Here is a 71,445-nt window from a genome sequence, read left to right as displayed (position 1 = left end):
CTCCCGGGGTTGTTGGGAGGTGCGCATGAGGACATCCTTAAGAAATCTTTGTAAACTGTAAAATGCCATGCAGGTGGAAGCTACTTTTATTTCCTCTACTCCCAGCTGCCTCTCATTCCTCTCTTCAAACTTAGTGGTGCAATGAAGTGATACAGGAGCCAGGATGTGTGGAGGCAGGATACGCAGAGGCAGCCCCAAATCCTGCTGGTCTGCCAGCCTAAGAAGCTGTGTGGCCTGTTAACCCTTGTCCCCTGTTTTTCCTTTCTTTTACCCCCAAAGCTGACATTTCTCTTTGGACAGGCAGTAAAAAAAATATGCTCCCTCTTCTGACCCAAGCAAGAGGAGCCCAATTTCCAGGAGAAGGTTTCCAAGCTTCAAATAAGATGCGTGCTTGCAAGGGACAACACTAGAAACACCCACAGGTGCCTATCAGAATGGCACTGGGAGCCCCTTGGTGTCTCCCAGTAGGAGGCAAGAGAAAGCAGGGAGTCCTCAGCAGAAGGCCCTTGGGAAACAAGCCGCTTTCCCCCAGGTAACCCCTTTGCCCTTTTGAACATGCTCGTTTAGGGTCTGCCTATGTTCCATCCCCTTCCACTTGCAGATATTCTTGCAATAAGCTAAACACTATTTTGCAACTGCTTGCCATTGATGGGTCGCTTTTTTTTTTCAATTGCTCTATGCCACCTTCAGAAGTGTTTCATCCATTACCACTGTCCAGTTATGGAGTTCCGATTGCCAGTGGGAACCCACACATCTGGGTGCATGTGGCTTGTAAGGAAATCCTTGCTGAGTTCTGATTGGTTGATTTTCCTTGTGACCCAGTTGATCCCAACATCTCTCTGAAGGAAGGTAATAGTAATTTCTCAGTGAAGTCACAGGGCAAATGTGTTTATCTCTTGTAAAGCATAGAACAGCTGTAAGTAAAAATCATAGTGGGAGCTAACATTTCTGGTGCAGTGAATGTGCCGGGCCCTGTGATGCGCTTGTTACTTGGAAGAACTCATTTAATCTCACAATAACCCTCCGAGGTGGGTTAGCTATTATTACTCGCATTTTACAAAGGAGGAAACTGAGGCTTAAATAACTCTCCCAGGGTCCCACAGCCAGTAGGTAGAGGAAGTGGGATCTGATAATGTTCATCTAGGTCAATGGACTTGGTCTGTGAAATTCCCAGAAAGTGACTTAAAAATAAAGGTATACTTAAACTATTGATACTTTGTTTATGAAAACTGCTCTTGTGTGCATAAAATGGAAAAATGGTCACCCTTCACTGTTCTGAGCTCAGGTCAGGACCGAGTTTACTCTGGTCTGACAAGAGTCCTGCAGTCTGGGGAGGACCTTGCATGTAGCAGGCTGTAGATGGTCACCAAGTTCTGATGACAGTAGGGTCACCTCTGTATGCCAGTCTGAAGTGCCCCCAGAGGTCTGAGCTGGATCCCTCTCCGAGGTCACATGATTCTGAACAACAAGAAATTATGGGAGAGTTCCAAGGAGTGCCCTCCTGCCCAAGGCACCCTCGCCGTTATACTTGTGGGTGCCCGTCCAGTCTCCGGGCAGGAGCTGTGTGTGCTCCTGCAGGTACTGTGTCTGAGCCACAATGGCCATCGCAGCATGTGTGACAAAGCGGATACTAACCCTCCTCACTCCCTCCTCCCCCTCTCCTGTGGCCTCCACCATCTCCCTTTCCTCTTTCAGGAGGCTCACTGAGTAGGGAACAGTCAGGAGAGGGAAGTGAACGGGACTGTGGCAGTGTCCTTGTCACCACAGCACAGCTGAAACTGGGCCTTGTCCAGCCACACTCTTAGCTCCAGCTGCCACGGCAACCACACCCTCGGCTCCGTTTCCAAGAGTCAAAGTGGTTGTCCCCAGTGACCCCTCGGGGACTGATAGAGCTGAAAACTCAGAGCGAGAGTGACTCGACAGAAAATAGACTGAGTCAGAGCTTAAAAACTATGCCTTTCTCAGCCCCTCACCCCAACTCTTTTTTTTTTTTTAATAATTTTTTTATTTATTTAATTTTGGCTGCGTTGGGTCTTCGGTGTTGCACGCGGGCTTTCTCTAGTTGTGGCGAGCGGGGGCTACTCTTTGTTGTGGTGCGCGGGCTTCTCATTGCGGTGGCTTCTCTTGTTGCGGATCACGGCCTCTAGGTGCACGGGCTTCAGTAGTTGTGGCACACGGACTCAGCAGTTGTGGCTCGCGGGCTCTAGAGCGCAGGCTCAGTAGTCATGGTGCACGGGCTTAGTGGCTCCGCAGCATGTGGGATCTTCCCGGACCAGGGCTCGAACCCGTGTCCCCTGCACTGGCAGGTGGATTCTTAACCACTGTGCCACCAGGGAAGCCCCCGCACCCCAGTTCTGCTTCTATCTCTGTCCCTTATCCAGTAGGTGTGCAAGCTGTCTGTTCCATGCAGTGGAAGGATACCACACGTATGAAATGAAAATGTTGTGATGGTCCTTTAGGACTTCTCTGGAAAGGATCTCAGTAAACATGTTGCAGACACACAGGGAAGCCCAGGAGGCTATAGGCCCATGTCACACAGATCATGGGGTGATCTCATGGCCTCCGCCAAGATTTGAGGCTCTGTTAAATATTAATCCACAAAAGTGCATTTCCTCTCCTTCAACAGGGAATAGCATGAAGAAAACTCCAAATATCTAAAGATATCTGGAAAGGAGGATATTGCCAAATTACCAAACAAAAACCTTTCACTTCAAGGTGAAACTGTATCCCCCTCTCGACCCTGACCAGCCCCACCCCAGCTCTCTTACAGGTGGTCATGGAATCTGTAGGTAGAGCTGAGAGTGTCTGATGCAACCTCAGCTCTAACCTCGGACGTGATCCTCCAGGCCAAAAAGGGGCAAAAGGCAGTGAGCCCACAGTTCTGTCTTCCTGTGATCTGGAGCATTCCTCACTCTTCAGGAGATGCTGAGACCACTGAACTTCACAGACAAGTCTCCAAGATGAGAACAAGGCAGGTACCAGGGAGCCACTCAGACCACATTTTCTTCTTCTGGTGAACACCTTCTGCATTGCGGCTTGGCCCATTTCCTGGTTTGTCAGTAAAACAAGGTCAAAGTAACCAGCTCAGCCTGCATTGCCATTCTGACCTGTCCTCCAACCTAGATCTAATAAATGTACGAAATGTGAATGGAAAGGATAGATGTTAAAAACACAGGAGCAGGGACTCATGGGGCAGAGGAGAAGACTAGAGAGGGGATGAAAGGGGAAACATGGAACAGTTTAAAAGGTCCTTGAATAAACCAGTAGTGATGAGGAGCCATGCACTGGGGAGTGTGACCAACTCAGTTCACTGTACCTGAGATCCAGTAGAAAATAGATGAATGAATGAATAAATAAAGTGGTGTGTCTCAGAATTAAATCCTGAGAGGGTGCTCTGGATTGAGACAAAAAGATGGCACCACTCATTCACAAAATAGACAGCCCACTGGTTATTTAAAAACTCACCCATCTTGATGCCCTGGGTCTGATTTGATATATTTGAAAATGTAAAAAAAATTCCCCTTGCAATTATAATACACTGAAAAAAAGTCCAAGTTATTGCAGAAAATTCTACAACTTTTCTTCTGTCAAACGCACAGAGATATAGTACAAATGCCAATAAAGGAAGAAATAACCATGCGTGTGCCTGGTACACAGCAAGCACTTAATAAATATTTATTGTATAGTGTACTAATTCAGTAATGCATATCTCGTCTACTGTATGTACTATATACATACACTCTTGTGCATGCTTTATGTATATTTACTTGTATTTTTTTAAACTGATAAAATTTCCTTTATTTTCTTCATTTATATAACTCATGCAATCTTCCCTCTTTGGGGCTTTTCTTGCTTTAGTTTTTAAACTGGCATTTGCTTTCACAAAATAACCTCAAGGAACTTCCTTATTTCCCAAGCCTCTCTTCTCAGTGTATCTCAGTTCTGTTTTCTCCCTTTCCTCCTCACACATAGTCACACAACACACAGCACAATCTAGTTGCCTTTATTTAACTTCCTATAGACAGCTCAACATATACCTCTTTATTAGAATTTAACAGTTATCTGTAAAACATTAATAATGTTTTATTTATTTACTCATATATTTTATTACAAACACAATTAATCTTGTACTTAACAAGCCCAATGGGGACTTCCCTGGTGGCACAGTGGTTAAGAGTCTGCCTGCCAATGCAGGGGACACGGGCTCGGGCCCTGGTCTGGGAGGATCCCACATGCCGCAGAGCAACTAAGCCCGTGGACCACAACTACTGAGCCTGTGCTCTAGAGCCCACGAGCCACAACTACTGAGACCACGTGCCACAACTACTGAAGCCCACGTGCCTACAGCCCATGCTCCACAACAAGAGAAGCCACTGCGAATGAGAAGTCCCTGCACCCCAACGACACTTGCCGCAACTAAAGAAAAGCCTGCGCGCAGCAACAAAGACCCAACGCAGCCAAATAAATAAATAAATTTATTTTAAAAAAACAAAAAAACAAGCCCAATGATAAAAGTCTTAAGAGAGCAACATACGGTTATTAATACATTAATACATATGTTTTTGATGGCATAAATTGTTTCTATAAAACGACTATTCCTGTGACAGATTTGAAATATGTTCAATTCTTTTAAATACTTGTATGTACTGTATTACACAAAATGGGTGATTTATAGGAATTCTAAGATTATTTTCAAGAACACAAGGTAAAAAATGCTTCTCAATAGAACTTCTTGCCTGTTACCTGTCAATATCTAAAATATGGTTTTCATAATTACTGAATGTCTGCCTATTCATTGGCTTGGCTAGTCCCCTGAGAGCCACACCCCACTGAGTCCTGGGGGAAATATACTTAAATATTTTAAGTAAAGCAATGCCTTACAACAGTACTTGATTCTCCTCAATATGGCCTAGCGTGCTGGTCTCATCTTCAATTTTTCACCTTTGTCCTCCCTTCAGGTCCAGCCACCTCTGACTATGAATGTTCACAGCCTGGAATGCCCTGACTAATTTGGCTGAAACTTACTTCAAGGTCCAGCCTCAATGCCACTTCCTCTGTAAGGTGGCCTCAATAACCATGACAGAATTAATCATTCTCTTCTCTGTGTTGCTTGGTGCTCCCGTGGCACTTTTCACCCACTGATGTGAAAGTCACATATTTCCCTATGTGACTTCTCCTTTGGCTTCAGAATTCCTTGAAGACCAGGATCAGGACTTATTTGGCATTATATTCCCCCACAGGGCTTGGCATATGGTAGATAGGCAGTAAATATTTGTTGAATAGATTTATTAAGGCATTTCTGGCCTGCATTCAACATCTCTTTTTTTTTTCTTTTTTAATTTATTTTAATTTATTTATTTTTGACTGTATTGGGTCTTCGTTTCTGTGCGAGGGCTTTCTCTAGTTGCGGCAAGTGGGGGCCACTCTTCATCTCGGTGCGTGGGCCTCTCACTATCGTGGCCTCTCTTGTTGTGGAGCACAGGCTCCAGACGCGCAGGCTCAGTAGTTGTGGCTCACGGGCCCAGTTGCTCCGCGGCATGTGGGATCTTCCCAGACCAGGGCTCGAACCCATGTCCCCTGCATTAGCAGGCAGATTCTCAACCACTGTGCCACCAGGGAAGCCTCCATCTCTTTTTATACCTCTGCTAACTACGATGCCCAGCAGGTACAGTCCAAGCCGACCCCAGACTCAAGAAGCAGAAGCTGAATGTCCTAACTCCTTTGTTGGGTCGGCTCCCTCGGCAGCAGTGAGCACCCTCTAGCTCCCGCAATCTTCTTTTTCAGTTTCTCTTTTCTGCTCATCTCTCTTCTGTGTTTCCCCAGAAGTGAGAATACGAACAAAACCTCTAATACACACTGTATAAAAAGGCTTAACCTCCTAAAAAATATTTCTGTAGAAATGCAGTTAAGCTACATCTTATATACCTCTGTAGCTCACCCTGCAATGCCTAGCACAGTTCTTGGCTCAAAAAATATTTCATCAGCTGATACATGGTTTTATTAAAGATATAAAATACCAGGGAACTTCAGATATTTAAGACAGTAAAAATGATTCATTATTAGGATATCATTTTTGCTGGGTACGTTAGTGGGGTTAGGAGATTAAGTGCCTGAAAACTCTGTGCCTGCTCTATTACTGCCCCCATAAGCTACTGGGAGACTTGGCATATGCTATTGTGGTTAGCAAAACTTGTTTCATAAACTCAGTGAAGATAGACTTCATCTCAACCCATGAGAAAGTAACACCAATTTTGAATGACAGCATCAAAATGGCTGGAGGTTGACTGTACTGTGCACAGAACCACAGGCAGCCCCTCCAAGCCTCTTCTGGCTGGATCTCCAGCCTCCGGCATTCCAACTCAGCAACCACACAGGGATGTCACAGGTTTAGAACATTTGTGGAATAGAAGGGACTTTAGAGATCATCTAGTCAATTTTTTCCAGCCCAGAGAACTTAGAGTCTCAGGAATACACTAAAGGGACAATGGGAGAGCCAGAGCTATTTTCAATACTTCAAAAAGTCCAGTGGAATTCATGCACTTACCAAGAATCCTATGACAAAAGCTCTCTCTTTCTTAAAAAGTAATTAATTAATTTATTTTTGGCTGCGTTGGGTCTTCGTTGCTGCGCGCAGGCTTTCTCTAGTTGCGGCGAGCGGGGGCTACTCTTCGTTGCGGTGCGCGGGCTTCTTATTGTGGTGGCTTCTCTCGTTGAGGAGCACGGGCTCTAGGCACGCAGGCTACAGCAGCTGTGGCTCACCGGCTCTAGAGCGCAAAGTGGCGCACGGGCTTAGTTGCTCTGCGGCATGTGGGATCTTCCTGGACCAGGGCTCGAAACCCGTGTCCCCTGCATTGGAAGGCGTATTCTTAACCACTGCATCACCAGGGAAGCCCGACAAAAGCTCTCTTTAAAAGTCTGATTTATGTTTGCTTTTCATTAAGCTTTGTCAGTTCTGTGTTATCAAACTCTCTCTTGCTGTTTAAAGTCTCTGATTAATTACATACGGAGAAATAAATCTTTAAAACTCAGGGGTTAGGGGAGGGGGAGATCAAATCTTTCAAAACATGAAGTCCGTGCAGAGAGAAACGATAAAAGAGGTCCGTGGCAGTGAAAAGTTTGCAAACTACTGACCTCATCCAACACTCTCACTTTCCGACCCAGGGAAGGAAACCGAGCTGGAGAGTTTTGCCTGGATCACACAGCAGGCTGGTGACAGAGTCGGGGTGAACCAGACCTCTCTTTCCTGGACCAGTGCTTTCAGGGTTCCTACACTGTAGCATTCTCAGTTCCTTGCCCCGAATCTGTCTTTGCTTCCTGATTTCCTAATATCACTGGATGGCGCAGGGAGGAAGGAGCACGCTGCACCCAGAGGGAAGGAGACCAAGAAGAGTCCCAAGAGAAGGAAAAGCTGGAGACTAGCGACCCCCACTGCTCAGTCTGTGATGAGAAGTGCAAGTGTTCTGGGCAAAGGACCTCAGGACAGGAGCTCAGGAGGACAGCGAGGAAGGCTGACGGAGGTGGCTGAAGGAAAGTACACTGGACAGGAATAAAAGATAAAGATGGCTCTGTTTTCTGGAGGCCAGGCCTTCCTTATGAAAGGGGCATCGAGGATGTGAGACACTTACTCCACTCGCTTGTGATGGCAAATCATTGGCCCTGTTGTGTAGGATGAGTAAGAACATGGTTTAGTAGAGACCCAGGAAAGACAAAGGGGAATAAAGGCAAAAATGCAGAATCGCCACTGATTGTGTAGGGGACACACTTGCCTATTGAGATTTCCCTGGTCTCCTCTCCCATTGTACCTATTGCCTGTCTCCATAGCTCACTTAGTAATAACAAACACTTAGATACAGTCTATTCTAGGCAACTCACTCTAGCCTCACAATGACCCTAGAAGTAGGTATTATTATTCCCATTTTATTGATGAAGAAATGGAAACAGAGAGAGGTCAAGAAATTTGCCCAAGTCTCACAACTAGTAAGTGGCAGAGCTGGGATTTAGATCAAGCAGTCTGACCCGAAGTCTGCACTCTTAACCACTTGCTATATAATTAACACCCCCTGTTGAAATGTTCCTTTTCCCTCTCAGTCTCCGACTGTGAATTCCTGAAGGTCAGGAACTTGGTTTTACTCATTATTGTATCCACTCTCCTTAGTCAAGTGTCTGACATATGGTATATTCTTAACAAATGTTTGTTAAACTGAACCGAAATCCCCCTCTTTGTCTTCAAATCCTCCATATTTCTAAGATTCCAGTAGGTCCCCTAGCTGACATAGATTTTATTCGACCATCTCCACCCCAATCCCTACTCACCCAACAGGCTTCTTCTCATGAGCAGTGCCCCCACTTAGACTACTTTTATTTCTCCTTCCCTCACACCCCTAAATTCTACAGGGCCTCCCATTTGACAAGATTCTACACTCAGCAATCAGAAATATTAATTTGTTCTAATATTAACAGCTTATAACTTGTTGCCTCTCTTAGTGGGATTTCCTAACCCAAATGGAAAAACACAAATTCATTAATTCAGACAATTCAACAATTCTTTACAGTCTGATTCATGGAAGGTTAGGGCAAGGCAGGATTTTAAAGGTCATCATGTTCAGTCTCCTCATCCTACAAAGGAAGAACCTGAGTCCTGGAGGGGGAAGTTACTGGTTCTCCATCACGCTGCCAGTTAGAAGCAGAGCCAGCTCTCTTCACTGATGGATAGGAAATGGTCCTTCCCTTCAAGGACTTTGTGATGGAAAGATTGCTGCAGGTACTAGTAGGGGTGGTGTTGGGAGTAGAAAGACCTTCTCAAATCATTCCATGTAGATGGCCACCTACTTGGTTGTCCCCTGCTTTGGACACCTAGTGGTGGTTCCTAGCAATCTGGTCCAGAGTTGGGGAGCCTGCAAAAGTAAGGAAGCTGTGATAACAGCTAGAAGCCAAATATTGCAAGGACCTCACTTAATGTGTGCTTATGGTTTCAGTACAAGTAGCAGCAACTTTCTGCAAACTCATTTTAAGATCTTTGAATTGACAGAACAGATCAAGAAGCAGGCATTTATTTGTTTCAAGTCTTGGGTTTTGGGGAACATTTCAGTTGAGTAGGTTTTTATTTTAGCCAGTCCTCTCTGTTGGCTCCCTGTAAAATGCTGTTTTTCTTCATGGCTCCATTCCTGTCTTTTCACTTATACACTTTTCCTGACTGATCTCATCCATTCTCATGGCTTCAGCTTCTGACTTGGCCCTCAAATCCTTACCAACTGGCAGTTTTCTCCCCTGAGCCCCAATCGCTATATTGAATGCTTTCTGGACATCTTCACCTGGGTGACCCACAGTCTATTAGACTCCATAACTTTTAGGAAGGCTTCACCAATCCTTTTCTCCAAGGCCTACCCTATACCTACCACTCCAGGTTGATCAATATCCTGTGATGTACTCTCATAGCACTCTGTGCCTACAATTTATTATTACCGATAATAGTTGTGAGGGTCAATTTTATGTTTCAGCTTGACTGAGCTATGATGTGCCCAGATATTTGGTCAAACATTTGGATGTTTCTGTGAGGGTGTTTGGGGATGAGATTACCATTTAAATCGGTAGACTGAGTATAGCAGGTTGCGCTCTATAATATATGTGGGCCTCATCCAATCAGTTGAAGTTCTGAATAGACAAAAAGCTGCCGCTCTCCCAAGTAGGGGAGAATTCTCCTGCCTGATGGCCTTTAAACTGGGACACCACTTTTCCTGGTTCTACAGCAGCCTGCTGGCTTTGGGACTTGAATGGGGACATCGATGCTGCAGATTTTGGACTTGCCAGCCTCCATGGTCACCTGAGCCAATTCCTTACAATAAATTTCATATATTCTATTGATTCTGTTTCTCTGGAAAACCCTGGCTAATACAATAGTGAGAGTTATTTATTGCCTTGTTTTACTATGTGCTATAAGCACAAACACATCCTAACTGCACTTAACATTCTCTACAACCATACGTGGCAGGTATTATCTCTATCTTATAGATGAGGAATCAGGTTCAGCATGGAATACTAAGTGTCCAATGTACTCTCATTCCAAAGTCCAGCACTAGGCTGCACTGAAGGACTCTTCAATTTTCTGGTTACCTGTGTGCCCCTTTCACTGAACTGGAGGTTTCCTTTCCTCTCTCTGCATCACTCAAATTCATTAAATCCTAAAAAAGAATATTTTACCTTTTCATCCAAGTTGCTTATGACAGATATTCCAGTCATCTGAGGAAGAGAAGTTAGGGAAAGTGGTAGGGAGCTCTAGAGGCCCTAAATTTTGGGTCTGCTGTAACGTGTTACCACAGAACTCTAAATATAAAGTGATGGAAACGTCCCACGACCAACATTCTCAGCACAATGCTTCATGCCTACTAATGTCTTCCTTGCCAAGATTTTCAAGTCTGTCCATTAGTTTACTTTTAAATTTTAACCCTGAGAACTCTAGTTTTATGATGAAAGTCAGTGGAAAATAGAAGGAGCTTCATTCATTTATTTATTTATCCATTCATATCTATTGAGTCACTACCATTTGTAAGTATTGGGCTAGGCATTGAGGTTGACAAATATTTCTAAATTATTGATACAGGTAGATCTCTTTTAATGAGAGTATATGTTCCTATATGTTACCAGGCATACTTTATTTTCAGAAATAGAAATGAAATGAGATGTGCTATACAAATACAAGATATGTTTTTTAGGAAATTTGAAGACATCGAAGGTTTTTGAGCAGTATCTGAAGTCTGGCAGCATTCTGCAGAATGAATTAGAGAGAAGAGAGAGAGACTGATGGCAGGGACATAAATTAAGAAGTAATTGCAATAAGTTGGAGAATGTTGCAATTAGGCAACAAGTTAATCACGTTCTGGCCTCAGGTACTGAAAGCAGAAATGAAAAGGAGGTGGGGTGGGTGAAAAAGTATTGCAAAGGAAGATTTGGCAAGATGTGGTGACTAGCAGATGTTAAGGGAAGGAAGACAAAGTGACTCTAGGAGTTTGAGTATGGGTGACTAGAAGAATGGAACTTTGGAAGGAAGGAATGATTTGGCGGCAAAAGCCCTGTTTCAGATACACTGAGTGTGTGGGAATGTGGTCTCTGGGATGGGCTGCCCGGTGAGAGATTGGTGAGGTGCAATGTAGGATTACCCAAACCATGTCTTCCTCTTCCATTCAATTACCCCTTTAGTTGATTCACAAGAATACTATACAATCATTTTAAATGATGTACTTGGAAATATATTTATTTATTAACATGAAATGAAGTTTGCACATTAAGTGGAAAAGAGTAAATAGAAAAGTCTGGAAGGGCTTATCCCAAATGTTAACAGTGGTTGCCTTTGGGTGGTAGGATTATGGTGATTTTTTCCCTCTTCTTTATGAATGGCATTTTTAAACGTTTGGCATAAATATGCTATTTTGCCCTCATCTGAGACCAGTCCCAGATCAAGGACCGAATGAGCTCTGCTGTTCCCTTTAGTCTGTGTGGCTCACATCCTCCTGGGCTGGTGTCTGAGAGCTTCCCACAACTCTCCCCCTGAAGGACATTCCCACCCTGCTCACGGGGCAGCCAACAAAACTGCAGTGGCCACAGCTCAGCCAGCCTCCGCATCAGTCCCCTCCCTGATGGCAAAGCTCCCCACGTGCAATGTGTGGCTGTGACATCGTTGGGGCTGTCATCCTAGGAGGCGGCCTTCTCTTTGAAGAAGTCAGGCTAAGAAGCCACGTGAGAAGAAGTGGTGAGGGGAGCTTTGATCCTGTCAGAACACAGGAAGCTCAGAGCCTGTTTCTCCTGAATGAGCAACGAGACCTCTCAGTGGCCTCAGGTGGCCCTGCCCAATCTCTCTTCTCTCTCCCCATTACCCAAGAACTCTCTGAGTGTGGAAGACTTTCCCCAGGCTTTCCTGATGCAACAGAATGAGCGCGGGACGGGCACCAAAGCACGAGAATTTGCATTCTTGCTCCACCACCTCCTAATCGAATGTGTGCCAGGCACTGTCACTCTATGTGTATTAACTCATTGAATCCTCACGCCACCCCTAAGAATCTGGTGACGATTATGTTACTGTTTCTCCTGGCCCCAGAGAACTGCTGAGTTGTCCCCTCACCCTGACCTTCTCTCTGGCTGCTACCCTACAATGCTCCTCCATCTCAGCTAAGCTCCTGCCAAAACTGTCTCTAGCTTCTCGCTCAAGTTTGCTTCTCATCCCACTGCAATCCTCTTCCCTCCAACTGCATCGGTAGAGTCCCTCAGTAATCTTCAGGCTGCCAACTTCTATGTATATTTTTCCTCATTTTACATCATCTCTCTGTGCATTTGATTAAGTTGACCAGTATCTCTTATTTGGCTTCCAAGATATTCTCTGTTCCCCCACACTCCCTCGCCCTATATTATGAACCTTGTTGAGACTCCACGTCTCTAGGAAACCATCTCGGATTCCTGCCTACCTTCTGTCGAGCCAATGACACCCTCTTCTGTGTTACCTCTGGACCTTGCACATGTCCTCTTTGTTATACTTATCACATTACATTATAATTTGTTGACCTGTGTCCCCTATTAGGCAGAGTGCTCCTTAAGGGCAGAAATCATACTCCATTTCTCTATTCTAAGTATTTAATACATAATAGGTCCTCAATAAATTGCTTATTAAATAAATAACTGAGTAAATTGATGAGAACGGCCAGGCACACAAATAGCTCATTTAACAAATTTGCTAAGGAAAGCCAAAAGGTGGTTGGAAACGGGAACAAATGGTAGAGAAATGTGGTTTTGCGTGTATGTTCGTTTTATTTGGGGGGTGGCTAAGACCTGAGAAAAAGTGGCCCTAGGAGAGAGAAGAGGTTTTTAGGATAGGGGAGAGCTAATCATGTTTGCAGACCGAGGGGGAAAGCCCGTGGTAAAGGAAGAGGCAAGGAATGGGTTTGGGGAAAAGGCTGAACAAGGGTTTGTGAAGAAAATCAGGATGGGCCCCAAAGCATAGGTGGAAGGATTAGCCATGGACAGAGGAGAAGCCAGGGCTGTCCCCTCACCAGCTCGACCCTGCCCTTCTCAGCGGCCACCGGCTCCTTTGCCAGCCCCCTCAGCTGGGGCTCCCACCTCCTCAGGCACCAGCTTGTCTGCTACCACCTCAGCTGCCTGCACCGCCAAGACCCAGCACGGGGGTAGCAGGTGGTGCTTCTCTGCTCGGTAATTCCTGAGCTCTACTGGCACGGTAGCCATCAGATGCTAATATTTCCTCTCTTCGACCACAGAACAAGGCCTTGGTTCTCTTACAGCCACCCTAACCCCAGAATGCCTTCCTTTGACTTCCTCCTACTTATTATCGTTCCCTCCTTAGCTCTTAGGCCTGACAGTCAGAAAACATTGTGGGAAATAATATATACTGGGCATGAAACGGTCAAAGAAAACTCTTAGTGTGTGTGTGTGTGTGTGTGTGTGTGTGAGAGAGAGAGGGGGAGAGAGAGAGAGAGAGACAGTGGTGTTGGGGGGGGGGGGTGGGTTCTAATGGTGAAGAATTTGTTTGTAGCTCAGATCTCAGTCAGGAAGTTATTCACTCCAGCAAAGGCGCTAAATAGATTGGGTCAGAAAACAAAGATGGGTCACTGAATGCTCAGAGAAGTGTAAAGAGCCGTCTGGATCTGCAGCCTCTTGCAATTTAAGAGTGAGAAGTTGCTCCAGAATAATAATCAGGGTAGGCAGACAGGATTTTACAGAACTTTATATCCAGTTATTCATTTGACAAATATCTGAGTGCTAACTATATGCCTGGCACTGTGCTAGACACTTAGAGGTAGAACACTCAACAAAACAGATCAAAATCACCACCCTCGAGGAACTTACATCTAGTGTGGGGAGACCAAAAATAAACATCTGAAATAGGTAAATGGTACGGTGTGTTTGAAGATGATGAGTACTATGGAAATCCATAGACTCCAGCATGGCCCCTAGTGATCCCACCTCCTGGAAACACAACTTGTGTTTCCTCCCACACTAAATAGGTCTGGCCTGTGAGACTGATTGGATACTGCAGAAATGATGGCATGTGACTTCCAAGGCTAGGTTATAAAAGACACGGCAGCTTCGGCCTGGCTGTCTCTTAGATTGCTTGTTCTGGGGTAGCGGTTGCCATGTCATGAGGCATACACTCAAGCAGCCCGGGGAGAGGTCCACGTGGGAGGAAACTGAGGCTTCCTGCCAACAGCCATGTGAATAAACCATATTAGAAATGAAGCTTCCAGCCCCAGTCAAGTCTTCAGATGACTGCAGTCTGGGGCGACATGTAACTTACAGCCTCATAGGAGATCCCAGCCAGAACCACCTAGAACTCCCTAATTCCTGACCCACAGAAACTGTGAGAGATAAGACATTTCTATTGTTGTTTGAAGCTACTAAGTTTGGGGGTTACACAGTTACTGTGTAACTATTACTGTTACACAGTAATAGTTAATACTATTATTAACTATTAGTAATTGTTATATAATAGTAATAGTTATTACTATTATAATAGTTACTGTGTAACTATTACTGTTACACAGTAATAGTTGACTAATAAAAAAAAAGTCAGGAGTGACAGCAGGTGGGATGGCGGTGCAATTTTAAATAGGATGGTCAGGGTACACCTCGCTTCAAAGGAGACACTTGAGCAGAGATTTGAAAAGCGGTCTGGGAAATAGGCAGGCAGATATCTGGGGAAGAGCATCATGGGCAGAGGAAACAGCCAGTCCAAAGCCCTGAGGAGAAAAAATTCTTGGAGGATTTGAGGCACAGTTAAGGACTGTGTGGCTAGAGTGGAGAAAGAGGGGGAGAGAAGTTGGTGATAAGGTTGGAGAGGTAATGGGGGAGGGGCAGTGGCTGATCATGAGAAATGAAAAATGACTATTGGATTTAGCTCCATAGAAGTCACTGTTGACCTTGATAAAAGTAGTTTCAGTGAACTAATGGAGATGAACGCCTGCTTGGAGTGGGTTTCCAAGATAATGGGAGAAAGGAATTGGAGGCAGCAACTCTTTCAAGGAGTTTCAAGGGGAAAAGAGAAATGCAATGTAGCTGCAGAAGAAAGTGGGTCAAGAAAAGATTTATTTTTCAGATGGGAGAAATAATAGCATGTGGGCATGCTGATGAGAATGAGCCAGTGACAGTGGATGATGGGGAGAAGTGCCGGAGTGACGTGCTTGAGTGGGTGAAAGGGGATGGGATTGAAGGCATACGTGGAGGAGCTGGACTTACAGAGGAGACAGAGGGCTCATCTTAGGAAAGGTCGGAAGGCAGAATATGAAACAGGTACTGGAGGAGGGCAGATGTCATGGTGGGAGGCTGTGGCAGTTCTCGTCTGATTATTTCTCTTTGCTCATTGGAGGAAGTCAAAGATTATAGTAGCAATACAATGATAAAAACCGTGTATAAAATGAACCAGCATATAACGAAGATAGAATAAAGGCCCCAGCAGAAGAAAAACACATCTCAGTACAGTCTGTTGTTTAGAAACAATGGCATGGAACATAGAAGATAATCTACAGAACTGGGATAACAGAATTACGACTTCAACAAGAACACAGGGGATTCTCTCAGCCAGACCTAAGGACTTTTACCAGTTCCTTAGAGAGTCTCCTTAAAACTTTCATAGTTTACGTATGCACTTATGTGTGAGTTAGCCATACGGTAAGATGTATAAAGTTTTAATTGCAGAATGTGAGTTATATCATTCTTAATTTTCGCATCTTCATCAAGACCTAAGGTAAAAAGATTTTTTTTTAGGTCTTGCTATAGAAAGATATCTGGATTGGGTGGATCTTACCTGATTTTGGAGTCAACATGTGGGTGTCCAAAGTTCTTGTCCTGAGGTTTTACCAGGAAGGTATACTATACTCTATATCATCATATAATGTTATGCTCAAAATCATCCCTCCAACTCACCCAAACAGCATCCTTGGATTGAATTGGTACCCTTGTCTGTCCCTTTCCTCCAGCTAAAATGTTTTAGTTTGGGACATTCAAATGTATCCTTCTTACTGCCTGCAATTATTAAAATGAGGACCAATCATTAGCTCTGACTGGTCCTGGTCCCCTCTCCCTTTGGGTTCATTAAGCCCACATTCAAACAGAACCCATGGCCAGATGCCCTAAGTGCTCTGACATGCTTTGTTATGCTTGAGCTCCCTAAACAGGCAAGCAGCTCAGCTCTTCCGTCCTGGACACTCCCACACCCTTTTGTTCCATAAACTGAGGGGAGGATAATTCTTTTTTATTAAGACCCATCTAGGATAAGTTAAATAGCCTGCTGATTTCCCCCGAAATACCATGAGTTATCTTCAAGTCTCCTTAGGTAGCACTGAGGGAGGTTGGTGGAGAAAGAGGCAGGGGGAGTGTTTGACTCATGTTTGAGAATTGTTCTACAATAAAGAGATTAAAAAAAAAATTAGATTCCTTCTGTATGTGACTTTCATTCAAACACAAAGCTTGTCTTTAAGTAAAAAAAAAAAAAAATCCTATTATGCTTACAATTGTGCATTACCAAAAGCCTCAAATTAAATTGCAAGAGAATTGAGAAAATAGGACTATTAAAATATTTGAGTAATTTACTGGAGTTGAGTGAGGAGGAAAAAAGACTGTTCCAGCTTCCTCCTACCTTCTATCCCCCTCTCTCCCCCCCCCCCACTCTCTTCCTCTGTCTGTCTCTCACATTTTGACAGGGGAAATAGCTTTGGAGAATGATATGAGGGGACCTAGGGAACGTGATCCTGCCATGGCTTTAACTGGCTGCCATATTGACCCTCAGATGGAGTGCAGAGTTTGTCCTCTATCCTGCTCTACTCCTCCTTTTCATATCATTCCAACTGGAATCATCCATTGTACATGCATTGAGTTCCTACTATGTCTAAAGCACTATGGAAAGACGCAGTCTCCTTAGAAGGAAAAATTACACATGAAATAAGTAAAGCACTAGATTTTAAAAGTCTATACACTTAAAGACACCATATTATGTTATGAGCGGAAGACAGAGGAGAACTAAGATTTTTCCTTTGCCTCCTATTTTCCAGGCACAGAGCTACAGGATTTATAATCTCTCATTTACTCTTCACATTAAAACCATGACATAGATACAGCTCACTTTTACAGTTAGTGGGAAAAAGTTTTGGGAAGGATGAAGAACTCACCCAAGGCTGCACAGATGGTAAGGAAAAAGACGTCACTTTCAATGAGAACAGATGAATGTGCCAGAATTTTAAGGATCGACAGGAAGGAGAGGGGAGAGCAACCTAGGTTGAGCTGAGGAATTCCTGGAGCCAGCTGTAAGCAGTTCAAGGCTTCTGTCAGGGAACAAAGTCAAAAGTCCATTATTTATCCCATAATGGATCCTACCCACAGTGCGACATCCATTATGGGATAAAGTCCTGCCCTTGCTGGAAAACACAGGATCACTAGATCCAGGACTTGTGAGGGAGAAGAGTCTCAAACTCACCACCATCCAACATCTATTAAAATCTAGACCAGCAGATCTTACTGAACTGGTCCCCTGGAGAACTGCTTTTACTGAACTGAGCTTTGGTATGGTCACCCCAAACGAATTCCATCACAGTGTAGACCATTAGAATTGTTGAGGAACTCCCCTGTCACATTATATAAGATCTTCTTTATGAGCTTGAGAAAAATTTTCTTTCTGGTTTTAGGAATAAGTTGAATATAAATATATATTCCTGATATCTATAACCTATCAAGAATGGGTTGTTATGGCTTGTTTTTACCTCATGACCCCTGTGAGCTGGGCATTCGGTTAGCTCCTCTCTTTCTGATTGATCTCCAGAAAGCTTGGACCAACTGGCAGCCTACCAGCAGCCAAGAGCTGGGACTCTTAGGGATCTATATATATTTGTATCCCCCTTATTCCTCATCCTTATTTTTCCTTTCTTTTATTAATCTGCTTTTAATTTAATTTAATATTTTACATAAATTTAGTATCTTATCTTGATCAACTGTATCTCTATGAGCATCTTAAATCCTTTTTCAGAACAGGGGAGAGAAGGAGGAAAGAAGGAAGAAAGGTGGAGGTAAGGAAGGAGAGACTACTAAAAGTCCCAGGATACCATGAAAGTCTAAGTCAGAAAGGGCAGCCAGCTCTTAACAATCACAGGGTAATGAATAGTACGGAGCCAAACAAAAGTCAAGAATAGAAACTGAATCAGATTTCTATTTCAGCATCAGAGCTGGTCCATTGCAGAAGCCATGAAGGACAGAGCAAGGACTCTGTGACCCCACCCAGATTTCCCAGTGCAGCAAGGTGGGGTGGTGGGGGGAATAGAAGAGATGAAATGTCACTTCTTTATTGCTGGTCATTAATAATGATTTGGAAATGCCAGATCATTCATATTATCCTTAGATTAAGCTTCTTCAAGTTTCAGTGATTTTGTTAGACCTATGGCATGGAAGTCTATATTTATATTTCCATAACCTGGAAATGCTCAAATTCTGTGGCTTTTTAACACCCCGATAACAATCGCCCAAGCCCCTGTCCTCTATGGCTGCAGGAAGTCTAGCCTCTTATCAGGCTCACCTTCTCAAGTATTGAGAAGTGGTCACTGAGAAAAGCTTACTTGCCCCATAAATCTTCTCTGTCACATGTCATCTCAGCCAGAGCTCTTGCCCCAGAACATCAAGGTGCCAAGACCCTGCGTTCACCTCTTGTTATCTCAGAACTTGATCTTCCAGGAATAGCAGCTCACTCCACACACTGTGTCTTAAGTGTGGGCACAAACATGTTCTTTAACTCCCCAAACATGGCTCACACTGGACAAGGGACGTGCAACAGAGGGAGTAGCTGATACATGCCATCACCTCTCCATGATCCCAACCTCAGCCCCACCTCCACCAGACCCAGAGCTCTTCCCCTCTTCCGTCCAGAGCCCACCTCGTTTCTCTGCCTCTCTACATGGGAACATCCACTGTCTCCTGCCCTCTTACAGGGTACATTGTGGTTCTTCCTTGGTGACAAAAATGGCCTGTTTGGCATTAAATAAAAGCACGCAGCACACCGACCACCCAGGCCAGTTTGCTCCTGGTGTGTAGCAGGAAATCAGGCTTGTGTGGCCCAGCTGCTGTCCCCTGGTCCCCAGGTCTTAGAGTGTAAATGCTTGAGCAAAAACCCCACCCATGCCTTGCATGCACTCACGTTGTTCACAATAGCACAGCTCAAATGCAAGTGTAGAAGAAAATGTTCTAATACTGCAGGTAATAGATCACACTCCAGATAATCCAAACAGCGTACTTAACACGTCTGAAGCAGGCTTCCCCAGGGACAATGAATGGATACTTGCCTTACATCTACCTGACCAAATCGATCACTAAAAGGACCCTCTCAGGACAAGAGCGGGTATTCTCATACTCCAGCTTCCCCACCCAAGAGGCAGAAGCTGCTGCCAGCCCTCAGCTGGCAGTTTTCCAGCTCCATCAGGGTTAAAACCCATTCTCTACCAGGCAACATATTACTTCTTTATGACTCCTTCATTGTGTCTATTTCTGATTCTGGTTCTAACATTCTTTAAGGCAGCAAAAGATCTCACATACCAAACTCGAATATCTAAAAATGTCCAAACCTACCGGTAAACTAAATCTTTAATGTCATAAGCAATGCAGTGGTGCTTGTGATATGTTGTTACTTATGCTTTTTTTTTTTTTTTAAGATTTATTTATTTTATTGATTGATTGATTGCTATGTTGGGTCTTCGTTTCTGTGCCAGGGCTTTCTCTAGTTGCGGCAAGCGGGGGCCACTCTTCATCGCGGTGCGCGGGCCTCTCACTATCGCGGCCTCTCTTGTTCCGGAGCACAGGCTCCAGACGCACAGGCTCAGTAGTTGTGGCTCACGGGCCTAGTTGCTCCACGGCATGTGGGATCTTCCCAGACCAGGGCTCAAACCCGTGTCCCCTGCATTAGCAGGCAGATTCTCAACCACTGTGCCACCAGGGAAGCACCAACTTATGCTTTTTTAAATGTAAACTTGATCATTTCAGTTTAAGGCTGTGTCTCCATATATAGTCAGTTGAATATGACAATAAGTAATTGTTTTCTAAACTTCATAATTTTTAGTGACTGAGTAATGGATCAGTCTCTGAGTGAGTCATTCCAGTTATCCTAATGACTAGAATAACTATATGAGTTTTGCTGACTTGAGTCAGGCTTCTAAAGCTTGGACGCTCCTGGGGTACTGATAAGATAGGCTCCCTGAAACTGAAGACCACACCCCAAATTCATAATGAGCTTCCCAAGTGCAGCCACGGTTTGAGGACCTTCCTGAGCCATCACTAGCCTCTCTCTTTGACACCTCTTTAACAATAGCAGCACTCAGGTGCCAGTTAAGGACACTTTTCACTGAATAACAAGGACCTTTCTTACAGAACATCCTAAGATTTATTTTCAGCTCTTGACCACTTGCTTCTGTTTGTGTTGGCTCATTTATCGAGTTGCTACTACGTGCCAATCTCTGTGATAAGCTATTATGTATGTTATCTATAATCTTTAAGAAAATCCTGTGAGATGAACATCATTTTCCTATTTTACAGATGATAACATGCAATTCATAAAGTTTAAATGCCTTGCCTAAGGACTTATAGAAGTAAGTGGCAAAACCAGGATACAAATGCAAATCTTCCTAGATCCAAATCTTTCACTTTTTCTTATTTCTGTTCTGGGTATTTCCTGCTGGCTTATCAGAGAATAAGTATTAGTGGCCACCTGTGTAAGTCAGTGTGCAATAATAAGAGATACCACACAGTAATTTGAACAGGTGAAGTTTAATATAAAGAATTGTTAACTACATCAGGGGATTGGAATAAAGAGAAATTGTCTAGTAAAAAAATAAAGAAGAACTCATATCTCAATGATAAGACAAACTACTTATTATTTTTTTAATGGGCAAAGAATTTGAATAGATATTTCACCACAGAAGATATATGAATGGCTGGTAAGCACATGAAAAGATGTTCAACATCATTAGTCATTAGGGAAACGCATATTAAAACCACAATGAGATATCACTTCATACCACTAGAATGTTTATAATACAAAAGACAGATAATACCAAGTGCTGGAAAGGATGTGGAGAAACGAACCCTCATATATTGCTGGTGGGAATGTAAAATGGTGCGGCTACCTTGGAAAACAGGGCGGCAGCGTTTCTTAAAAAGTGAAAGAAAAACCATGTAACCCAGTGATTCCATTCCTAGGTATTTACACAAGAGAAATGAAAACACATGTCCACACAAAGACATGAACGTGAATGTTCAGAGCAACATGATTCATAGTAGCCAAAACCTTGAAACAAATCAAATGTCCATCAACTGGTGAATGACTAAATAAATGGGATCCACCCATACAGTAGACTATTATCCAGCCATAAAACAAAATGAAGTACTGAAACAAATTCAATGTAGATGAACTTTGAAAACATTTTGCAGAGTGAAGGAAGCAAGAGATAAAAGATCACATATTGCATGATTCCATTTACATGAAAAGTTCAGAATAGACAAATCTGTAGAGAAAAATAGTAGATTAGTGGTTGGCTGGGGTGGAGAATGGGAATTGACTAAAAGTGGGTATGAGGGATTTTTGTGGGGTGATGGAAATGTTGATAAAGTTGGATTGTGATGACGGTAGTACAGGTCTGTAAATATACTAAAAATTATTGAATTTTACACCTTAAATGAGTAATTTTTTTAAAGTAAAGAGAACTTTAAAGAATACAGGAAAAGTAGATATGAGGAGCAGCCACTACCACAAGGGCTCAGAGCACCCCCAGAGGAGCACGTCCCACCCCACCCACCCCACCCCCTCAGCACTCCTCCCGTCACCTGCCTTGCCTCCAACTTCAAAGAAATTTGAAGCAATCAGACATGAATTCCAACTTCCCACCTTTTTACTTGCAACCTCCTTCTCCTGTTTTCTCCAGACCCAGAGGGTGAAGGGTCCCTTTTCCCAATCTAAGCTGGTCACGTGCTCCTCATCCCATCCTGCACTGTCCTCCCGGGCTCTGCTCCACACTTAATCCACACACACCCCCACCCCCCGCCTCAAAGTCAGCCTCTCCTTCTCCACTGCCCTCTGCCCCATATCAAAATGCACACACCTCCTCCATCCGAAGAAAAAGAAAACGTCCTCTGCAATTCTGCCACTCCTTCCACTACTTCTTTGTCTTCTTTCCTTCTTAACTTCTCAGAAGAATGGTTGGCAACCACGCATCTCCATTCTTCTCCCATTTATGTGTCAATTCACAGACATAAGGCTTCTGCCGCTTACCCTTCAACTATTGCACTCTGAAAACAAGACAATGACCTCTTCCCAATTGCCCAATCAAATAGATTCTTTTTTCGGGCCTCATCTGATTTGCCCTCTCTGACCGCTCCCTTTGAGGAGCTCTCTTCTCCCAGAGTTTCCCCTGGTACTTGCCACTGTGCCGACGCCCCTTCTGCCTGGTGCTCCCTAGTATTCTGACTTTGGCCCCATTCCCTTCTCAGACCACATCCCTCTCCAGGGCCATCTCTTCACTTCCATGGCTTCATCAACCACCTCAGGGCTGGTGGCTTTGCAAACTCTGTCTGCAGACCAGGTCTCGCCACTGAGCCTGGGAGTCAGAGATCCAACTGCCTTCTACATCTCTCCATCTGGGTGGTCTCCCAAAACCTGCTTCTCCTCCAGGGCTCCCTCTACCCATAAATGTCACCACTAGCTACCTAGTTTCTCAACCAGAAACCTTGGGACCATCCTAGTCTTCTTTTGCTCCCTCACTCCCCGTAACCAAATCACTAAACTGTATTGTTTTTATAATACAATTCGAAAATCTCTCTTTAAAACTGACCCTTCCTTTCCATCCTCAGTGCCACTGCCTGGCTAAGAAGCAATATCACGTGTAGTGTTTTTTGTTTTTTGTTTTTTTAAACCCAGACATGGAATTAGCATCACTGGCGCAGAATTGATCACCTCTGAGGCTGGAGCCCCTTCAGTAATGCTGATGGGGAGCCTGGTTTGGACCCTCTGCACTGGGTCAGGGTTTGTCATAGAACAAGAATCACGAACCCAGTCTAGAAGATCCAGGCAGGTCACCCTCACTGGGGTGGGGTAAAGCTGGGGAGGCACGCAGACAGCGGAGAGGTAGGGACTGACCTGAACTGGAAAACACGTGCCCTGTCTGAAGGCAACGATGTTCCTCTGCTCCAGGCAATTACAATGTGGAAATGCAGGCTTAGAGTTGCCAAATATTCTAATTTCCCCCTCAAAGCTAGAAATTCAGATTTTTATCTAAAAATCTTCCTTTTACAATGTTGGAAATGAATTCAAAAGATTTTTTTTTTAAAGCATCATGTAGTCAAACAGAGTATATCTACAGGCCTGAGAGGACTTGTCTGTGACTTCCACCATAGAAGGTTTTCTATCTGGGGAGGGACGTGGGAGAAGCAGTGTTTTGAGAAGACGTTTCTGGTAGCAGTGTGCATGGCCTCGACTGCAAGGAAAAGGTGAAGGCAGGGAAAACTAGCTGCGAGCCCAGGTACGGAGAGCAGTGGACCCGGACTAGGGGATGGCCGTGGAGCGCGAGCGTGCCATGGATATCCCCCACGCCACAGACCAACCGAACAAGACCCAACCAGAGATGAGGACTTCGTGGCATCATTTTCCAAAGGAACCCAGTGCAGTCTGAGTGCCTGCCTCCATTTCGAAGTCCACTCACCTACTGACATTTGCCTGCATTCCTCAGCCCCACCCCCACCCTTTGGAGGCGCCCGAGGGACGACCTTGGCGCTGTCCACGTGGCACTGACGAGGAAGCGTGCCCGCTGGTCCCAGAAGTGCCATCATCTCACTCCGTTACCTTATGCAAATGGCAGGCTCGCAGAGCCTGCTTCTCCATCTGGACACCCAAAGGGAAGCCTTCTGGACAACCTAACCTTCCTCTCAGAGACAGTGAACGGAGCAGTGAGGAAACGTTCGCAAAGCCTCCACACCCACCTGTTTGCAGAGGGAAGGAGAGTTGCTATCTAAATTATTAAGGAGCCGGACCTGAGCCTAAGGGAGTCATGGAAACTTCATTATTATGCGTGGTGTGTGGCTGTCTTTTGAATATTCTGCTTGCTTGGTTTTTAATTTCCTTTTCCTACGGAAGTCTTTTCTCCCTCATAAATCTTTGCATCTCAATGTTCTTTCTTCCTTTGTGTTCTGAACTGGGAGTTCTCACAACCTCTCCAGGGTTAATCTACTCCTCCAAACATTGCTGGCTCTGAGCGGCACTAGGGGCGATTAGGAAGAGTCCTGCAGGGAAGGGAGTGGAGGGGGCGTTGAGGAGAGTGTGGTGGGCAGGGAACCCTCCCGTCGCACCCTCTGCCTCTCCCAGCTGGCCAAGGAAACACTCTCCAACCGTTCTCCAGAACAAACAAACCAAGTTCCACAAGCGTGTTGTGAATCTGACAGCAGGCTGATCACAGAAGCAGGACTTCCTATCCGCCCCGCCCCCGCCCCCACCCCCGCCGAATGGCACACCGCCCAGAATCAGCAGCAAGTGCCCTCTACTGGGAATCAGAGGCACCCTACCTGAGAGGCAAATTCTCACGTCCTCTCTGAAATGGGGACTCAGAGAGCCTTGGCATATGACGCTGATAAATGGAATATTTACAAATGGAATGGAATATTTATAAATAGAATATTTCCTGTCATGTCAATAAACAAAGGATGTCACAGTCACCAATGACTGCCGCCCTCCAACGTGAGCTGGTGAGCCCTGAGGAAACTCAGGGCTGAAAAAAATATCTGCCATCTAGCAGCCATCAGATTGCAGCCACTCCTTGCGGCAAGCCCTGAAGAAACTCAGGATGTGAAAATACAGGCCCCAGATAATCTAAGGTGCATATCAAAGGAATGATTTCAGTGAGCCCAGACTCTTGCCTCTTCCCCTACACAGAAAAGCACTAAATTCCTTAACTTGAGAGAGCTGGTTTTCTTTATATAACAATAATCTTTTGACGTTCCCAATTATCTGCTCTTTGTTGCAAAACTCCTATATATCCTGGCTCTTCCCCTTGCCTGCTCAGAGCAGTTTCTGAGCTATCTGAAACGCCGTCTCCCGATAAAACGTAACTCGCAACTCTCACGTTGTGCGTATATTTTTTTAAGTCAACAACACAAAAAACAAACAAACCCCCCAAAACTGGTGTCTTCATCACTAAAAGCCAGAGAGGAAGGCGCCCTTTGGTATCAAGAGGAATCTCACGTATGAGCAACTGTGTGCCACTCTAATTAGGTCACATTCTCTGGCAGAAGCAGTACGCACGGGAGGGACCAGTGGTGAGCCCTGGGTGGGGTGCCAGTGTGGGGTCACTCCACTGGCTCACTCTGGGAACCTGCTCCCCCTTCCCCCTTGCCTTTGAAATGTCTTGAAGCAGACACAGCTGTTTAAACTGGCATCCCTGTTCATCTTTGGGTGCCCAGTGCCTAAGAGTGCCTGAACGGACTTTAAATTGCTGTAAGCTTGTTAATTGCAAAATAACAGAAAATTTTCAGGGAGATCGTGGTTGCGGCTGCATTTCTACCACTCTGCTTTCTTATATAGACATCCCACTCCCCAGAGCTTTGGCCAGATAATCAAAAGAAGAGGGCTGGTGTTAGGCTTAACTTTTTATGTCCCGAGGGTCAACATGGTGTAATGGGAAAATCTTGGGTTTTGGAGTTAGATGCAACTAGATTTCAATAGGAGTTCCTCCACTTACTAGTTGTGGGACCTGTAGAAGTTTTGAAAACTTTCTGCACACCAGTTTCTTCATCTTTAAAATGAAAACATTAGTACATATTTCAGAATCTATATAGTTCATTTAGCACAATGCAAACTAAATCATGCATAGACCCATATTAATGACATGGAAATTGTCGTGGTCTGAATGCGGGTTGGAAAAGAATTTCCAGACACAAGGCAGAATGTAAAGACGATAGAATTTATTAGAGGGAAGGGTCACTGCCAGAACAGTGGGCCGACTTCCTAGTAGTCTGGGAGACCACTTCCAGTTTGGGCTCAGCTTCCTAGTTGAGCCCGAACATGTGGTACTGATCGGTTTTTATAGCCAGAAAACGAAGGAATGGTCTGAGGTGAAAATTTCGTTTACTGATTGGTCGAGGCACATATACCTTCTTTCTATAGGGTGGGAGTGGGACAGCCCAGATGCCTTTCCTTATTTGGGACAGGTCCTGTTGCCCAGGTGGGCGTCGCCCAGGTGGGCTCAGGAATTTCGTAACCATGCAAGCTGGTAGGGAGGGCGATTAAGAGTCCGGCAGGGGTGTAACGCTGACACTTTTTCAGGCAGGATCGTCCTTTGTCCTTGAAGCACCATTGTCCTTGGAGCACACAGAAATTTTATGACTTGTTAAGTAAAAAAAGAAAGTTATTTGGGAGATTGGGACTGACATATATACACTAATATGTATAAAATAGATACCTAATAAGAACCTGCTGTATAGCACAGGGAACTCTACCCCACTTCGTTGTACAGTAGAAACTAACACAACATTGTAAAACAACTATACCCCAATTAAAAAAAAAACGTTATGGAAAGTGTTACAGAATGTCACCATTTTGTAAAATGAAATAACATTTTATTTTGTGCAGTTGTCCCAAATATTCTGCTGTGTTTGGGTCCACTGCTACCACATATATGCAGCATCATGATAGAAACAGGGGGACCCACCTAGCCCACTGGTCCCCTTCCACTGCTGCAGTCTCTGCCCAGCCGGTTCGTTTTTTTAAGCCTAATTTATTTATTTTTTATTTTATTTTTTTTATTATTATTTTTTGGCCGTGCCGCGTGACCTGAAGGATCTTAGTTCCCCAACCAGAGACGGAACCCATGCCCCCTGCAGTGCAAGCGCAGAATCTTAACCACTAGACCTCCAGGGAAGTCGTTTCCCCCAACCCCGCCCCGCCCCGCTGGTTCTTTTTAAGGCCCCTCCCTTTGTGATTTAGCTCTAATGATTCCCCAGGGAGGAATCTCTGCAGGTTTACCATCACTACCTACTCACCTCCTTCTCCACAAAAGCATCCTCTGAAGATTGGCATTCCATGCCTGAGAGTAAAGAATACTGGTGAGCTGATGAGAAGAGCTGCTTTACACTTTTAGGTTTTATACGCATTTTGGGCTAATGAGAATTAATGTAATCTAAATTCACAAATCCATCTAAATTTGTGACAGAGGCACTACACTGTCACAAATTACTATTTAACCAGTAATTATCTTGTCTATAAAATGACAGAGAAAATGCACTGAAATGGGAATGCCATTGCCATGTTGTATTCTGTTAATGATAGTGAAAGCTGGTTCAACCCTCTGGAAAATCATCCAACAAGAGCCTTTAATATGGAGTACCCTTTAACCCAGTAATTCTGGGAATCTATCCTAAGAAAATAATTTAGAACACATAAAACCTTTATGCACGGGCTTCCCTGGTGGCGCAGCGGTTGAGAATCTGCCTGCCAATGCAGGGGACACGGGTTCGAGCCCTGGTCTGGGAAGATCCCACATGCCGCGGAGCGACTAAGCCCGTGAGCCACAACTACTGAGCCTGCGCATCTGGAGCCTGTGCTCCGCAACAAGAGAGGCCGCGACGGTGAGAGGCCTGCGCACCGCGATGAAGAGTGGCCCCCACCTGCCGCAACTGGAGAAAAGCCCTCGCACAGAAACGAAGACGCAACACAGCCAAAAATTAAAAAAAAACAAAAAAAACAAAAAAAAACCTCTACACAAAATGTTTATTATAGCATTATTTATGCTAGTGAAAAACTAGAAAAAAACTGGAAACAATAATAATCGTTTAAGAGGTAAGTAAATTATGATACACTCAAAGGTTGGAATAGTTACTTAAGATTGTAATCACCGGTCTCCAAAGGTGGTGGCCAATATGCATGATTTCTTTTTTCTTTCTACATAAATATTTACCTATTCTATAAGAAGTGAGAATAGTTTTGAATTTGGAAAAAATAATCTTTATTATCTAAAAAAGATAGAGTTCAGATTAAATAATCTCTAAGGTTGGGTTCTTTGGAAGCAGATGTTGAGATGGAGTTTGGTATAAGATGTTTTAGGGGTATCAGCACTGTAAAGAAAGGGAGAGGAAGAAGGATTAAGCAGAGGAAGACATTAAACTGTAGTAAAGACCTGAGACAATCTTAGCCACCTCAGTAGGAAGTTAAGAGCAAGCAATGCCCACAAGAGTGTCCCACATTGGGTCAAAATGGCCTGACCTTTATTCTCTCAACCCTCTCAATCACCAAATGCAGGCTGCATGCAGAAGGGCATGACCTCTCTGTTGATCACACTCCCTGCAGGTGGGCAGTAAGGCTTTCCTGGAAGAGAGATCTAGGTGCTGTATTTCCATTTATACTATATCCCTCCTAGGTCCAAGTTACTATGCTCCATTTTTATATGCTTATTTATTGAACAAACATATTAAAAACAATAATGCAATCTTACATAGCACTTTTATAATGCTTTCACATATGGCATGCTTCCCTAATTTACAGTACTGAACCAAGAAGACTCTGAGGGATGTTTTTTAAAAGCACCCCCTCACAGCTTTTTCAGGACAATTGCTTTCACCGTACTTCAATAAGACCATTTCATCTACTGTTAGTGCTTCCTCTTCTAAACACATCTCTCTCTCCCTACCAGGAACCCTTCTGCTTTTCCCTGTTGGATAGCTATTGCTCTAATACTGGCAAAAGTCCCTTCACTCATTGTGACATACTACCCCAACCTCTTCTTCAGGTACCTTCCTCTCTTTTTCCTACAACCTAACTGTCACCAGCTAAAGTTAGAAAATGACCAATACATTATGCACACATGCTCTAATGACTAATGACAGAGCACTGTTCTTCCACATACACTCACATTTCAAACATGATCACCAGATATCACACCAAAAGCACACACAACAAAAGAAAAAAATTAGACTTCAAAATTTATAACTTTTGTGTATCAAAGGACACTATCAACAAAGTGAAAAAGATAACCTACAGAATGAGAGGAAATATTTGCAAAGCATATACCTGATAAGGGACTGATATGCAGAATATATAAAGAACTCCTACAAGTCAACAACAAAAAACAAACAACTCAGTTCAAAAATGAGCTTTTTGTTTTTGTTAGTTTAGTTTTTATTGTTTGTTTTCCTTTTAAGGTTCGTTTGTTTGGTTGCTCTCTTCTTTTTTGTTTTCTTTTTTTTGTGTATGTGTGTTTCTTTGTGTGTTTTTGTCTGTTTGGCTTTGCTTTTACCACATGTCTTGGGGGTTTGTTTGTTCATTTTCTTTCTTTCTTCTTTTTTTTCTTTTCTTCCATGCTGTGTGGCTTACAGGGTCTTGGTGCTCTGGCCATGGGTCAGGCCTCAGCCTCTGAGGTGGGAGAGCTGAGTCCAGGACATTGGACTGCCAGAGAACTCCTAGCGCCAGGGAATACTAATCAGCAAGAGCTCTCCCAGAGTTCTCCATCTCAACACCAAGACCCGGCTCCACCCAATGGCCAGCAGGCTCCAGTGCTGGATGCCTCATGCCAAACAACTAGCAAGACAGGAACACAACCCCATCCATCAGCAGATAGCCTGCCTAAAGTCATACTAACCTCACAGACACCCCAAAAAACACCACCTGATGTAGCCCTACCCATCAGAGGGACAAGATCCAGCTCCACCCACCAGAACTCAGGCACCAGTGCCCCCTACTAGGAAGCCTACACAAGCCACTGGAACAACCTCACCCAGTGGGGTCAGTCACCAGAAGTAAGAGGAACTGAGACCCTGCAGCCTGCAGAAAGGAAACCTCAAACACAATAAGTTAAACAAAATGAGAAGACAGAGAAATATGCTACAGATGAAGGAGCAAGGTAAAAACCCACAAGAGAAAACAAATGAAGAGGAAATAGGCAATCTACCTGAAGAAGAATTCAGAGTAATGATAGTAAAGATGATCCAAAATCTCAGAAACAAGCAGCCTCATAGCACAGGGAGATCAGCGTGGTGCTTTGTGACCACCTAGAGGGGTGGGATAGGGAGGGTGGGAGGGAGACGCAGAGGGAGGAGATATGGGGATATATGTATATGTATAGCTGATTCACTTTGTTATAAAGCAGAAACTAACACACCATCGTAAAGCAATTATACTCCAATAAAGATGTTAAAACAAACAAACACACAAACAAAATCTCGGAAACAGAATGGAGAAAATACAAGAAACATTTAACAAAGACCTAGAAGAACTAAAGAAGAAACAAGCAGTGATGAACGACACAATAACTGAAATTAAAAATACTCTAGAAGGAATCAATAGCAGAATAACTGAGGCAGAAGAAGGGATAAGTGAACTGGAAGATAGAATGGGGGAAATAACTGCCACAGAGCAGAATAAAGAAAAAAGAATGAAAAGAATTGAGGACAGTCTCAGAGACCTCTGGGACAACATTAAATGTACCAACATTCAAATTACAGGGGTCCCAGAAAAAGAAGGGGAAGAGAAAGGGTCTGAAAAAATATTTGAAGAGATTATAGTTGAAAACTTCCCTCACATGGGAAAGAAAATAGTCAATCAAGTCCAAGAAATGCAGAGAGTCCCATACAGGGTAAACCCAAGATGAAACACGCCGAGACACATATTATTCAAACTATCAAAAATTAAATACAAAGAAAAAGCAGCAAGGGAAAATCAACAAATAACTTACAAGGGAATCCCCATAAGGTTATCAGCTGATTTTTCAGCAGGAACTCTGCAGGCCAGAAGGGAGTGGCAGGATATATTTAAAATAATGAAAGGGAAAGAGCTACAACCAAGATTACTCTTCCCAGCAAGCATCTCATTCAGATTCAATGGAGAAATCAAAAACTTTACAGACAAGCAAAAGCTAAGAGAATTCAGCACCACCAAACCAGCTCTACAACAAATGCTAAAGGAACTTCTCTTAGTGGGAAACACAAGAGAAGGAAAAGACCTACAAAAACAAACCCAACACAATTAAGAAAATGGTAATAGGAACAGACATATCGATAATTACCTTAAATGTGAATGGATTAAATGCTCCAACCAAAAGACACAGACCGGCTGAATGGATACAAAAACAAGACCCATATATATGCTGTTTACAAGAGACCCACTTCAGACCTAAGGACATGTACAAAGTGAGGGGATGGAAAAAGATATTCCATGCAAATGGAAATCAAAAGAAAGCTGGAGTAGCAATATTCATATAAGATAAAATAGACTTTAAAATAAAGACTGTTACAAGTGACAAGGAAGGACACTACATAATGATCAAGGGATCAATCCAAGAAGAAGATATAACAATTATAAATATATATGCACCCAACATAGGAATACCTCAATACATAAGGCAAATACTAACAGCCATAAAAGGGGAAATCGACAGTAACACAATAGTGAGGGACTTTTACACCTCACTCACACCAATGGACAGATCATCCAGACAGAAAATTAATAAGGAAACAGAAGCTTTAAATGACACAATAGACCAGATGGATTTAATTGATATTTATAGGACATTCCATCTGAAGCAGCAGAATACTTTCCTTCCAAGTGCACATGGAACATTCTCCTGGATAGATCACATATTGGGTCACAAATCAAGCCTTGGTAAATTTAAGAAAACTGAAATCATATCAAGCATCTTTCCCAATCACAATGTTATGAGATTAGAAATCAATTATAGGAAAAAAACTGTAAAAAAAAAAACACATGGAGGCTAAACAATACGCTACTGAATAACCAAGAGATCACTGAAGAAATCAAAGAGGAAATCAAAAAATACCTAGAGACAAAAGGCAACGAAAACAGGACGTTCCAAAACCTATGGGATGCAGCAAAAGCAGTTTTAAGAAGGAAGTTTATAGCAATTCAATCTCACCTCAAGAAACAAGAAAAATCTCAAATAAACAATCTAACCTTACACCTAAAGGAACTAGAGAAAGAAGAAGAACAACAAAAAAACCCCCAAAGTTAGCAGAAGGAAAGAAATCATAAAGATCAGAGCAGAAATAAATGAAATAGAAACAAACAAACAAAAAAAAACAATAGCAAAGATCAATAAAACTAAAAGCTGGTCCTTTGAGAAGAGAAACAAAATTGATAAACCTTTAGTCAAACCCATCAAGAAAAAGAGGGAGAGGACTCAAATCAGTAAAATTAGAAATGAAAAATGAGAAGTTACAACGGACACTGCAGAAATACAAAGATCATAAGAGACTACTACAAGCAACTCTATGCCAATAAAATGGACAACCTGGAAGAAATGGACAAATTCTTAGAAAGGTATAACTTCCAAGACTGAACCAGGAAGAAATAGAAAATATGAACAGACCAATCACAAGTAATGAAATTGAAACTGTGATTAAAACTCTTCCAACAAACAAAAGTCCAGGACCAGATGGCTTCACAGGTGAAGTCTATCAAACATTTAGAGAAGAGCTGACACCCATCCTTCTCAAACTCTTCCAAAAATTGCCGAGGAAGGCACACTCCCAAACTCATTTTATGAGGCCACCATCACCCTGATACCAAAACCAGACAAAGATACTACAAAAAAAGAAAATTACAGACCAATATCACTGATGAATATAGATGCAAAAATCCTCAACAAAATACTAGCAAACAGAATCCAACAACACATTAAAAGGATCATACACCATGATCAAGTGGGATTTATCCCAGGGATGCAAGGATTCTTCAATATATGCAAATCAATCAATGTGATACACCATATTAACAAATTGAAGAATAAAAACCATATGATCATCTCAAAGGATGCAGAAAAAGCTTTTGACAAAATTCAACACCCATTTATGATAAAAACTCTCCAGAAAGTGGGCATAGAGGGAAGGAATCTACCTCAACATAATAAAGACCATATATGACAAACCCACAGCAAACATCGTTTTCAATGGTGAAAAACTGAAAGCATTTCCTCTAAGATCAGGAACAAGACAAGGATGTCCACTCTCACCACTATTATTCAACATAGTTTTGGAAGTCCTAGCCACGGCAATCAGAGAAGAAAAAGAAATAAAAGGAATACAAATTGGAAAAGAAGAAGTAAAACTGTCACTGTTTGCAGATGACATGATACTATACATAGAGAATCCTAAAAATGCCACCAGAAAACTACTAGAGCTAATCAATGAATTTGGTAAAGTTGCAGGATACAAAATTAATGCACAGAAATCTCTTCCATTCCTATACACTGATGATGAAAAATCTGAAAGAGAAATTAAGGAAACACTCCCATCTACCACTGCAACAAAAAGAATAAAATACCTAGGAATAAACCTACATAGGGAGAAAAAAGACCTGTATGCAGAAAACTATAAGACACTGGTGAAAGAAATTAAAGATGATACCAACAGATGGAGAGATATACCATGTTCTTGGATTGGCAGAATCAATATTGTGAAAATGACTATACTACCCAAAGCAATCTACAGATTCAATGCAATCCCTATCAAATTACCAATGTTATTTTTTACGGAACTACAACAAAAAATCTTAAAATTTGTATGGAGACACAAAAGACTCCGAATAGACAAAGCAGTCTTGAGGGAAAAAAACGGAACTGGAGGAATCAGACTCCCTGACTTCAGACTATACTACAAAGCTACAGTAATCAAGACAATATGGTACTGGCACAAAAACAGAAACATAGACCAAAGGAACAAGATAGAAAGCCCAGAGATAAACCCACACACTTATGGTCAACTAATCTATGACAAAGGAGGCAAGGATATACAATGGAGAAAAGACAGTCTCTTCAATAAGTGGTGCTGGGAAAACTGGACAGCTACATGTAAAAGAATGAAATTAGAACACTCCTTAACACCATACACAATAATAAACTCAAAATGGATTCGAGACCTAAATGTAAGACTGGACACTATAAAACTCTTAGAGGAAAACATAGCAAGAACACTCTTTGACATAAATCACAGCAAGATCTTTTTTGATAAACTTCCTAGAGTAATGGAAATAAAAATAAAAATAAGCAAATGGGACCTAACGAAACTTAAAAGCTTTTGCACAGCAAAGGAAACCACAAGCAAGACGAAAAGACAACCCTCAGAATGGGAGAAAATATTTGCAAACGAATCAACGGACAAAGGATTAATCTCCAAAATATATAAACAGCACATGCAGCTCAATATTAAAGAAACAAACAACCCAATCCAAAAATGGGCAGAAGACCTAAATAGACATTTCTCCAAAGAAGACATACAGATGGCCAAGAAGCACATGAAAAGCTGCTCAACATCACTAATCATTAGAGAAATGCAAATCAAAACTACAATGAGGTATCACCTCACACCAGTTAGAATGGGCATCATCAGAAAATCTACAAACAACAAATGCTGGAGAGGGTGTGGAGAAAAGGGAACCCTCTTGCACTGTTGGTGGGAATGTAAACTGATACAGCCACTACGGAGAACAGTATGGAGGTTCCTTAAAAAACGAAAAATAGAATTACCATATGATCCAGCAATCCCACTACTGGGCATATACCCAGAGAAAACCATAATTCAAAAAGACACACGCTGGGCTTCCCTGGTGGCGCAGTGGTTGAGAATCTACCTGCCGATGCAGGGGACACGGGTTTGAGCCGTGGTCTGGGAAGATCCCACATGCCACGGAGCAACTGGGCCCGTGAGCCACAACTACTGAGCCTGCGCGACTGGAGCCTGTGCTCTGCAACAAGAGAGGCTGTGATAGTGAGAGGCCCGTGCACTGCGATGAAGAGTGGCCCCCGCTTGCCACAACTAGAGAAAGCCCTCGCACAGAAATGAAGACCCAACACAGCCAATAAATAAATAAATAAATAAATAAATAAATAAATAAATAAATAATTCCTATTTGAATTTCTCCCTCCTCTATTTGAATAATAATTCTCTATTAAAAAAAAAAAAAAGACACACATACCCCAATGTTCATTGCAGCACTATTTACAATAGCCAGGTCATGGAAGCAACCTAAATGCCCATCGACAGACGAATGGATAAAGAAGATGTGGCACATATATACAATGGAATATTACTCAGCCATAGAAAGGAACGAAATTGGGTTATTTGTTGAGACGTGGATGGATCTAGAGACTGTCATACAGAGTGAAGTAAGTCAGAAAGAGAAAAACAAATATCGTATATTAATGCATGTATGTGGAACCTAGAAAAATGGTACAGATGAACCGGTTTGCAGGGCAGAAGTTGAGACACAGATGTAGAGAACAAATGTATGGACACCAAGGGGGGAAAGCCGTGGGGGGGTGGGGATTGTGGTGTGATGAATTGGGCGATAGGGATTGACATGTATACACTGATGTGTATAAAATTGATGACTAATAAGAACCTGCTGTATAAAAAAATAAAATTTAAAAATTTTAAAAAAGAGAAAAACAAATATCGTATATTAACACGTATGTGGAATCTAGAAAAATGGTACAGATGAACCTGTTTGCAAGGCAGAAATAGAGACACAGACATAGAGAACAAATGTATTGATACCAAAGGAGGGAAAAGTGGGGTGGGATGAATTGGGAGATTGGGATTGACGTATATACAGTAATATGGATAAAATAGATAGCTAATGAGAACCTGCTGTATAGCACAGGGAACTCTACTTAGTGCTCTGTGGTGACCTAAATGGGAAGGAAATCCAAAAAAGAGGGGATATATGTATACATACGGCTGATTCACTTTGCTGTACAGTAGAAACTAACAACATTGCAAAACAACTGTACCTCAATAAAAGTTAAAAACAAAAAAAAACCCAAAATGAGCTTTTTGACTTAAATACAAATTTCTCCAAAGAAGATATACAAATGGCCAAAAAGCATATGAAAAGATAATCGCTATCATTGGGGAAATACAAACCCAAACCACAGTGAGATTCTGCTTCACCTCATTAGGATGGCTATTATAAAAAAACAAAAAGAAAACAGAAAATAAATGTTGACAAGGATTTGGAGGAATTGGTACTCTTCTGCATTCCTGGTGGGAATGTAAAATTGTGCAGCTGCTATGGGAAATATTATGGTGATTTCTCAAAATATTAAACACAGTATTACCATATGATTTAGCAATTCACTTCTGGATGTCTACCCAAAAGGACTGAAAGAAGGGATTCGAAAAGATATTTGCACACCCATGTTCATAGCAGTATTGTTCACAATAGCCCCCAAAATGGAAATAACACAAATGTCTATCAACGGATGAAGTGGTAATATACATACAGTGGAATATTATTCAACCTTAAAAAGGAAGGAAATTCTGATATGTGCTACAACATGGATTAACCTTGAAGACATTATGCTAGGAGAAATAAGTCAGATGCTAAAGACCACATATTGTATGACTTCATTTATATGAAATGTCCAGAAATGGCAAATTCATAAAGACAGAAAGTAGGTAAGTGGTTGCCAGGGGCTGGCGGAGGGGGAATTGAGACGGACTGCTCAGGAGTGTGAGGTTTCTTTTGAGGGTGATGAATATGCTCTGGAATTACAAGGTGGTGATGGTTGCACAACCTTGTGAACATACTAGAAATCACTGAATTGTATACTTTAAAAGCATGAACTTCATGATATGTAAATTATAGCTCAATTTTTAAAAAAATTCAAGTAGTTCCAACTTCATGAAGACTTCCCTGAGCCTCCTGGTTAGTTAACTACTCCCTCCTACGCACAACCTTTAGATCACACCTTTATTGTAGACTTACGTAACTTTTTGTAATATACCATCTCCCCTGCTGACTATGAGCGCTTCTAGACAGGACTATGTCTTGTCTGTGCCTGTATCCTCAACTGGCCACAGTGCTTAAAACTCAGGACGGTAGATAGAGGTTGAATTGGAAAGATTATCGACTTTACCGTACACAGCAATATCGAGCAATCCATTTCTTGGATATAATAAATATTATGTACATACTGTGTGTAAGACTTTAGTGATATAAAAACAAAGATGCATAGTGTCTACCTTAGAGGAACTTACAAATTTTTGGTGGAAATAATTATACTTAAGGAACTACAATACAAGGCAGAAAATAAGTACCATGTGAATGGCATAATGATCCACACCTAAGAGTTTGGCAAAGTAGAAAATTACTACCTTGGGGCTGATGAGGAAGATTTTGTGGAGGTAGAGGCATGAAAGTGACCTTTAGGGATGTAACAAAATTTTAAAATAAAAGCTTCAGCTGAGGCACATTCCAGAGCTATGTGTTGGACCAAAACATAGATGGTAAAAAGGGGAGAAGGGAGAGGCAGGTAACTCTCAAACGGTCACGCACATTGACGGCATAAAGGGATGCTGATAGGAAACTTTTTGTAATGGATTTCTTTGGAAAGAACAACTGTGTATGAAGAATTCTACCCTCCTCACTAAGGGTGAATGAGGAGGAGAAGGGATATCCGCTCCTTACCTCAAACCAAAGGACAGGACTTTGAGGGAACCATCTGCGGAGCTTAATGTGTGTCTCCTACAGTTTGAGGGACACAGGTCTGCTGACTGGCTCACACTGGAGAAATCAAAATCTTGAGGGCTGAGGTGTGGGGAGGTAGCTACACTCCCAGAGTCTGTCTGGGTGAATGGTGTTTCCTATGGACCAAATGAGATCCCTGAGGGAAAGGGAATTGGCATGGTTATGCTTAGCCCCTGGTCAAAATGGCCTCCTGCGGGGGTGAAAGCTGGAAATGAACTGCTGCTGGGCACGTAGATGCTGCAGAAGTGGGGAAAGGGAAGGTCTCTGAGGAACCCATGAAAGTCCCTCAAGAGGGAAATTGGCTTCAAACATCTGCAAGGTCCAGCGAGCACCAGCTAGACCACTTCCACAGCACCAATCAACCAGGAATTCTATGAATCCACGAAGTCCCCTCCCCAGGCTCCAGCCCCTAAAGGGCCAAAAACAAGTTTGTAAGATGGGAGAAGAGAAGAAGGAGCATGAGAGGAGGAAAGAGAGAAGCCAAGAGCCCTTCTCTCCCTGATCTTCAAATTTCAGACTTCTAGCCTGCAGCCAGCTGAAGCTGGAGGAGAGGAGACACTTCAACTGTAAGTTGAAGTTACAACAATTCTCATCTCGGACTCCCATTTAAATGCCTGGTTGACATTTTGTGCCTTAAAATGTGACAGTACTGTTATTACCTCTGAGGGACAACCTTTGTCTTTTCTAAATGTAAGAGAGAAATAGCCCCTTGGTGCAGACTTAAAAAGATAGTAGGAGACAAAAATGAATTTGCTTTAAGATTCCATTCTACCAGTTGTGCTCGTTCCACGTAATCTTTACAGGTAAAAATTGAAGAAGGGGCCTCCAGCAAAGGAATAGAGGTGACTGGATCCAAGCTCTACTTGGAAAAGGAAACATAGATAAACATATCCATCCCTGGGATGGGGATACAGGAGGGCAGCTGGGACTGTAGACAAGGGGCTGACAGGAAGGGCCTCCAGCGCCAAGCTAAACAGTCATTTAAATACTGGATGAAATTTCAGGAGGTTTTGGTACTTATTTCACATATTAAGTGCGCAAGATCGGTAAAACTAAGTATTTAATACATTTCAAATATAAAAACTCATAAGCATAAATGCAAATATACTGAAATATATTAAACATATCATTTTAATATAAAAATAAAATATTGCTTAAAGGAAATTCTACATAAAATAGTTTAATTAGGGTTTAAAATGAAGTAAAATTACAATTGTTTTTAAAGTGATATTAGTCTATCAACGATATCATCATGGAGCTGTGAAAAACTTTCCAGTTGCTAAAAAATTCTGAATGTACGCTGGTTAAGGGAATGATAAGGAGATAGTTATAAGATGTTCTTAAATATCAGTATTTTCTCTAGTCCCTTATCTTCAAACAACCCTATCTCTTGGTTAATAAGTTTGAGGAGATTTTTTTTGGGGGGGGGCAATATTTTCTTTCTTTGCAGGGACAATATTTGTTTGTAACAAGCTGTTTTTGTTTGTTTGCTTCAAAGAAAGTATTTCTCACTTGTCTTCATCTTCCTGTCTCATCTTACATAAATGGAGATTCTAATGTGGACACCATATTAATACCAATAGTGTTCTGCTCCTATTCCATTTGTTGGAAATCTTTGTAATAGATAAGAACTATTCTTGCATTAGAAGCTTTGCTTTGGTGGTTGTTACTTTCTTCTTTTGCTTAAGGATTATGGAAGTATAGAAGATGGCTTTCTAAACAAGCGCACTTATATCTGATTCAAGATTTTAATGAAGCATGGTATGTATCAAGACATAAATGATTCAGATTTTTTAAACTCCAAAATAACTGTATCACACCAACAGAAATGCCAGTATTCCAGGACTTTAAAACAGCATGGAAGGCCAGAGTGGTGGACCATTAAACATTGATACTGTAAATCATTCTTCCGTGGGCAATGTGGAGCCAATAGAGACATTTAAACAAGGAAACGACAAAGATGTATAGACACAGACGTGACCGGTAAGAGTTGTAGAGAGTATTAAGCCCACCTCCTTCTGACAAAAGGTCAGCAACTTCAGCTTGAGTCACTGACAATCACATAGGAAGTTGATTAATGAGGGGAAAAAGGCTGGGAGAGAGGCATGCAAACATCTGTTGTTTCCCCCTCATCATCCAGTCACCCTTTTCTGGTAAAAACAGTTCCAAGTCTCCTTTGAAGAACTACCTATACCCCTTTAGCTCATGTGGGTGGGTGTGAACCCCTTGAACTCCAGAGATGGTTGGAAATGATTTCTTATAACTTAAAAAACACGTCTCATCTTGCGAATGACCGAGGCCCAGGATTTGTTTATATGGGGGGAAATCTTTGTTTCTAGATATACTGAGTGGTAAAGAGATAGAACTACTATAGCCATCGTGTGACCCAGGGAGGAGCTAGGAGTCACCAGATAAAGTTTCACGGAAAAGGCAAAAGAGTGAGAGATGGAGCTGGAGGCTTCAAAAGAACCAGAAACCATTATTATCTGAGCTTCTACCCAGCTAAGCCTTCTGAAGTTTTCAATTACACGGGCTAATTAATTCCTTTTCTTTTTTCATATTAAGCCAGCTTGAGTCAGTTTTCTGCCATTTGCAACAAAGTTCTAAATGATATTCAGGAAAAAAAAAGCCATCAATCAGGACTGAGGTGATGGTAGGAAGAAAGACTTACCGGTGAGAAGTCATGAAGGAAAAACAGTTTCAATCTCCCATGCTACCATGTTACATGGTATCATCCATGCAAAATGTCACGCAAATTACTACCCCTTCCCCAATGAGTTTAGCAGTATAATATCTGTGGCTCATAGTGTCAGACAGACATGGGTCCACATTCAGACTACCTAGACTCTGCCCTTAAGATCTGTGCATCCTTGGACAAGTTACTTAACTTCTGTTCTCTAACCTCAGTTTCTTTCTCTATGAAATGGTGATAGGACCTTCCACTTAAGTTACTAGGAGGATTAAATAACACACTGCATGAGAAAGATTTAGCATAATGCTAGGTATAATGTTATTGATAGTTTCTCTTTTCCAAGCTTGCTGGAGGTTATCACTGGGGAAAAATTTTGTTGGAAGTGAAACTACCAATGTTACCTGCCTCCATGTTTATCTTTACCTCCTTTCCCATCTTAATGGAAAGAGGTGACCCTTAATGAAAGAGGATTTCAGGCTCTCTCTGCCTAAGACTGATCTTAGTTGGAGAGGTGACACATCTCCTGTCCAAGACTCATCCTTCCTCCTTTCTTCTTTATCACAACTCCCATTTCCTTAGAGATTTTGCCCCATCAATGATACTTCTTTGTGTTAATTGTCCCCGCCCCACCCTGCAGCTGGCAATTTTCTCCCGTTTTGTAAAAAACTCTCCCAGAATAAAATAATCCCCTCCTATCAGTAGTTCTCAAAGTGTGATCTGAAGAACTCCTATATCAGAATCACCTGGGGACCAGCTAAGCCTCTGGTTACCTCGCCATCACCCTCTCTCCCGTGTATGCTGCGGATATTTCACTTTCCCATGTTCCTCCAATCTTCAAGAAGTACCAAACCTAACCCCCCACCCCACTGATTTTTGCAGAAGAAAAGAAACTATCCCCCCTAAAACCCCTCTAATTCCCACACTATAAATGTAACCCCTCTAATTCCCACCCTATAAATGTAACTCCACTTATGCCTATTCTTTCTTCTTTCCCACCTGTCAGCATTGCCAATATGTACCTTCTCCTTCTGAGGCTAATGACTTTTGCATTTATTTCTCATCTTTTCCTACCCTCTTAAGCACTTCACTCGATCATCCTGTCTCTTGTATTTTCAGCCTCTCCTTATCTATAGCCTTCTTTCTATCAACATTTAAACATACATAGAAACTTCTCCCATCTTCAAAAGACAGTTCTCCCTTAACTTCCTGAATCAAACACCTCCCGATACTGTACTTGTTCACCTCCTCTTCTCAGCTAAACTTCTTGAAGATGTCTACACTTACTTCCCACTCACTACCCACTTCTATTTAATTTTCACCCCACTATTTCACTGAAACCGCTCTCACTTTAGCGACCAAAGAATATTTTGTCAAATCCAGGAGACACTTGCTCTGTCCATCACTTGACCTCTCAGTTCCATTTGACACTGCTGTCCATTCCCTTCTTCTTCGAACCTTTCTTCTCTTGGCTTCCTTGATACCTAAGTCTTTTCTATCTCTGCCACTCCTTATCATTCTCCTTCTCAGGCCTCTCTTTCTCTGCCCTTCCCTTAAATGGTGGTGTTCCCTACATTACTGAGCAAGGGCTCGCTGCCTGATGCGCATAGAAGCCAGTACTATGGCACTGATTTTTGAGAAAAGAAAGAACTTTATCACGAGGTCGACTGACAAAGAGACAGGAGGCAAGGTTCTCAAACCCGTCTCCTCAACCCAGAGTCTGGGGTGAAATTTAAGGGGTTAGTGGAATTTCAAACCTGGATGGTGATTGGTTAGTCTTGAATTAGTCCATATGAGCTACTCATGCTGCTGGAAGCCAGCTTTTCCTTATTGAAGGACTTCTCACTTTGTAAAGGGCTCTGGTGGCAAGATTTCTATTCTTTGAGTTCTGTAGACTGAAGATTCTTGGTTCCAAGGTCATCCTGGAGACACAGGTTCCTGTCTTGAACATGCACAGTGCTAACTCTGTAAAATGACTCCAGCTTTGATTAATCAACAACCTGTTTTAAGGAAGTAAAACAGTTTAAGCCGGTGCTCTTTCAGTTTGATTAATCAACAACCTATTTAAAGAGACAAAAACAGTTGAAGCTGGTTGATGTTTTACGTGCTATTTCAATTCCCCCCTTTTTCTTTGTACATTCTTCAGTCTTGAGGCAAATAGGGCAATGACCATTCTAGCTGTTCCTGCTGATTGGGGGTGTGATTTTTATAACAGGAAGGAAATTGTTTTACATCTAATTATAAATATTTGCAAATTCTAGCTTGACCTCTTGTCTTGAGCAATCATCATGTGAGTGGGGGAGGCCTTTTTAAATATACATGATAGATAATAAGTACAAAATCTGATGAGTGAAAGGATTAACCCTAAGATACAAAGAAGTATGACGCCTAACTTTAACAGTCCTTCAGAAACAGACTTTACTCCTTTGGGAATCCATGCAAACATGTTATAGTATCTAATTCTTCCACAATATGAGCTATTCATGCTGCATGATCATTTTCAAAACTGTAATAATACTTTGTCTTAAGGAAGGGTCTCCCATATAACATTTCATAAGGGCTCATTTGGAGCTTGCTTCTAGGGGCTACTTTTACCCTAAGCAGGGCAACTGGTAAGACCTTATCCCAAGTTAAGTTGGTTTCTTGACATATTTTGGTGATTGTCTTTTTTAAGGTAGGATTCATCTTTTCAGTCTTTCCCGTAGACTGAGGTCTCCATGAAGCACGTAACTTTCACTGTATTCCGAGGGTCTGAGACACCCCTTGAGTTATCTTGGCTATGAAATCTCCTCCATTGCCAATTTGAATAGAAAGAGGCAACCCAAAAGGAGGGATGATTTCTTTTAGTAGGCCTTTGTTACCTCGGAAGCTTTCTCTGTTCAGCATAGAAATGCTTCGACCCATCCTGTGAAGGTGTCCACAAATATGAGCAAATGTCTATTATTTCCCATGGTTCTTGGCATAACAGTAAAGTCTACTTACCAATCATCTCCTGGTTTTGTCCCTCAGGCTTGCACCCCTTTTATTATCAGGCATGGCCTGGTTTTAGGATTGTTTCTGATGCAGATCAGGCAATTTTGTATTACTTTTTGGATGGTCCTTTGAATTTGTGAACCAATAATAAACCTTTGTAGCCAATGATAGGTTGCATCCCTCCCATAATGGGCTCCTAGATGTAGATGAGTAATAATTCTTTCCATTAAATGCTCAGGTGTAAGCACTAGTCCCTATTCATTATAAATCCAGCCTTATTTGGTTGTTTGGTACCGATTACCATCTAAGTCTTCCGAGAGTCATCGTGAAATCCCCATTAGTCTGCTCTCTCTAGATCCATTTCCATTTCTGACTGCCTGTTTTATAGCCCGATCAGCCAAATTATTTCCTTTAGCTATATAACTATCAGTCTTTTGGTGGCCCAGGCAATGTACTATGGCTACTTCTTTCAGCATTATAACAGAGTCTAATATGGCCAGTATCTCCTCTCCGTGTTTCTTTCCTTCCTGATATTAGACCTCTCTCTCCATGTGGCCCCATGGGCATGCACTACAGAGAAGGCATACTTAGAATCAGTATAAATGGTAACCTTGGGGACTTCCCTTGTGGTCCAGTGGTTAAGACTCCGTGCTTCCACTGCAGGGGGCATGGGTTCAATCCCTGGTCAGGGAACTAAGATCCCACATGCAACATGGCGTGGCCAAAAAAAAAAAAAAAAAGCAAAAACTCTATTAAAAATAAATAAATAAATGGTTACCTTTTCCTTAGCTCCAAGGTGCAGGGCTGTCACGAGGGCTATGAGCTCTGCCTTTTGGGCAGATGTACCTGGAGGAGGGCTTCTGCTTCTAGGACTTCCTGATGAGTTACTATTGCATACCCAGCCTTTCGAAGTCCCCAGTCCAAGAAGCTGCTCCCATCCACAAACATTTCCACATCTGGCTTTTCTAAAGGCTGATCAGTCAGGTCAGGTCTGCTAGAATAGACTTCTTCAATTTTTTTATGGTATGGAATGCCTTATGGCATTCCGGAGTGCAGCTTAATGGTCCACTGTCATTTCCTCTAAGAGCCTCATATAGGAGTTTGGCCGTGTGTCCAAAGTTAGGAATCCAAATATGACAAAACCCAGCCATTCCTAAGAATCCTTGCAATTGCCTTCTGGTGGTGGGTACAACCACCCTAGCTAATGCTTCCCTTCGATCCGGCAGTCAGTTTCTTTGTCTTTCTGATAACTCAAATCCTAGATATTTTACAGTTGGTTGAGAAATTTGCACTTCTCCCTTGGACTTTATATCCCTGGTCTGCCGAAAATTTTAAGTGAGGATTGTATTTTGGTCTGAAGCTTCCTTACTTTTACTAGCATCCACATATTGAAGTAACATTCCCTCATTTAATTGGAGGTCCCTTAAGTCCTTGGCTAAGGCTTCCCTGAAGATGGTGGGAGCATTCTTAAATCCTTGTGGGAGTGCCATCCAACAATATTGTTGTTTTATATTAGTCTCTGGATCATCCCATTCAAAGGCAAACAGTTCCTGGGACTCAGGACTTGGAGATATGCAATAAAAGGCATCTTTTACATCCAGAATTGTAAACCAGCAAAAGTCTCCAGATAAAGCTGTATAAGGATTTGGCACACTGAATGTATCCTCTACAATTTGGTTAATGGCTCCCAAATCCTGCACAAAACGATAATCTTTTGTCCCAGGTTTTCATACTGGCAGGATTGGAGTGTTATATGGGGAACAAGGTCAGATTAATTGGGATTTAAGACAGGTGGTTAGCAGAGGCTTTATACCTTCTTTCGCATGCCTCTTTAAAGGGCACTGCTTTAAATTTAGAGCCTTGGTGCCTGGACAGAGTTCTGCTACTATTGGGTCAGCCCAAACATATGCTCTTACCTTTTGTAGAATTTCTTCAGGGACTTCTGGTTGAGGCTCGTCTCCCAGGTGTAATAGTGCAGCTTGGAGGGTGCAGGCTTGCTTTTTCCGCTGAGAAAGTCATTTAATTTTGTTAGTAGACCTTGCCTCAACAAGGGAGTAGGGCATTCAGGCACATATGGAAAGCTGTGCTTTAAATATGCTTTTTTCCAATTATACAGATCAGAGATAGAAAAGGAGGAGGGCACATATACAGATCCCCTGGGTTGACCTTGGTCATTTAGACCTGTGGGAACTTGTCTCCATGGATATTGCCCTGCCTGAGGCACAGTACCCCCTGGGTCAAATTGAGTACCCTCGCGGGTATGGGGAGGGGAGACCCTGTTGACTCTCTGGTAAGGAAGGGTACAGGGCTGGGGCCAGACCTGGGGCTCTAGGAGGATTGCCGGTGGAAGCCTCGGCACCACTCAGAGGGGTTTCCCCCTTCATAAGGCGGGGGAATGGCGGGAGGCACCAAAGGAGGAGCCAAATGTAGTTAAGTCGAGATCATCACTGGGCTCTGACTCAGGGAAAACAGGTTTTTTCTGAGGGTCTTCCTCTGAACCATAACTTTACATATCTTCTGCAAATTCTTACTCTGATATAGAGACTCAGGTTTCGCTGCTGAACAAAATAACTTAGAAAAACCAGTCAAGGTCAAACGTCGTGAGCCCACTACTTGTACCTGCCTACTCCTGATCTGAAGAAAGTTGATAACCACAGTGCAAGGCAGAGCTGATGGTAGCACAGCCAAGGGTTCTCCATCTGGGAGTTCCTTCTCTCAAGAAAAACAAGCCCTTCGTGAAGTCTGAGTTTTGCAGCTGGCTGACCAGATTTCCTTCACTATATTGCTCAAAATAGTGTGTGTGTGTGTGTGTGTGAGATACACACACACACACACACACACTTAAAAGCAGTTCAATGCTAGCTCCTTGATAGTCTGGCTCATACAAAAGAGGGTTAAAATTCTCAATGAAGAAAAACTAAAATGTGTCTAATTGTAAAAGACTCCTCCCTTGCAAGAAACAGGGATAAAGCTGATTTTGTCCCATTTCTCCTCTCTTTTGCAAACTAAGTCTAATTGTAAAATAGTCTTACAATTAGAAGACCCATTCTTGGGCCATTTTCCCCTGACCCCAGCTGATACTGGGCCAGGCAGTGTTACAAAAGAAAATCATTTTCTTCTTTTTCATAACTCCAGTATACCATACACAGTAGGAAGTCAAATAGAACACCAAGAACATAATACATTAAAAATTACAGAATAAAAGCACATCGTTAAAAGAACCATATTGTTATCAGAAAGGACAGGTACAAACAGAACAAAGCACAAACTTACTGACAGAGATCTACACCCAGATGATTCTAGTTATTATCTGCATTAGAAACATTATCTCCATCTTCAAAATACTTCAATCTTCTCAGGCCATTCTCTAGATGTATTTAAGAGCTATTTTCACAAAAATGTTATCAAGTTTTGCTTGTGTTTTGGAAGATTTTTTGCTTTATTTTACAGTTGGATAAATGTAGGCCAAGTTTGACTATTGTATTTATTTAAACTGCAAGTAATTATATATTGTAAAATCACTGGTTTGTCCTGTTACTACCTTAACAATCTCAACCTTCCTAAAATATCTATTTGTCTAATAACGTTGCCCCACTTGTTTTGTTTCTCTTTAATCTGTCTTTCGTCAAATCACTCTAAAGACACAAAGCTTTGCTTTTTAATCCATGCTGACCTCCCATTTGGAAATTGATTTCCCCTAGCTCCCATTTCACTGATTTTACTCCTTATATTTCCTAATTACTTTTACTGTGCTTACTCTGTTCCTTAGACTGATTGATATGATCATGTTTTTCTTTCTTTTTTCCCCCCTTCCTGTTAAATTAGCAGGGGTACTGTTAACATTCCCCATTTTGGAAGTGTTTTTTCCTCAGGATAACCAGAGCAAAATGACAGGCAGCAGATTCAGCAAAGCTTTGCTGCAGTCATCCAATAGTTAACCCTATTGGCCAATTCCTCACAAATAAAACAGTCACCGACAAACACAGACAAGCAGAGAAATCCAAAGACTGCAGACTCTAACCCAGGGTTTTGGACTCTAATCCTCTGAGTACTTCAGCAGCTGTAACCTTTTCTATTGGCTCCCTTAGGGTGGGGCTTGAACCCACAAACCTGACTTGCCTCCGGAAATGTTGCCACCAGAGCCTTTTACAAAGTGAGAAGTCCTTCAATAAGAAAAACCTGGCTTCCAGCAGCATGAGTAGCTCATATGGACTAATTCAAGACTAGCCAATCAGCTTCCAGGTTTGAAATTTCTCTAACCCCTTAAACTTTGCCCCGACGACAGATCAAGGACACAAGTTTGAGAGCCTTGCCTCCCGCCTCCTTATCAGTCGACCTCAAGATAAAGCTCTTTTCTCAAAAGCCAGTGCCATAATATTGGCCTCTATGCGGGTTGCGCAGCGAGCCCTTGCTCCGTAACACTCAGAGTCCTGCCCTAGCCCCCTGTTTCTCTCCTACTCGACTCACTCACCCTGGGAATCTTAACCGCTCCTACTGTTTCAATTAATAAGTATGCGTGGAGGAGTTCCACCTATATATTCCTACGCCAAATTTATCCTGAGTTCCAGATCCATGAAATCTAGAGGGCATTTGTACTTACATGCCTCACAGGTAACCTCATGATGTACATATTCAAAATTAACTTGCTACTTTCTGCTCAACCTCCTTCCGGGTAAAAGGCATCCTCTGCAAGTTGCCCGACCTAGGAACTAAGAAGTCATCCTTGACGCCGTCCTCCCTCTCACTCTCTGTTGTTAACTCTCCCTCCTAAAGGTTTCACACCTGGAAGCCTGCAACAGCCTGACCTTTCTCCAGTTTTGCCCCCTTCCAATCCAGGGTGATATCCTGGAGGAAAAGATCACAGTTACACTAGCTATTAGGTTCTAAATATTTGCTGTGGTTAAGTTTAAAATTAAGCTCCAAGCTTCCTATCAGCCAAGGCAAAAATGAAGGAAAAGTAATCTTCATACGTTTTAATGTTTGTTCTAATGCTAACACTAAAACAAATTTCTCAAGAGGCGATTTATATAGGGAGCAATAAGCGATGTAATGAACAATGCCCTCAACAACATTCCTACGATATATTCTATAATTTCATTCCGCAAGTATTTATGGAGTACTTATGACTCAAGCACTGTGTTCACTACTGGAGATAAAACAGTGAATGTGAGATACGTTCGGTAGATTACTCCTTTCTGCCCGTGGACGCCGCCGAGTAAGCATCGTTGACGTCTCCCCCCACCTCCACTGCCGTCATGTCTAAGTCAGAGTCACCCAAAGAGCCCAAACAGCTGCGGAAGCTCTTCATCGGAGGTTTGAGCTTTGAAACAACCGATGAGAGTCTCAGGAGCCATTTTGAGCAGTGGGGAACGCTCACAGATTGTGTGGTAATGAGGGATCCAAACACCAAACGCTCCAGAGGCTTCGGGTTTGTCACATATGCCATTGCAGAGGAGGTGGATATGGCCATGAATGCAAGGCCACACAAGGTGGATGGAAGAGTTGTGGAACCAAAGAGGGCCGTCTCAAGAGAAGATTCTCGAAGACCTGGTGCCCACTTAACTGTGAAAAAGATTTTTGTTGGTGGCATTAAAGAAGACACTGAAGAACATCACCTAAGAGATTATTTTGAACAGTATGGGAAAATTGAAGTGATTGAAATCATGACTGATCGAGGCAGTGGCAAAAAGAGAGGCTTTGCTTTCGTAAGCTTTGATGACCATGACTCTGTAGACAAGATTGTCATTCAGAAATACCACACTGTGAATGGCCACAACTGTGAAGTAAGGAAAGCCCTACCAAAGCAAGAGATGCCTAGTGCCTCATCCAGCCAAAGAGGTCGAAGTGGTTCTGGAAACTTTGGTGGTGGTCGGGGAGGTGGCTTTGGTGGGAATGACAACTTTGGTCGTGGAGGAAACTTCAGTGGTCGAGGAAGCAATTTTGGAGGTGGTGGAAGCTACAATGATTTTGGCAGTTACAACAATCAATCTTCAAATTTTGGACCCATGAAAGGAGGAAACTTTGGAGGCAGAAGTTCTGGCCCTTATGGTGGTGGAGGCTAGTACTTTGCCAAACCACAAAATCAAGGTGGCTATGGTGGTTCCAGCAGCAGCAATAGCTATGGCAGTGGCAGAAGGTTTTGATTACTGCCAGGAAACAAAGCTTAGCAGGAGAGGAGAGCCAGAGAAGTGACAGGGAAGCTACAGGTTACAACAGATTTGTGAACTCAGCCAAGCACAGTGGTGGCAGGGCCTAGCTGCTACAAAGAAGACATGTTTTAGACAATACTCATGTGTATGGGCAAAAAAACTCGAGGACTGTATTTGTGACTAATTGTATAACAGGTTATTTTAGTTTCTGTTCTGTGGAAAGTGTAAAGCATTCCAACAAAGAGTTTTAATGTAGATTTATTTTTTTTTTTGCACCCATGCTGTTGATTGCTAAATGTAATAGTCTGATCATGATGCTGAATAAATGTGTCTTTTTTAAAAACAAAAAAAACAAAACAAAAACAGTGACTGTGGTTGTTCCTTATCTCATAATTCAAACCAAGTTTTGGCATAATATTAAAGCCAACCCTCTGAGGACAATTTGGTGGGAAGAGGGCTTATTTCCCAAGCCAAACCTGCCTGATGATAAAGCAAGGTCACAATATCAGTTGCTCAGTCCCCCATGACCTACCACCCGCCCCCCCCCGACCCTTGCCACTCTGCAGCCCCAGAGCATGATTTCAGGATTTCTAGCCTTTCTTTTAAACTGCAATTTACTAACACTACCAGCACCACCGTACATAACACACCAAATATTTACAGGGCTTCCCAAGTGTTGTCTCACATGTGCTGACAAACAGTGCCACATGGAATCTGTCATTTTCCAACCTCACTTGCTCTGGCTTCCTGCAGAGATCTGTTGCAAAGCCAGCCACAGCACTACCCCTCACCTCAACTACACACGGCACCCTGGCAGCACAGGCTTATCCAGGTCAAAGGTGCTGCTCATGATGCCTGACAGGTCTGTGCTGAGGCTGCCAGGGTAAGGGTGTGGACTAGGGTGGCCTGTCCATTATGCAGAAGGGAATGGCGTCCAGATGCCAACATTACATTGCCTTGAAGCTGCTCTGATGTGCTAGCACAACCAGGACTGCTGAAGCTGCTCAAACACCAGGGCCCTTCTGCACTAAAGTTATACCATGTTTTCACTCAACTGCTGAGAACAGCTTTCCCCACTGAGGTTACATTTCGTTACACAGGTTCCGAAGCTGAGTTGTCTGGTGCTCCTGATACCTTACTTCAGCTAGAAAAACAGCTTTCAGTTTTTAATAGTATCAGGACACACAGTAAGACTCTGAGAAGTGAGTCCATGGGCTAGGCCAGGGGGAAAACTGTGACAATGTGCAGTGTTCCAAACTGACCCTTCCCGACAGCAGGACATTCAGACTTTTCTAGCTTGGTGAACTAGTTTAGACTCAGGTCAGGAGCCATACTCCATAAGCATGTTGCCCTCACATCTAGCCCAGTTTGATTCAATGATAGAATTTAGAATGATAAAAGAATTGGTTGGATGGTGTTAAAAAGAAAACCACAGGCCCAAAGTGGCATCACTAGTGCTAAAGCCCATGATACCAAACCTAGATTTATTATCTAGGTTTAGTACCCATGTCTAATTGCAGTTTCTGCCTCCCCCAGAAATGTAATGTTAATGGACCAGTATGGAATTTTCTGGTTAAGCACCAGTAAGGTAACCTGTCACGTGGTCCCTCTCCATCAACCCCCATTCCCACCCCCAGAAGAGGCAATCTGCATGATAAAACCCTTGCGGGCCCCCTTCCCAGAAGGGGAACCCTTCTTTTCTTTTGTTAGTACCTTCTTGCCCCACCCTCCTTCTGCCTATTAAAAGCCTTCCATTTTGTACAACCACTCCCAGCATTCTTCTAGTTGCTAGACGGGATGCTGCCCAATTCATGAATAGTTGAATAAAGCCAATTAGATCTTCAAACTGACTGTTGAATTTGGTTTTTTTAATGTCAACATATTCCGACTCTCCTCACAACTTGACCTTTGCCTTGAGATGGACACAGATGGTTTCACTGTGCTCTGTTGCAAAGATCTGGAATAGTGGTTTGGGGCCGCTGTACATTCATGAGAAACCAGACCAGCAGGTGGTTGAGGCTTAGCTAAGGTGCTTAGTCACTGGGACATCTGCACGCAGAGCCTGGATTTTTCCACAGGAAATATTCTGGATGTAAATAAACACATCAATGAGCTTGAAGTTCTATACGTTTGCAACGATTTAAGCCTCTTTAAACATAGAAGGGAAATAGCAAATGAAAATTAAACATAAAGCGCCTAGTGCCGCCCTTCGCAAACGGTACGTGGCTCTTAATTCAGGAACCCCAACTTCCAGGACTTCAAGGAAGTCTTCTACACTCAGTAGACCCAAAATAAATCGGCTTCACTACCCAATTCTATCTACCCCTGTCTTCATGTCTCTTACCCAATCAGCTTGGCAAACTAGCGGATTCACTCCTACACACGCTGGCCGCCAGTTCTCGTGACTTCCAACCTGCCGGCCCGAGGGGCTAGGCCCACTGCCGGGGGCGGGGTAATACCTCCCGGGGAGGGGCCCGCTGCGCTCAGCCTTGTGGGAGTTGTAGTTCTCGCAACTCAGAGCCTCCGGATAGGAGTCACCGCGGGACTCGTTTTCCCGTGCTCCTCTGCGCGGGTCCGCTTGGGGCAGGTCCCCGGGTGGATGAGAAAGTGGGTGGGAGCTTGCTTATAAAAAAGTGGAGTTCAGTGACCTGTGTTAATGGAGTCACTGCCGCCCAGGAACTCTGGGCAGGTTCCTGTCCCGTCAAGAGTGCTGGAGGCCGAACTTGGAATACAAGTTTAAGGTTCCCTAGAGGACGAAGGATAAGGAGCTGAGCTCCCCGCTCCCCCTCCCAGTCTGCGGCGGGAGAGGCCAACTCCGACCCTGGGTAAAACTCTCGGGGAATCATCGCTGCTCCCACCTCCGCTTCTTCCCCCACGCTCCCACTCGGGGTCCCCTTCACAGCTGGGAGTCGCAGCGGTCGCAGCTTGGGTGGGTGGATGTGCTCGCCCACTGGTTCCCGGGAACTTGGGGGCGGCTGCTGAGCCCCGTCAATCGCGGAGGACTTGTATTCGCTTTCTGCACCCTCACCCCGGAGGGGAGCCGAGGGGTTTCCACCATGATCTCCCGGGTCTTCAGGGTGCGCATGTGGGCTCCGGTGGGCGTCCTGACCTCGCTGGCGTACTGCCTCCACCAGCGGCGGGTGGCTCTGGCCGAGCAGCGGGGGTCTGACGACCAGAATTCCGTCGACCGAAGCCTGCTGGAGTTGAAAATGGTGCAAGTCGTGTTTCGACACGGGGCGCGGAGCCCTCTCAAGGCGCTTCCGCGGGAGGAGCAGGTGAGAGATCGGCGGGGCTGGTGGGGCGAGGACTGTGTGGCCATCCAGTGGCGGGCCGGGCTCTTCGCCCCAACACACACCACCTTTGGAATTTTACTCTCACGGAGCGGGGGTTCGGGCTGGGTCCAGACAAAGGGAAAACAGTTTGAGCAAAGGTGCTGGCCTGCTGGCCTGCTGCCCGCCCCCGCCCCCCCAAGACCCCTCGGGCTCTCGGATTGTAGGGCAGACCGGAAACTTCCAGTTACGCCCCCCGCTGGCTGTGATGAAGCACAGCTAGTAGTAGTAGTGTGCTTCCCATGGTGCGTATAAATCTCCTAGGATCTTGTTAAAATGCAGATTCTGATTCCGCCGACGTGGGGTAGGGCCTGAGATTCTGCATTTCTAATAAATATTTGTGGGAACTTGAGTACAAGGGTGTAGTGCATTTATGTGTGACCATTTTGACGATTGTCAAAGGGCTGCAGGGACCTTTGTGACAGGAACCACCCTAACTGGGGTCACAGTGGATAACAGAGGTTAATACCTCTGGGAACAGATTTTACTGCAGCTTTCTCTCAGGGTTTGCTGGATACCATTTGAGATCCTGAAGATTTTTTTGGTAACAAGTGCTGTATCTTGGAGCTCTCCTTTTTTATTTTGGGTTCCTAAACCTATTGTGGAAGGAATCTGAGGTAGGAAAAAAAATGTTTAATTGTTTAGTCTTGTGGCTTATGTCTCAAAATCGACCTGGTTTTGGTCAGGATAATTATGATTAAAGTACAAGTAGTCAGTTTTGAAAATGATTACCCTCTCTGGATTTGACTCTTGGGGAGAGCCAGTAAAGATCTCTGGCCTTTCATAGCAGGCAGGCCTGTGATTAAAGAACTGTCTTCCTAGTGAAGATAAATAGGAAACCTGAAATCCCCAGGCATCCAGGTGTCAAACTTAACCTGTGGGGTGCTTTTGCATTGTTGGTTCTCCAGGTTGATGTTGGAGCAGATTCAACAGGATGTCCAAATCTGATACTAGACATACTCATGGTGACAGCTGCTTTTAAGAAACCCTCAAGGTTGTACAACTCACATTGTACAACTGAAAACCCAGTTTTTACAGCTGGCCACACATGAAATCAAACCTCTAAAGCACTTCCCACAGAAGTGAGTAAATTTTGTCAGGCATTTAATTCTATTATCAGGTTTCTAGTTAGCCCTTCTATGTGGCTATACCACGTTCTATCTGGTGCCTGAATTCCATTCCTTTCCTTCTCTTTCTTTCTTTCCTTTTTTTTTGGATACTTTGACCTTTTTTTCAGTCTCCTACTTTGCCTTTTTATATTAGGTCACTAAATTTTCCTTATAGTTTTGTACGTAACCCATCTCTTGTGTACTCCCCTTTCTTCGCCATTTGTTCTCGGTCCAGAAAGGCTGTATGGAAAATGACATACAAGAATAGAAGACAAAGTTATCAGTGGTGGCAGTGAATAAAAGTCTGAATGTCTAAGCCTGGACCTCCTACAGACAGTATATGTGCTCCCTAAAGGACCCAGAAAAAGATTTGGATTCTTTTAGGGCTTTCTCCTGAGCCAGTGGATGTGTGATGAGTATCTTCTGCCTTTATGCTGGAAGCGGCAGTTGTAGCTCAGGTAGACTGCCGGCGTCATTCAATTTCTGTCTTTGTAGCCACAAAATATAGAGAATCTGAGTCCTCGGTGTTATTTTGCAATTAGATAAGGCACATTACCTCTTTTGCCTGCTCACATTCTCTAGACTTTAGGCAGATGCACTGAACGTCTTTGGTTATCTTGTATAAAGTCTTGTGCATAAAAGCGAGGGGTAGAACCAACTCTTGTTCAACTTAGGCTATGAGCAAGTATCATCAGCCTCCTGTAACTTGTTTCTGGATATTCTCTCTCAGGTTTTTTTTCAAGCTCCAATTTAATAGAGGTTGTTATTGGGATTTTCTAATCTTCGTGGTTCTGCTATTAATTATAGTCAGAAAGGACCTTGACAACAATTCTAAAACTAAAATTGCCTTTGGTAGATATTTCCAGACTTCTGACTAGTTTATAGAGAAACTTATGTGACAAGTCAATCCATTCAGTTATCTCACAAATCCTCAGAAAATATCATTGTTTAAAACTAGATGTTTTATTGAGTTGTTTTCTTATGGCTTGAATGGCTGATGAATTAACCTATCTTCCTAAAAGTTGTATCTGTGCTCTGGAAATAAAACTCTGGAACTTGATTGTCCATTTTTTCTGGTTGTTAGATTAGATCCAGGTACGCTTTCAAAAGATAAATTTGGCCCTACTTTTGGATTTCCCTCAGCGCCTCTCTATATGATGGCAACATAGCCCCCAACCCAGGAAGATTCCTCAGTTTTTATAAAATAAAGTCCAACGCGTTCCAGCTCCACTGTTCATGAAGACATTTGGGTCCATATTTATTTGATAGTGTAGATGAGCTAGGAAGGATAATGTCAGTATCAGTGTTGATTAATACTTATTCAAAACTCAGCTAAGAGCAGCAGTTTTCAGGAAGCATTACACAAAGGATGTGCCAGTCAATACATTCATTCCTGTGCAGTGGTGGTTCTTAACCTTGGTGGGACATTGGACTCAGCTGGGGAGCTTTAAAAAATACTGATGCCTAGGTCTCTCTCCCAGAGATTCTGATTTAATTGACCCAGAGCATCCAGATATGGTAAAAGCTTCTCTGGTGAAGCTTTAGAATTATCTGGACTGGGTAGCATTTAAAAAACTGAGGCCCCATCCCCAGGAGATCTGGATGTCATTAGCCCAGGAGGGGGCTCAGGCATCAGGAACTTTAAAAAAGTTTCCCAGTGATACTACTGTGCAGTGTGCAAGGTTTCAAATCATTAGTTTATTCTAAAATCTACACCTGGAAGTTCTTGTTTACTTTTACGTAGATTTTTTTTCTTTTACCTGAATGTAGCATATTGATCCCAGTGTAGTACTGTCTTCACGGAAATGTGCTTTGGTGAGATGCTATCATTCTGTGTCGAGGAAACAATGAGAAACAATCCCACAAAACTCATTGCTGTGACTACTGAAAAGATGTTCATTATATCCTCTTTATGAGGACCCTTGGGAGGAATTTGTCTGTTAGCATGAGAAATGGTGTGCTTCTCCTGAACAGTTGCCTTGCTTTTATCTTTAAGCTTGTCTAGCTGATCAAGTTTCTCCTTGTACATAAAAGCCAGAAAGCTTAGTGCTGACTCTTTTGGCCCACCTACAGTAAGTATATGCGTCTTCATAGCATGTATTTTTTTGAGACGCTTTATTACTGTATCCATATTTTTGGTCCCTATATACTCATTTGCTTTTGTCTTTCTTGTCTACTTTGAATTGCTTATCTTACTGTACTTTAGGTATTGCTACCACTTACTTTAAGTTAGTTCTTGAAAACGGAGTATAAGTAAATAAAATTATAAAGTTAGTCTTTGCCTGTAACTCCGAAGCTGAAAAGCAGGTACAAGAATGAGAGTGTGTATGTGGGATGGACACCATGTATGCAGCTCATGTGTCATCCATCCTTGAAAATTTGAAAATGTGTACTCTAGACTTGACATGACCTAGACCTCAGGAGTCGTCTCCTGGGGAAACCAGAGATCCTCTGTTGGTGAATGCACCTAACAGGAGGAGTTTCTTCGTGTGGCTGAGCGAGCCCTGTGGACCTGGTATCAGGACCTGTGCTTAGACACTGGGCTTACAAGGATGGATAATTCAATCTCAGCTGTAAAAGAGAAAAGAGTTTACAATGTGATGAAGGAGAGAGACAAAACAGATTCCAATTATGGGAATATGCGGGGAGTGCTGGGAACTCAAAGGAGATGTCTGAAACTTAAATTGTGCAAACCTGAACTCAGTTTGGCAGCTATTCTTCTGTCTTGGCCTTAGTTTTAGTCAAGGAGTTCCTCCATTACCCTTTACCACCTTTACCCAGACTCAAAATGAAAGTCATTTTCTCTTTATTCTTTCTTGTTTACCTACCAATATAGCCTCCAAATAAAGCTTTTATCTACTCACTTGCCAGGTTTGACTCAAAAGTCTTGAATCCACCCCTTCTATTCCTGCTGCCTTAGATGAGGCCTTAGGCTCTCACCAGCTCTATGGCAGACATCTTGAAATTGGCTTTTCTGCGTTGAGTCTTTCCATTTCAATTGTGATCTATACTGATGGCTTTCAAACTATTCTATGGAGCCTGCTGGCTAAGGGCTGAGTGGCCAGGGTTCTGAGTTCCCACTCCTACTTAAACTAGAGGAACTCCAGTTTTTGCCTTTAAATGTACAAATCTAACTCAACCTGATATTTGCTAATTAAAAAGTTTGAAAACCACTCCCAGGTTGAGGGAAACCAAGCCACTTCTTTCCTCTATATATTCTTCCCCTTCTCCGCTTTGCTCAAGCTTTCTACCTATTCTGAGAATTCTGAATACCACCCGCTCTTCTTACCTACCTCTTCCTCTCAAGTCCTGGTCTCTGCTTGTCTAAATCCTATTCATTTCAAATACCATTCCTTCCATGAAACTTTTCCTGAATCCTCAGCCAGAAGAGAAAGTCTATCTTGCCTTTGAACTACTATGGCCTTCCTCTGGTTTCTTGTAGCACATAGTTTCTATTTTAGTTCTGCTATCATTTACATACATAGCTTGCTGTCTCTACTAACCGGAAAATCCAAAAAAGGCAGGGTCATGTTATCTCAATCTTGGTATCTTCCACAGGATCTAGCAAATCGTTGAAGCTATTTTTTTTCCCCCCTTGGCCACGCAGCTTGTGGGATCTTAGTTCCCCAACCGGAGTGGAACCTGTGCCCCCTGCAATGGAAGTGCAGAGTCCTAACCACTGGACCACCAGGGAATTCCCTGTTGGAGCTGTTAATTATGCCTACTGTGTGCCGGACCCTTTGTTGGACATCCAAAATGCAGAGGTCAATAGATGACACAGGCTCTGCTCTCAGGAGCTAAGTCTACTGGGCAGGACAGACTAGTAAAGGGACTTGTCTAATACAGTTTGGTAAAGGCTACCAAAAAGATCCACTGAGGCTGCTGTGAGAGCGCAGGGCCAAGGTCACAGCTTCTGGGAACGTTTAAGCTGTTTTGTGGAATGAACAGAAGTCTTTCCAGACGAAAGGGAAAAGAAAATTCCAGGTAGAAGGAACATGAGGTTGAAAGGCCAGGAGGTGTGGGGATGGTGTTCTAGGAAACAGAGTTGTGTGGCTAGAGAAGAAGTGTGTAGGGCAGGGAAGAATTGGTGAAGAGAGAGAGGCAGGGGCCATCATTCAGCCATGAGCCCTTGAAGGGTTTTATGAAGGGAAGTTATAGGATTAGAACTTTGAAAGGAGGAGCAGTGATTAAAAGATTGTAGGAAGAAGGTCTCGGCTCTGAACACCCAATCTTCTGATATCAGTTGCTGTAACACCAGCAGGGGAAGAGGCTCAGGTGTTTGGAGACCAGGTGCAGGTGAGGCTGAGACAATGCCTTTTGGAAGAATGGACCTGGGACTCCCAGTAGCCATCTCCTGGGATATTTCTGGGAGGCACCAAGATAAATACAATGCTGTGTGACCTTGTAGGTTTTCAAATGTTAGTTTTAAAACAAAATGAAGCAGTAAGAAATTGAGTTAAATATTGTAAGTGCTGTAGGAATTCAGATAAGAAGACAGCCACTGAAAGCTGGAGCAGTCACAGATGGGGAGGTAAGGCTTGAGCTGTCATTGAACCTTGGAGAGAAGCCGGATGGACAGAGAGGGGCAGGAGTCCCTCCGAGCAAGGGAGGCAAGCTGAAAGAAGATGTAGAGGAAGCAGTGGGTATGGTCTGGCCTGGGTAGGGGAAGAGAGAGGCGTAGTGGCAGTACAGCTGGGGACAGAGGCTAGGGCAAAAGTCTGGAAAGGCAGATGCTTCCCTCTTAGAACATTAGGAAAAAGCTATTGATACGATGAGAGTGGCCTAGCAAGATTAATCAGGTGGTTATGTATATATGGTTTGGGGGGTGGGAGGGAGAGAGCCTGTCACAGGACTTTGCCTGAGGTAATAAAGGTTTTATACTCTAATAATAAGATAAAAGAAGGACCAGTGGGAGTAACATTTTTTCTAGCCAGTGATCCACAGGGTTTGGGGTGGGGATGGGGGAGCAGTGGGGCGAGTCAGAGGTTTGAGTCTTGGGAACTAGGAGGATTGGGGTAGCCTTGAGAATCACAGTCAGTTGGGAAGAGGGGCTGGTATATGGGATTAGAAGAAAAGACTTTTGTTTTTAAAATTGAAGTCATCACATCGGACTCAATGCGTGTAAGAATTTTATGGGCAGTTGGAGCTGTGAGGCCTATGACTACTTGTTATGTTTCGAAAATCAGTATGGTTGGGGCAGGGGCCAGATTGCAAGGAATAAAGGAAGATGGTGAAGAAGTGAAGGTTTCTTAGAGGGCAGCTACTTGTTTGAGAAGTTGGATGAAAGGAAGGGAAATACGTAGTAGTTACAAGAATCCTTAAGGAGGGGCCATAAAAGCCTGCAGGTTGATTTCTTAAAAATTCTTAAGTATATGGTCACTGAGATTATATCATATTCATTCACTTATTCAGTCATTAGTTCATTCATTCATTCGCCACGGCACTCTGGCTGCTTCTCCCCTTTACTTCAGTCTGGGCTTAGTGCCAGAGCAACCCCTTAACAGTGAGTACTAGTGTAGCAATAACAGGACTTGGGCTGAGGAGACCTGGAATAATAAATCGCAGTCTTTTCTTCCCTTAATTGGAGCTGGAGTTAAAGTTTCTTTCCTTCCTTCCCATAGGAAGGCTGCTTGTCTAGTGTCAGTGTGATTCTAGCTATGTGCTGCTGGATATTAATGCTCTTAAGTTTCAAGAACCTTTTTAAACAACGTGTTGTTTTTTTGTGGTCACAACAGGTAGAGTGGAAACCCCAGCTGCTAGAGGTCCCACCCCAAACTCGGTTTGATTACACAGTCACCAATCTAGCTGGTGGCCCGAAACCACATTCTCCTTTCGACTCTCAGTACCACGAGACCACGCTGAAGGTGAGTGATGCTTCCCTGCTCTGGGAAAGCCCCCTGCAGAGCTGTGATGGTGTGCTCTGGCCTGAGGTTAGCAGGCCACCAGATGTTTTCATTCTTCTCTCCTTCCTCCCCCACCTCAGGGGGGCATGTTTGCTGGACAGCTGACCAAGGTGGGCATGCAGCAGATGTTTGCCCTGGGAGAGAGGCTGAGGAAGAACTACGTGGAGGACATCCCCTTTCTTTCGCCAACCTTCAACCCCCTGGAGGTCTTGTGAGTCACTTGAAAAAGGGATGTTGCACCCAGTGTAAGGTCCTGAGCATGAGAAAACCTGCCCTGATGCCCCAGGTGGTTCCCACTCTCATCCAAGGTAGTCTGGGGGGATGTGAGGGCGATCTGGCTGTGACATCTGTCACCCCATTGATCGCCAGGGTTGATTCTGCTGATCTGGCTAGCTAGGCGGGTGTCCCCTTCCTCTCCCACCTCTCCATGTGTGTCCCTCCCGAAGCTGCACACTCGGTCGAAGAGGACGACCTTCCCCGATAGAGGAGGACTATTCTCCAGTCAAGGGTATACGAGAATCTACTCTCCCCTGCTAGAACCTCCAAGGTAGTCTGGGAGCAGTTACCCTAGTACAGTAGGATTCAGTGAACAAGTGGTCACTGGAGGTCACATTCATTGGCCTTCAGGTTCCTTGGGCAGCCATCCCACAGAGAGATAAAGGATACTTCCTTGCCCTATAGCTCCCCTTATGTAGTCTTGAAAGCCTCCCAGCTGCTCTGTGGAATAAGGTGGAGTGTACATATAAATCTTCCTTTTGTGAGTTAATCTACCTTTTTGTTTTTTTTCCCAGCATTCGTTCCACTAACATATATCGGAATCTGGAGTCTACCCGGTGTTTGCTGGCTGGGCTTTTCCAATGTCAGAAAGAAGGTTTGAGTTTGGGGTCTACGAGTCAGCCCCTGTCCCTGAGGAGCCTTTTCTTCTCACTTCCAAAGCCCCGCTCTCTCTTTCTTGGTGTCTGTCCCCTTGGTCTCTCTCCTCCTGCTCATGTAGCTTCCATGGTGTACCTACTACTCTGGCAGGCCCCTCCCTGTCTGGCCTGCTGCTGCCCTTGCCAGCCTGACCTGCACACCTGCAGCAATGCGTCAGCTGCTCTGATGCGCCTCTGGCTCCTGACTTCTTCTCTCAAGCGTCTACACAAGCTGCATGAGGCAGCCCCAGCCAGGTCTTGTGAACAGTACTGGGGGCTTTTTGTTTAGTAGCGACGCTGCTGAAAAGGAAGGAGGGCAGGAGGGACACTTCGCTGGGACATGGGTCTGCTGCTACTGCCCTGGTCTTGGTGATAATCCACAGCATGACCCAAATGGTATTAACAGTATTCCGTACGGCCTTTCCTAGTTAAGAAAATCTGTCGAGTTTGGGTTTTGACCTACTCAGCCAGTGAATGAGCACAGCTAGTGGTTCTCAACCTTTTCACCACCAAGAACTACATTTATTATTTTCCCTTATGGATCTCATGTGTTGAGGCCCTTTGACTATCAAATGAAGCCATATCTTGTCATTTGTAATTGATGGAAATTTACACTTAATTGCTGGTCTGAGTTTCAGATCATCATGACCTCACCAATATTAAAATACTAAAACGATGCCGTAAGGCAGAGGTTCATGTTATTTTCTTTAGCTTCTTTAGCAGTATCTCAAATAGAGATAAAACTTCCATCAGGCTTTTAAAAAATTTGTAAACTACAGAACCTCCAGGCCAAAGGAGGCTGGCCTTGCCCCCAGCTGGCTTGGGTACTACTGCTAATTCTGGCTGAAGTTGGCTGAACACAAACAGCGAGCCTAAGTAACATAAAGCAAACAGGATGGGCTGCTTCTTACCTCTTGGGAGCCCCTGAGTTTAGGAATAATCCAAAGTGCCTGGCCTTCTGAAAGCTGTTCACTTGCTCAGCTTCTAAAAGGCAAATGTCCTCTCCTCAGAACCACCTAAAGTGTCACTGAGGTAGGAACGGTGTTTCTTGGTGCCAGGAAGGAAGTGGTATCATCACCAGCCTCCGGTGTGGCTGCCTGGGTAGCCGCTCCCTGCACTGGACCCAGACATCCTCACACTCCAATTTGACTCCTGTCACAGCTACTTCCATGCCTTGGCCAGTATCAAGGGATTTGAATAGACCTAAGAAGCCCACAAGGTGCTACCATTGGTGGAAGTGGTGCAACTTTGGGATGTTGTTTCAAGAGTAAAATCCTAGAGAAGGCCCAGAAGGTTTTGAGTAAACTACAGAGAATCAGGCTGGTGGGGGGAAGCTGGAAGGTGTTGGTCTGCACCGTTTGGTCTTTCATTCATTCAGTGCACATCTGAGTGCCAACTCAAATGTGCCTTATTTATCATAAACTGTAGGTCCATTATCCAGACACTAATGTCAGGTACCAGGTAGGAATTATCATGTGTTAATTAGAGGTTTAAATCATAGTTACTATTATTCTCACATTTAAAGGGCTTACTATACATCAAACATTGTTCTAAGAGCTTTGTGGATATTAACTTGTTTAATTCTTGTGATATCCCTGTGAGGTAGGTAACATTATCCCCATTTTACAGATAAGAGAACTAAGGCACAGAGAGGCTAAATGACTATCTGAGGAACACAAAGCTGGTAAATGGAGGAGCTGGGATTTAAACTCTGGCAGTCTGGTTTCACAATCCATACTCTTCACTCTTGTGCTCTCCTGCTTCTCAGAAAACATGTATATCTGGAGAGGGCCCCTGATCATTTGGTCTATTCTTTTTTACAATGTTTCCTGCGGAACCCCATAATTCTTCAGAGGGGTCAGAAACTACAGAAAAGGAGGGGGTTGGGGCATGCAGGTAGACTATACTTTGGACCCCTACCTTGAAGCCATCAGCACCTTTTCTTTTATTACCTTATCTAATAGTGGGAGAAAAAAGCTTCCACTGCTTTAGAAACAATTGAAAATTGCTGATACTAGTCTCATCCCTTCAATTTACACATGAGCCCCAGAGAAGGGAAATGACTTCCCAGGGCCATCCTACTGGTTAGTTGTAGATTCAGGCCTAAACTCATGACTTTCAGTCTGATTTCCTTTTTCTGTCCAGACCAACAAAGTGTGTCTGAATTCTGGTATTCTACTCAAGTCACCATAGGCTACTTTTAAATACTGAGGTTTTGGCTATCAATAATTTGTTTGGAAATAATAGCTCTTTGGGGTTTAGATTCACCTAATCACTCCATGGATTGACCTCAGTGAATTCCAAAAAACTTCTCTGCCATCAGAGAAGGTGAGGCTTGAGCTGTGTAGAACAGGGCGCTACCACAGGCCATTGCCATCTCTGGCACAGAGCAAAGCGTGGGAAGGTGTTAGAGCACTTTTCTTGGGCATTGTTGGACGGGACAAGGGTACTCGTGAGCTCTGGGCAGGAGCAAGCTGCTGCGAGGTCTGTAAGAAACACTGTTTGTAGTCTAATCTTTGGTTCCTGGTAGTTCATCTGGAAGCCTGGTTTTTCTTTTGGGCGAGGCCATGGGGTCTGAGAGAATTTGTGACCCTGTGGCCACCTTTCGCAGATTGTCATGTCAGTCACCTATTGGCCTATAGGATCAGACTTTGGGAAGCAAGAATGTCACCTAGTTCTGATAAAGTGAGGGAGGACGCATTCTTTATTAGAATCCCCAGGTACTGGTGGTACCTCGAGGTGACGTTTTTTGGAATGGGTCATGGACGTGCCAGTCTGATCGGCACCTGTACCTGCTCTCGGCTATAGGTGGCCCAGCAGGAGAGGTTGTGCTGGACAAAACAAGGCTGCTACTGCTTTCTCCATTGCTCAGACTGCAGCAGAGCTCCTGTTGGCAAGGCCAGGGCATGTTGAAGGCATTCACTCTCCTTAAGGAGTAACCTCGGTGATCTGCCTCTGGGAGCAGCTCCGTCTGTATAGACAGAAGAAGAAGGGGGTGGAGCTGCTGGGAAGAACAAGCTGAAGCCTCTTCCCGCCTGTGCTTCCCACATTCCTTCCAGGACCCGTCATCATCCACACTGATGAAGCAAGCTCTGAAGTCTTGTACCCCAACTACCAAAACTGCCGGAGCCTCCGGGAAAGAACCAGGTAACTGCCCCTGATTCTTGCTCACCAGGGGGTGAACAGGCAGCGTTTTACCACCTTAGCTGGCAGGCGCTCCCTGAACTGAGGGCCTGCCCAGGCTGGCTGTGCTGGTGGATAAGGGATGAAAGAGATTGCATTAAGCTCAGGTCTGACATCAACTGTCCAGTAAGTGAGGCAGCTCTTGCTCACAGCGACAGGCTAATACTGAAGGTACAGGGTGCCTGGGGAGAGCCACACACAGGGCTGGAAAGATGGTGTATACAGCCGTGAGTGGGGCTTTGCCATTTACCAAGCAATATCCTCTCTTCAGTCCTTCAATGCTCTCAGATGGGGCAGATGAAGAACCTTACAGAAAAGATGATTAAATAAAGATGAGCAAGTCAGTCATCAAGCTGCAAATCCAGACGGACAAGCAGAGGAAGACACAGCTTCCCCTTTTCTTACCAGCGTTCCGCCGTGTAGGATAGATTGGTTTGGGCTGGTGGCACTTTTCAGTTTTCAGGTATTTCTGGGCTGCACTAAGCCTGTGTGGTATGTGTTCCCCCAGAAGAAGGAGAATGCTGCTTTCAAGCAGACCTGGCCATGCTTGCACTGTTTTTGATCATGCTGGAGTGGGATTTGGAAAATCCGGGTTATTAGTCTAGTCCTGGTACATACTAACTTCCTTTTACAAGTCATTTGACCTCATAGAGTCTTAGTTTATTCATCTATACCATGGCAATAATACTAGCTAACCCCGATGAGTTGTCGTTGAAGGTTAAATGAGATCCCAAGTGAAGAATTGTATACACTTTGTCAGCTGTTAATCACTCCACAGTATGATGAAATATAAGGAATAACTTGTTATTTTTTGGCAGAGGCCGGAGGCAGGCTGCTGCTTTGCAGCCAGGGATCTCAGAGGACTTGAAGAAGGTGAAGGAAGGGATGGGCATTGCCAGTAGCGATGGAGTGGACTTCCTCATCCTCCTGGACAACATGGCTGCAGAGCAGGTGGGCTGGCTGTCCACCTCGGGCCCTGGGGGTGGGGGACCCTGGGGGAGGCTTGGTGGGCTGCCTCCTGAGTTAGAACTGGGTGGAGAGCTCCTGGCTTGAAGGCAGCTGTGATAGGACTTACAGACAGAATGGACGTGGGAACCGAGGGATAGGGAACAATCAAGGAGGACCCCTTACTGGGTTAGGAGCCCAGACATTTAACTCTCAACCAGAGTTTCTTAAAGCACATTCACCAGAATGCCCATGATGTGAGTGTGTATTACGTGGGCAGGCAGGGGTGGGGCGGGTGATGGTAGGGAGAGATTATTGTCTAAAAATTTTGGAATCCCTCTTTACTGTATCACTTTTTGGAGAGTCTATACACACGTCAGCATATTAAAGAATCTGAGAAGCCTGTAGTAAAGAAAGTTGGTTAATCCTTAAGTCTGTTTTTCTCAAACTTGTTTAGCCGTAGAATCTTTTTTATCTAATAAATACTGAAAAGACCGCACAATAGGAAATGCTGCTCTAGATTCAAAAGTCAGACACCCAAAGGCAGTATAACCTGGACCTTCCTTCCTTCTCTTGTGAAGTTGACGGTGTGCCCTGAAGGCAGAAAGGCACCTTGTGCTTATGCATAAAATAGGTTTAAGGTTAATAAACAAGAGTTTGCATATATAACATATTTATATGGCATACTTTTTAGAAATCATCTTGGGGAAAATGAAGGCCAAGTAGAAATTTATGAATTCCTTGCCTTGTATTTTATTCAATTTTTTTTTTTTTTTTTTTTTTTAGCTTAAGAAAATACAAATGCTTTTTGACTTTGGGGTAGATGAGAAGTATCAGAAAGAGAGGAAAAACAATTTTTTTTCCTGGGCCTTTAGATCTGGAGGAATAGCTTCTGACAGGCCTTGGGGACATAGATTTTTGAGCTCTCCCCAGGAGAAGACAGGCCCCCTAGGGCTCCGTGAAAGCTGATTGGCTGCCAGGCTCAGTGGATGAGAAGCATTTCTTTCAAAACCTGTACCCTTGGACCTTTCAGGTGCACAGCCTCCCGAGCTGCCCCACGTTGAAGAGGTTCGCATGGATGATTGAGCAGAGAGCGGTGGACACAGCCTTGTACATCCTGCAAAGGGAAGACAGGTGAGGAACCTCTTCGGCTGCTGGCATAAAGTCACGCTTGGTCAGGCCTCCCAGTGTGTGGGGAAGGGGGCTCATCAGGCCTGCTCACACTTGTTAGCTGGCATCTCTGTGTGCAGAGGCCGAGATCACCCCATTCTGCTGACCTTCTGAATGGACTCGGCCCTAGGTCCTTACATTTCCAGAGCTGGGACTAGTGACCTAGTGCTTCCATTCACTGTTACACAGAACCGGGAGCCACCACTCGACTGGGTTTCTCTTAATCACTGACTTTTTCCTTTGCTTTAAGTTTCAAAAGATTTGGGTGGCGGGGGATGCTGAAGGAAGAATCATTATTGCTACTTTATTCATCACATTACAATTTACAAAGCACCTTCCTGTTCTCGCTGTGAGGTAGGTGTCATTATCCCTGACAAGCCCAAGTCCTCGCTTTAGAGATGGAGAAACTGGACCTGAGAGATGTGGGCTACCTTGCCCAGGCTCAGCCAGCAAGTGGCAGAGGCGGGACTTGAACCCAGATCTTCTGACCGCCAATCCTGTGTTTTCTCTATTTTACTGGTACTTAGGGCTCTGTTTTTAGAAGACCTATTTCCTGACTACCAGAATGGAGAGTGCCTCTCTTACCAAATTTCAAAAAACACCTTTCTGTGATTGGTTCAAAGCATTCAGCTTGTCCTCAGAATAGGGGACTTGGTAGAGAGGGGAGATGGGAAGTAGAGGAACAGTCCTGGGAAAGATGAGTGGGAGGAAAAAGCAGCTAACATTTCAAGAATTTGCTTGGTCTTGCATAAGCATAGGAGCCTCTGCCTGCTTTTCTCCCACGCAGAGTCAGTGTGTCCACTTTGCACTTGCCTCGGGCATCTGGAAGGCTCCAGTCGCGCCACTCAGCTTGCTGCCACTCCCTGTGACTTGTCTCCTTCCCTCATCTTTTCCTGAAGTGGCCCCACTGGACCTAAATTGTCACTCACTGCCTTCCCCTCCACCAACACATACACACATATTTAGTAAATATATTAGGCTTTGCGGCCCGTGTATTGTCCGTTGCATCCGCTCATCTCAGCCCATGTAGCGTGAAAGCAGCCATAGATCATACGCAAACAAATGGGCACAACTGTGTTCCAATAAAACTCTATTTACAAAAATAGGCAGGTGGGTTGGATTTGGCCCATGGCCATAGTTTGCTTTCTCCTGGTGTAAAGCGTTTCAAACAAGACCTGATCCATTCTCCTTTCCGTTAGCCTTGGTTTCGTAAAACTGATGTTTCTTCAAGGACAAATGGTTACAACTTCACAGTGCCATCCAACTTGGCTTGGCCTGCACACATTCTTCTGGAAAGCGTATTTGCATACTCCTCAGCTATTGCTTCAATTTTCCTTGATTTATAAAGGTGGCCATTTACCCAGTCACCATGAATAAAGATTGGTCTAAGCCAATCATGACAACCCCGCTTCCTTTTGTCAGTGATTGGGTTCTGGGAATTCTGGGAGAGGTTTTTTTTTTTCCTCTTTGATAAAAAGTGTGAGGCACCCAAACCAAACCTTTTTGCTACTTACTAGCCCCCATCTTTCAGCTTTGTTTGCTACTGTGAGAAGACATGCTTTGAGTAGAGGTACCACCTTGTGATCATGAGGTTGACAGTCCTGAGCATGAAAGTGGTGGAGCCACAGCGCCAAGCCTGGGAGCACTAGTGTTGAACTTCTTGTTAGATAAATAAGAAAAGTCCTTATGGTCTAAATTCCAAAGAAGCGTAGGAAGTGTAGTTTAGGCAGTTCCTTTGGATGGCTTTTCTAAGGGCCTTCTGGAATTCCTGGAATCCATTACACCGTGTCCTTCCCAGTTTTGTTCTTTTAACCGTGAAGGCCTACTTCTCCATGACGTGTCCTGTCTCAGCTGTGTTCATATGAGGTCTGTATCCTGCTGCTGTTACTGTTGGCAGGCTTTGCGCACAGAGCGCCCTCAGACTCGTGGCAGCGCTGTTTCTCTCCTTACTGCCTGTCTCTGTCCCTCACACATCACCTGTCTTTTCTCAACTCTGTCTCATTGGGCTCATGAGGTTCAAGGGGGCAGAACTAGCCTGCATCCCTTGTGTGCCAGGTGCCCACTGGGTACTTAAATATTGTTTACTCGCCATAGGGAAAGCCTTCAGATGGCAGTGGGCCAATTCCTCCACATTCTGGAGAGCAACCTGCTGAAAGTCGTGGACCCTGCCACTCCTCCCGGCAAGACCAGGTACCTGGCCCAGCAGCTCGGCTTGGTGTGGCTGAGGGCAGTGGAGTGGGGGGGGGGGGGGAGGCGGCGTCTGGCTGCAGGGAGCGAACCCAGGTTCTAGGAGGGCAAGAATGAGGCTGTCAGTGACTGAAAGTAGATGTTTAAGAGGCCACGTGTCCCAGAGACATTCACAACATTTCTACCTTTCTTCCTGCCACACCTGTCCTACCATGTTCTGAAATTTTATTTTAGTAAAAAAGAACCCTAAATTTATTTTTCCTTTTTTCCTTTTTTTTTTTTTTTTTTACTAATTGAACATGTGTCCAACGGAGTAGCTAATTAGGACATCACACTGATTTGGTATTATAATAGCCCCAAACACTGATAATTGCTTAATAGATTGTTTAAACAACTTCACTGAATATACAAGAAGGTAGGATTTCTACTGGGCATTTAAAAATGTTGGAAGTGGCTCGTGAACCTCCACTGCCACTTTTGGAGTGCCTGGAACCCCAGGTTAGGGACCACGGATTTGGAATGTTATGTGTCCTGGGCACTTGCTAAGCAAAGTGTGGTCTGCAGATAAACAGCTTCACTGTCACCTGGGGTTGTTAGATTTTCTGGCCCCAGCCTGACCCACTGAATCAGAATCTGCATTTTAACAAGACACCCAGGTGGTTTGTAAGCACCCTAATATTGGAGAAGGACTGTTGTAGACTGCCTTCTTGAGAGAAAGAATTGTACATAGTTAGAAATGCGCGATGAGTGTGGGAAAGGTAGGGGACAGTGAGTTGAAATAGGAACATTCAGGAACTTTGGGCCTAGATTTATAATAGCAAAGCATGTGAATGCCCTTCCCTGCCCTTCACAGACCTGCAATGACAATGTATTTCTTACTGGCCTTTGCCACCTTGCCCCGCCTCGGCCTTGTGTCTGTAGAGTCCTGTAAGGTCCAATGCTAGCCTTCTAGGTTGGGGGTCAACAAATAAAATCCTCAGTGTTTCCCAAGAGACAGATACAGGGGTCAGGTAGATGTAGATTAAAAGGCAACTTTATTACTGATTAAAGCCCATTTAGAGAATGTATTGAGGGCCAAACAGGCATATTAATGAAATGGACTTAATTCCCCTAAACTGCAACCTTCCCCAACAAGGAGAGCTTGCTCTGCTAAACTCATCACACAGGTGAGAGTAGGAAGAACATTTGCTGTAGGCAGGCGGGTCCCAAAGAGAGAAGAGAGGTAGGGCTGTGCCGCACATGCCCAGTTTCTTCTTCAAAACTCACCGGGGGAGGAGTAGGTGGTTGGCTGGGCACAAGGAGGCCAGGAGAGCTACTCCAGTGGGGATCCCTCCTCATGAAAACAAGGGGCGTGCGGATAAGGGTTCTCCCCACGATCTACTTCAAAGGAGTTTTTTACTAGGCTCAACTGATTTGTAGATGTCACCGGTTTCCTCACTCGCGAAGGCAGCAGTGTCCTGGCCTCCAGAGTCCTAAGGTAAAGAATTAATTGTGGGGAACTGTTTTCTTGTTGCAGAAAGCTGTACCTCTATGCAGCTCATGATGTGACCCTCATGCCTCTCTTAATGGCCCTGGGGATTTTTGACCACAAATGGCCCCCGTTTGCTGTGGACCTGACCATGGAACTCTACCAGCACCGGGAGTCTAAGGAGTGGTTTGTGCAGCTCTATTACCGTGGGGAGGTGAGAGCTCTGGGGTGGGGTTGGGAGGTGGCTGGGCGACCCCACCCACCTGGTTTAGCACCAAGTCTCCCTCCTCGGGCCCAGGGAGTCTCCACTGGCACCTGAGCTCTCTGAATCCTCTCGAGGCTGTGGCCCAGGGTTAAGGCAGAACTGGGCATATAGTGGCAGGCTGGGACTTGGGCCTTATCCCTTATCTCCTAAGAACAGGACCGCCCTTCTCTTCCCCTGAGCATCTCTGCCAGGATGTAACACCCTGACTGTGAGCCCTGTTTTGACAATGAATGATGCTGTCTTTGGGAGGTGATGTTTACTCTCAGTACTCCTGGTGCCTTGGCTGCTTCAGCAGGTTGCTATCCAGGGCAGGGGCTAGATCACTCCCCACGGCTTAGACCTTTAGCCTTCCCAGCTCGGGAGTAAACATGAGTGTGTTTTCCCAGTCAATTCAACCAACAGTTCTTGAGGGACTTTCACAAGCAGGGCATAGTGCTCTTAATCTGGAAGCTGACCAGTTAATGGGACCTTCCTGGCTGTTGTATGTGTGTATACACACACCATTGGGTCAAAGCCTTTCAGAGCTCCGGGCACAGCTGAAAACAGCCAGATGGGGTCCTCAGTGCCTCTGCTGAGTTCTGTCTCTTCCACAGGAGCAGGTGCCAAAAGGTTGCCCTGACCGCCTCTGTCCACTGGACAAGTTCTTGAACACCATGTCAACTTATACCTTGAGCCCAGAAAAATACCACACACTCTGCTCTGAAGCACAAGTGATGGGACTTGGAAATGGAGAGTGAGTGATTTGTACAAGTAGGATGTGTTGATTTTTTAAATAAAATGCCTTTACACAATGCCTCCAGCTGTTGTGTTTGGGAAAGGCAGGAACAAGGGTTAAGGTACCTTAACATAAGGGAAGGGTATTTCCCTCCTGTAGGTATATTAGGGTCTCTTCTTGAAAAGAAAAGGCGTGTAATGTTGAGAGCAGAATGATATATCCTATTTTGTGGCTTGATTTCCATGGCCAGAAGCAGCTGCCTGTGGCATAGGCTGGGGACATCATGACCCTGTAGAATTGAGTGTGGGTTTGGACTTCAGTTCTTTTTTCTTATCTTCATTTCACAAACATATATTGAGCACCTACTAAGTAGTGATCATTATAAAGGTGAAAGGTTACTGCCCTCAAGTTGTTTCAGTCCAGTAGGAGAGGCAGATAAGTGAATCGGTGATGACAATACAGTATATTTCATTGTGTGACAAGGTACATCAGGGGCTACTTGGGTACAGAGAAGACACCCCCAGCCCCAATTGGCAGGGGCTGCGGGGAGCAGTTAAACGCTTCTTGGGAAGTTCTGTCCTGATCTGAATAGAGAAAATGAGGGAGTAGGAGTTAACCAGGTAAGCAAGAAGGAAGTGGTGTTATGTAAAAGGCAGGCTTGAAGGTCAGGGCACGTTGCTGGGCAATGAGGTGGGGCCCTGCTGTGGAGACCTGGCAGGAAGGGCACTGGCTTCTGGTGGCTGGAGCTCCAGGAGCGTGGATGAGGGCTCGCATGGCGGGTCGGGTCCACTCTCAGCATAAGTGCTCCACCGTGACCTGGGCCCCCAAGGTTACCTGGTGATACCCCTATTTCCTTATCAATTTTCTCATTCTTCCCCAGAATCTATTTCAAACTTTCTCTGATCTCGAGCCACC

At 43.9% G+C, this 71,445-nt stretch overlaps 2 protein-coding genes and 1 long non-coding RNA gene across 7 annotated transcripts; 2 read left to right on the top strand and 1 right to left on the bottom strand.

Annotated features, from left to right (window-relative positions):
- Nucleotides 1–25,963: 25,963 nt before the first annotated feature.
- LOC137761255 (uncharacterized) lies at nt 25,964–51,777 on the bottom strand. Of its 3 annotated transcripts, XR_011073410.1 has the most exons (5): nt 51,690–51,777; nt 45,113–45,202; nt 41,981–42,223; nt 27,043–27,086; nt 25,964–26,386 (listed from the first exon to the last, which is right to left on the bottom strand). It is a non-coding gene; the product is annotated as an uncharacterized lncRNA (long non-coding RNA). The 3 variants fall into 3 exon arrangements; XR_011073411.1 differs by lacking the exons at nt 25,964–26,386; nt 27,043–27,086 and adding an exon at nt 28,051–28,113; XR_011073409.1 differs by lacking the exons at nt 25,964–26,386; nt 27,043–27,086 and having other exon boundaries at nt 41,855–42,223.
- On the top strand, nt 48,411–49,595 carry LOC137761254 (heterogeneous nuclear ribonucleoprotein A1-like). Its single transcript, XM_068538165.1, has one exon. It carries the CDS (start codon nt 48,452–48,454, stop codon nt 49,256–49,258), a length of 807 nt encoding a protein of 268 aa, XP_068394266.1. The 5' UTR covers nt 48,411–48,451; the 3' UTR covers nt 49,259–49,595.
- Nucleotides 51,778–51,957: 180 nt separating the features above from the next.
- On the top strand, nt 51,958–70,608 carry ACP6 (acid phosphatase 6, lysophosphatidic). Of its 3 annotated transcripts, none has more exons than XM_068540636.1 (11): nt 51,958–52,170; nt 52,422–52,620; nt 59,519–59,647; nt 59,767–59,897; nt 60,478–60,557; nt 63,657–63,744; nt 64,599–64,731; nt 65,759–65,859; nt 67,990–68,085; nt 69,599–69,764; nt 70,409–70,608. In XM_068540636.1, exons 2-11 carry the CDS (start codon nt 52,429–52,431, stop codon nt 70,550–70,552), a joined length of 1,260 nt encoding a protein of 419 aa, XP_068396737.1. In that variant the 5' UTR covers nt 51,958–52,170; nt 52,422–52,428; the 3' UTR covers nt 70,553–70,608. The 3 variants fall into 3 exon arrangements, with proteins under 3 accessions (XP_068396737.1, XP_068396736.1, XP_068396738.1); XM_068540637.1 differs by having other exon boundaries at nt 51,959–52,170; nt 52,480–52,620; XM_068540635.1 differs by having other exon boundaries at nt 51,958–52,620.
- Nucleotides 70,609–71,445: the final 837 nt, after the last annotated feature.

Source organism: Eschrichtius robustus, chromosome 3, assembly GCF_028021215.1.
Source record: "Eschrichtius robustus isolate mEscRob2 chromosome 3, mEscRob2.pri, whole genome shotgun sequence".
In the NCBI taxonomy this organism is placed as follows: domain Eukaryota; kingdom Metazoa; phylum Chordata; class Mammalia; order Artiodactyla; family Eschrichtiidae; genus Eschrichtius; species Eschrichtius robustus.
This window is presented reverse-complemented; position numbering and strand designations above follow the sequence as displayed.

Coding starts and splice junctions, on each gene's coding strand:
- LOC137761254 (XM_068538165.1), top strand. CDS start 48,452: ATGTCTAAGTCAGAGTCACCCAAAGAGCCCAAACAGCTGCGGAAGCTC.
- ACP6 (XM_068540635.1), top strand. CDS start 52,402: ATGATCTCCCGGGTCTTCAGGGTGCGCATGTGGGCTCCGGTGGGCGTC. Junction 59,648..59,766: donor ACCACGAGACCACGCTGAAG/GTGAGTGATGCT, acceptor CCCCCACCTCAG/GGGGGCATGTTTGCTGGACA. Junction 59,898..60,477: donor TTCAACCCCCTGGAGGTCTT/GTGAGTCACTTG, acceptor TTTTTTTCCCAG/CATTCGTTCCACTAACATAT.